The following is a 72,089-nucleotide window of genomic DNA, read 5'->3' as shown; positions in this document are numbered from 1 at the left end:
ATGGCATTCGGAGGAAGGAAGGAACGAAGGAAGGGAGGGAGGAAGGAAGGAAGGGAGGAAGGAAGGAAGGAAGGAAGGAAGGAAGAAGTGAATGAAGGAGTATGGAAGGAAGTGAGGAAGGAAGGAAGGAAGAAGGAAGGAAGGAGGAAGGAAGGAAGGAAGAAGATGAATAAGAAAGAGGATATAATCAAACTGCCAGTTGCTTTTCAAGAAAGAAGAAAGAAAGAAAAAAGAAAGAAAGAAAGAAAGAAAGAAAGAAGAAGAAGAAAGAAAGAAAGAAATATTCACACTGAAAATGGCATTCGGAGGAAGGAAGGAAGAAGGAAGGAAGGAAAGGAAGGAAGGAAGAAGGAAAAGGAAGGATGAAGGAATAAAGAAGGATATAATTAACTGCCAGTTTGCTTTTCAGTAGAAGTAAGAAAGACAAGAAGAATAGAAGAAGAATGAAAGAAAGACGAAAGAAGGAAGGAAGGAAGGTGAGGAAGCGTAAGGAAGAAGAAAGAAAGAAAGAAAGAAAGAAAGAAAGAAAGAAAGAAAGAAAGAAAGAAAGAAATATTCACACTGAAAATGGCATTCGGAGGAAGGAAGGAACGAAGGAAGGGAGGGAGGAAGGAAGGAAGGAAGGAAGGAAGGAAGGAAGGAAGGAAGGAAGGAAGGAAGGAAGGAAGGAAGGAAGGAAGGAAGGAATAAGAAAGAAGGATATAATTAAACTGCCAGTTGCTTTTCAAGAAAGAAAGAAAGAAAGAAAGAAAGAAAGAAAGAAAGAAAGAAAGAAAGAAAGAAAGAAAGAAAGAAAGAAATATTCACACTGAAAATGGCATTCGGAGGAAGGAAGGAAGGAAGGAAGGAAGGAAGGAAGGAAGGAAGGAAGGAAGGAAGGATGGAAGGAAGGAAGGAAGGAAGGAAGGAAGGAAGGAAGGAAGGAAGGAAGGAAGGAAGAAGGATATAATCAAACTGCCAGTTGCTTTTCAAGAAAGAAAGAAAGAAAGAAAGAAAGAAAGAAAGAAAGAAAGAAAGAAAGAAAGAAAGAAAGAAAGAAAGAAAGAAATATTCACACTGAAAATGGCATTTGGAGGAAGGAAGGAAGGGAGGAAGGAAGGAAGGATATAATCAAACTGGTTGCTTTTCAAGAAGAAAGAAAGAAAGAAAGAAAGAAAGAAAGAAAGAAAGAAAGAAAGAAAGAAAGAAAGAAAGAAAGAAAGAAGAAGCCAAAAATATATTTTTTTTTTCCATGGGAAAGAATCATTGTAGTGTTTGCTTGAAAAGAACTAAAAAAAAAAGTTTTTGTGAGCATTGTCGTTGTGGTGATGGACAAAGGTCAGAGCCCAGTCCGTGGAAGAAAGAAATAAATCCAAGCATTTCAAGGTTAATGGCAGAGCACAACAAAATGGATTCCATGTCAGAGGCAGGCTGACAGGTGATTTGACTCGGGTAAACCTATGTAATCAATCTCAACCCGGCCAGTTTCACCTGGGGATACGTGAAGGAGGGAACGCCAAAAGATCCGGTCTGTTGACTCTCAGCAATACTGGATACGGTGATAAACTGATTAACGGTTTTATGTTAATAGTCATTTAGTCGTATGACCAAGTGGGTCGAGAAATAATCGCAGGAAATAATGACATGCATGCCAATTACTAGTATTGATCTGAGAGAGCAGAAGGGAAACATTTTAAATAAACTGGTTACAATGTGTGTGAGAGCATTAATGCGATACAGGCGATCAATAGTATTTAGAAACTTTTTTTTTATTTTTTAAATTCTAAATAATAAATACAACATGAAAACACACAATTATGTGAAAATCAGCTGGAAATAAAATAAAATGAATCATGTAAAAATAAATCTGTAATGTTGAACTAAATGAGAAAATCATATGTGAAAAAAAATCATTTCATGAAACGAATCATAAACCAAACCAACAGGAAAGAAATATATAAATCTGAAAAATTGTAAAAATTTGTAAAATTGTTAAACTGCATGTGAAAATAAACCCTAACCCGTGGAAATGGTCTGATGAAGTAACTGCATAATTTCGTCTGTCATATTTATTATTCTAAAATAGCCTTTTTTTTTTTTTACCTCTACCTTTACCTATTTCTGCATATTTAAAATGCGAACGGTTGTCACACCAAATATTAACAATGATATTATGTATAAATGTTTCAGTTAATCACTTGTACTTATCTTAGAGCATTTTATTTCAGACCTTGTTGTAAATAATTGGAGATAATTTAAGTTTCACGTTTCTGTTTTTAGGATTTTTATGGTTAATTAAAGCAAAATCAGGACACTGTAATGACCGAGTACACTGATTTCCTCTGATACTTAAAAATTAGCTGTGTATTATTTTGAATAAGATTTCAACTCCTGACATTAACATTTTAGTGACCGATTTTAGATTAGATTATGTTATGTTAGATTAGATTGGATTTAACTTTATTGTCGCTACACACATACAAGTACAAGGCAATTTGATGTTAAATATATGTACCACTGAGTCTCAAAATGTTTGACAATGACTGTAATTAGAGCACATTGCTGTATATCCTTCTTTATTATGCTGAGGGATTAAGACAAAGTTACACTTCCTTTTCTATACATTTATATTGTTATAGTTTATATTTTCTGTTGTACTACTGTATATAGTGTATATTGTACTATATTTAAAGAATCATTTTCTGACACATTAAGCTCATGACGATATGGATTCTATAGACATTTAGGTATCTTTATTTGAAGATGGAAAACAACACAACAGACGAGTGATCCCAGACGTGTGTAGAGCAATTTGATCTGAGGCTTTTGAAAGCCCCACTTTGTATGAGTGTGGTGAATTTGTCTACTGATTTGTTCTGGTGTTTGTGCTAACTGTCAGAGGAAGCTAATGATGCAAGCTGCCTCTCAAGTTAGAATTAAGCTCAATGTTGTGATACAAGTTGATCAGCTGTAACATTAAACATTAACATTTACCTAGTATTGTGTAGGTCCACCAAAACTGCTCTGAACAATCAAGGCATGTTTTTTTCACAAGACACACTTCACAAGACCTCTGAAGGTTTTTTTGGAATCTAGAACTAAGACATTAGTAGCAGATACTTTAAGTCCTACTGTATAAATTAGGAGGTGGGTGGACCCATGGATCGTAATCGTTTGTTCAGCACATCCTACAGATGCATGATTGGATTTAGATCTCGGATATATGGAGGCAGAGTCAAACCTTCAAAGTCATTGTCATGTTCCTCTAACCATTCCTAACAATTGATTTCTTGCCAAAGTCACTGGGATGCTTAGGCTTGTCCATTTTTCCTGCTTCCAACACATCAAATTTGACTGACTGTTCACTTGCTGAGTTCACACTGGCATGATGGCATGAGCTCTCTCCTCTTCTGACATAAAATGCAAATGCTTTGAATGCATACTAGTTTTAAAATAAAGTAATATTTGGTATGTTCTTAAACCATACCCTGGTTGATTGGCATCTCTGGAAAATTGTCCGTAGTGTGTGATTGTGTGAGTGAATGAGAGTGTGTGTGTGTGTGCCCTGTGATGGGTTGGCACTCCGTCCAGAGTGTATCCTGCCTTGATGCCCGATAATGCCTGAGATAGGCACAGGCTCCCCGTGACCCGAGTAGTTTGGATAAGCGGTAGAAAATGAATGAATTAATAAATGTTCTTAAACCAATGAGGCAACAATATTACCAATGCAAATTCTGAGTATGTTTTAGAAAATTTTTAGTCTACCAAAAAGGAAAATCTTAGAAATACATGTTTATGAAGTACAATTACTTGAATTGCATGGACATAAAGGGTTATTATTCTTGCTATTTGTATTGAAATATCATTTAAACAAGACAAAAAGATTTCATTACACCATTTGTTCTATCCTATAAATGCATGTGCACACATACACTGTCAGAGAACCGGGGTTAAAAACAGACCTAAATGCAAGATAGTAAAAAAAAACAAAATAAAAAAACACAGTTTATTAAGTAAAACAAACAAAACCAAACACAGACAAGACAAAACAAAACAAAACAAAAGACAAAGAAATAGATGAAACAAATGACAAAACTAAAGACAAGGATTCTGCGCTGCTAAATGCAATGCGGCACGGCTAAATGCTAGACAATTAGACGCATAACGGACAGGTGTGCTGAGATAGATAGATAGATAGATAGATAGATAGATAGATAGATAGATAGATAGATAGATAGATAGATAGATAGATAGATAGATAGATAGATAGATAGATAGATAGATAGATAGATAGATAGATAGATAGATAGATAGATAGATGCCTACAATTGGCCAACATACTGTAGCAGGGCCAATTTCACTCCATAGGCTCCTGGTCTTTAATGGGTGTGACATCATCAGTAATCAAACGTTTTTCTTAATAAAACAATCACAAACAATCAATAATCAAGTCAAGTCATAATCAAGTTGTATGGTCATTTCAGCCATATAGTGCTAGAGCAGTGAAGTGAAACAACAGTCAACGTCAACGATATGGAGCGCAGGACCACTGCGCTACATAAAACTCATGTGTACAAACAGTGCAAGACAGACAGAAGGTACAATAAAATATAATGCAATACAGTAGCACCCACAATCATAAACAGGATGTACAGCTGTAAACTAATGCATGGAAACGCAAATTACAATGAAGAATTTGTACGAGATAATAGAACACGAAGGAAAGAGAAGAGAAACTAATGCGTTGAACTAAAGGGATGAGATCAGAACAGGTACACACATTAGGTAACAGAACATTCACATTCATATACAGGGGCGGAGACAGGACCAACACACACTCACACACACGTATGGAGTGAAATCAACCAAACAAAACTAAATATTTTATAGTATCAGTGAATGCACCGTCCATTATATAGCAGATCGCTGACTCAGCTCTGAAAGGTTTCCGAGCCAAAAAAAGAGCTCAAATCCCAACACTGCCAAGCTGTCCCTAACAAGGTCCTTAACCATCTACTGCTCCAGGGGTGCTGTACAATTGCTGACCCTGGACTGCGTCCCTAGTGTCCTTGTAAGTCAGGATATGTGAAAGAAAACATTTTAATTATACTTTGCAAGTGAGTGTGTGTAGGTATATAAAGTGTAATGATATAATGGTTTCATTTCTAAAAAAAAAAAAAAAAAAACAGACCACAAATCAAAATTTGAAAAATGTACAAATAACGTTTATAAAGAAGCTAAAAAATAAAATAAAATAGAGAAATAAAGAAAATGTGTACACATGTTAGCAAATCTCCTTACAATGTCAAATATTGTGCTTTATCTATCTATCTATCTATCTATCTATCTATCTATCTATCTATCTATCTATCTATCTATCTATCTATCTATCTATCTATCTATCTATCTATCTATCTATCATCTATCTATTTATTTTTCTGCTCAGAATGTGTACCAGACACAGTTATTGCTTCCCTACTTACGAGTCTAATGAATAATTCCTAGCCACTGATTTGACACGAGTCAAAAAATATTTTATTCCAAAACTAATTTGGGCCTCTGAATTCTGAAGGGTTTCATGCTAGATTTAAATAATGATGAAACACCCGTGTTGAGTGGCACATCAAACTTCCCCTGCCTCATTTGTGCTCAAATCAGCACGGAAGTCTCATTAAATGGCCTGCATACTGCAAACCCCCGTCCCGACTGGCAAAGGCAGCGAGCAGACAGCCTGGAAAATAACCACTCAAAATAACAGAGAAGTAGTCTGGCGTTCTGGCAATGCTCGCTCTCTATGAGTCAGTCTCCCCAGCTCATGAGACGATATGCGTTATTCTGACACAAATGAGGTGTGTGGATATACAATAGTGTGAACACAGCAACTCTTCCAATTACCTGTGTTGTATGAACAAATGGAATATCTTATACATCATGTTCAATTTAATTCTCAAAAGCTTCATTGGCTTGATTGTATATAGTGCAATTTACTCAATATACACTAGCCCAAAAGACAATATGAACTAAAACAATACAAATAGTCACAAAAAGAATACGGGGTAAATATTTTCGCAAGCTTTCTTACTGGTCATCTTGTACGAGTGGTCCTGTGCCGCAGGTGTAATTGCAACAACTACATAAAGAAGATTGACTGCCAAAAAAAAAAAAAAGACACCAAAACTACTGAGACAATTCCCTGCCAGACCACCAGAGGGCGTGCTGGTAGATGTTTTGCTACAGCTTGTTGAATGTTATGTTTTTCCATATGCTTTGTTTTCTGTTGGCTCACTCGTTTCACATTATACCTATTTTGTTGCCCTATTTATACCTGTCATTTTGTGTATGTCTTTGCCAAATCATTTTGCCTTTTGTTTTAGTGATGCCTTCATTTATATTTGTGTTCTGTTTATTTTTTTTTGTCACGTCCATGTTATGGAAACTATGGTGACTACAGGATTTCCTGTGTCCTTACTTGCAAAAAAAACATTGCAATAGGTAAATTAGCTACGCTAAATTGCCACTAGGTATGATGCGTGTGCCTGGTGTTTCATCCAGCGTGTATTCCTGCTTCATGCCCAACTGTTCCTGGGATCTTTTCCAGATCCAGCATGATCCTGACCAGGATAAAACAGTTACCCTGGTTGAATTTTATTATTATTATTTTTTGTAATTCAGCAGATTGAAAGAAATCATTGAGGAGTGTGTTTGATATCTAATGACGTCCAGGCTTCTACGGTCTACAGAGCTTTAGGGGGAGTAAGGCGACGTCTCGGAGGATCCCAAAACAGATGGAAGAAGAGGAAATGGGAAAAGAGGGAGGGATGAATAGAGGCCTGGCACATGGACAGAGAAGCCAGGCTGTCACACACAGAGCTAAGTGACAGCCACCAGCACGCAAGTCCGATTGCCTCAATATGGCGCGTTGGCCAAGGCTGTCATGTGCAGCATGGCTAGCTGTCATTTTTTAAAGAAGTGATTTTTCTATCCATGTTACTCCTCTATATATACACTAGTTTCAGAGAGGCATCAGTTTGAATCGTTTCCAGCACGTGTGCTGCAGAATGCCAAAGCCTGACGTTCATTTCAAAGAACTTGCCTTAATGATATGCCAAGTGTGTATAAAGAGGCTGTTGTGAACAGATGTTGGATTATTACATGAGACTTTGAAAGACATGCCGTTCAGTAATATAGAATTAATCGCGGGCAGGTGGGGTCTTAGTGCTATTCTGACATTTGTTTACTCCACGTACCCCGTGCTTCCCTCGTTCCCACCCACTTCAGCGGAAAGTTCGTGCTGTTTCAAGCAGCTTGCTGAGCACTCGTGCTAACAAGCACGATCCAGGAGCAAAACACCCGTAAGGTTCTGGCTTAGTTTTTTAATGAGCACTCTAGCATCCTATCATCCAGCTCTTCCTGTGAACGCTATCCTTCCACTTTATCAGATAGAAACAAAGGGAAGTAAATGGTGAAGTGATTGGAGCAAAATGTGTCAAACAGGCATAGATGAATAGGAAATGGAAATGACAAGAGTGCACAGTGAAAAACTGTTGTAGTTAAGCTCATATTAGCACATTAGATTAAGTACATTCATGGACAATCCTTGCCAGTTTCAATGGGGAAAAAAAAAGTCAGTTGTTCTTAAGCCTGATCTGATTGGATAAAAAATCCTCAGACTGAGCACACTGAATCAGAGGCTTTGAATAATTTGATGGATTCTCAGTCCTCATTACAGATTTGTCCTGCTGTGTTTGTGGATGGGTTGAGAGCTGACAAGCTCTGTGGCCTATTTTCTATCACCCTACATTTAAATAATACTGTTCAGGCTGCATGCCACGTGAATGACGAGAACTTTTTTAGGAGAATGAGATTTCAGGATGAATGAATGAATGAATGAATGAATGAATGAATGACAAAATTTACCAGATGTCTCATTACTGAACATTGGTTTTATATATTTAATAAAATAAGTAAGAAAGGCGTATAATGATCTATCCTTTGTTTGGATGTAGAAAAATAAAGTAAAAAAAATAAAAAAAATACCTGTGTTGAGTAGCTAAAATTATTTCTGCATACTATTGCATCAATATCTGTGTAAGGATATTGAGCCAGAGGCAGATCCAAGTAGAGATGAAGCTTTAATAAGTGCAATTCCAATGCAAACACTAAGAACATAGACTAGATGAACGTGGCACAAGCACAACATGGAAACGAGATTTACAAAAGGTAAACAGGTTTTTTTTAAGGTTTGCAAGAGTATGTAAATGAAAAGCTAGTGAATAAATTCATCGCAGGGCGCACACACTCTTATTCACTCAAGCAATCATACACTACGGACAATTTTCCAGAGATGCCAATCAACCTACCATGCATGTCTTTGGACCGTGAGAGGAAACCGGAGTACCCGGAGGAAACCCCCGAGGCACGGGAAGAACATACAAACTCCACACACACAAGGCGGAGGCGGGAGTCGAACCCCCAACCCTGGAGGTGTGAGGCGAACGTGCTAACCACTAAGCCACGGTGCCCCCTGCTAGTGAATTTTATATACAAATATTCTCCGTCAAGATAGTTAAAGGTTACCAGTAGTAAGAGCACCTAATTTTTGTCTTAACAGTACGACTTAAAATCACTGCATGTTGGAACAAACCTTTAATTAGCTTTTTTTATCCAGTCCACACATTGCCTTGTGTGGTGGATCATGTTGTTAAGGCTCTGGGTTGTTGATTGGAGGATCGGTATTCAAGGCCCAGCACTGCTAAGCTGCTGCATTTGAACCCTTGAGCAAGGCCCTTAACTCTCTCTGCTCCAGGCCCAATGTATCATGGCTAACACTGCACTCTGACCCCAACCTCTAAAAGCTGAGACTTCTGCTTCTTGTTTGTCTATTTATTTCTAGATTTTCTTTGAAATTAGTAATTAAGCAAGTAATCTCCACACTTATGTTTAATACACTTGTTATTGAATGCAAAGTGTTTTGGATATGTCAGTGAAGTGGGTTAACAAGGTAGCCCCAATACATACAGTACAGACCAAAAGTTTGGACACACCACCTTTTCAACAGGACAGTGACCCCAAACACACCTCCAGGCTGTGTAAGTGATATTTGACCATGAAGGAGAGTGATGGGGTGCTGCACCAGATGACCTGGCGTCCACAGTCACCGGACCTGAACCCGATCGAGATGGTTTGGGGTGAGCTGGACCGCAGAGTGAAGGCAAAAGGGCCAACAAGTGCTAAGCATCTCTGGGAACTCCTTCAAGACTGTTGGAAGACCATTTCAGGTGACGACCTCTTGAAGCTCATCAAGAGAATGCCAAGAGTGTGCAAAGCAGTAATCAAAGCAAAAGGTGGCTACAGAAGAACCTAGAATATGACATATTTTCAGTCGTTTCACACTATTTTGTTATGTACGTATATAATTCCTCATGTGTTAATTCATAGTTGTGATGCCTTCAGTGTGAATCTACAATTTTCATAGTCATGAAAATAAAGAAAACTCTTTGAATGAGAAGGTGTGTCCAAACTTTTGGTCTGTACTGTACAAAAAAACGGGAAAAAAGCAATCATCCTCAACATCTACTTCATATCGTAGTACTTTGAACATCGGTGGTGATATTTAGAAACACAGTTCACAAACGCACACACACACACACAACCAGTTTCCTTCAGCACTCTTTACAACATTATTATTGCTACCACAAGTATATAAAAACCTAACCACTGATCTAGACCTCTGTGGTCTCTTATGTAGTTGCAGTCACTCAGTATGCAGTGCTGAAGCCGTAGCCAGTCTGTTCTCGGTTAAATCCTGCCTCGCATCGATCCCCAAGTGTTACTGAAGCATTGTATAAGCACACAAAGCTGGGGACATAAATCAAGGACTAAGCACGACAACTTTCTCTCTGGGAAGGATGAGTGAGGGAGGACATTCGGGCTCAGATGAAGATAGAGAGGTGAAGGATTGGGTAATAAAGCAAAACAATAAAATTCTGCCTTACTAGAATGGTAATATTAACAGTGAAGCTTTGCTTTTACCCCTACACATTCTGATGCACAATCAGAATGGTACATCTTTTCCACTTTTTCTGAAAAGTAGGTATAGTTTCTCATCGGTTCTTGTATGTTATTAGGTTGAATCCAAACATTGTCAACCTGCCACTGTGGGGTCTTTGAGAGAGGAACGTGTCTCATCTGTTCTGGGTGTACTGTTTAATTGTTGACCTTCTGGTCTCACTCTAAATCTAAGCTTGGATATGTGAACAAAAAAAATTATATGATTAATATGACACATTTTTTGTAGTGTTTGTTTTCACTTTACGTAAGTGACCTGTGAAATTAGTATCTCTGGCATGTGAGCCAATAGAAAAGAAGAAGCTGAGACTGTGATCTCTTTGGTCATTTTTCAGATGATTATTTACTGGAGGACACGATGGCTTAGTGGTTAGCACGTTCGCCTCACACCTCCGGGGTTGGGGGTTTGCTTCCTGCCTCCAGCCTTGTGTGTGTGGAGTTTGCATGTTCTCCCCGTGCCTCGGGGGTTTCCTCCGGGTACTCCTGTTTCCTCCCCCGGTCCAAAGACATGCATGGTAGGTTGATTGGCATCTCTGGAAAATTGTCCGTAGTGTGTGAGTGTGTGAGTGAATGAGAGTGTGTGTGTGCCCTGTGATGGGTTGGCACTCCGTCCAGGGTGTATCCTGCCTTGATGCCCGACGATGCCTGAGAAGTTCGGATAAGCGGTAGAAAAAGTGGTGGGAAATCCGTCTTTCTGCCTGGTTGGACCTTTCTTTTAGCAATGTTAGCACATAGAAACTATTGTTTGGACATGCTTGGTGTTATTTCTATTACAGTGCAATGATAATGTTATATTACATCTTCAATATCAACGAACAGCGTTCAGCGAGGAAGAATGAAAGAAAGCATCCCCAACTCTATGTTGTTTTCAAAAGCATGTTAAGGTTTATCTCTAGAGTACCATCTGCAACACATTTACCATTGCAGCAGTTCGAAAAAGCCATAAAATCACCATTATGGTGTGTCTTGAGCAGATATGGAATTCATTAAAAAAGCACATTAGATCGGGGTAGTATGCATGTTTTTTCTTTCCCCTCTTACTTGGTTATCTTCAGCTTTGCTCAGTAGGAAACTCATTAGCTCCTCTCGTTGGCAGAGGAAATAAAACTGGCACATTTTGTCTCCACTTCTGTGAAAATTAATTAGAGAAAGCAGACACCATTGCCGATGTGCCAGGGTGTATTCTGACAGTTCGCCTTTTTTATTCCTGGTATCATTTCTTCCCTGCCATTGTTTTCACTTTAATAACGCTCCCTGCATCCGAGGGATTGAAGTATTGATCCACTCAGATCTGTTCAAAATTCTGGATTAAATTGGCTTGTCTCTGGGTTTTGCTGGTCATGCTTTTAAAAAAAAAAAATCCTGTTCACCGTGTTGTATTGAATTTAGTGTCTTGGTGGTGCATTGGTCCGTACTGTTTACCCTCCTTATCTCTAACACATACAGCAAGAGAAAATTACACCCGTTATCTTAGATCCTTTTGTTATACAATAAGGAATATACAATAATGTAATCATTTACAGAGAAGCACATAAACCTCATATCATGCTATATTTTATCTTCATGCTCCGTAATATACTAGAGCAATATTTATGTAATGGAAGTTTGTGTATATCTACCTCCCAAATCACAATCACATGCTGGATTTCATCTGTTATGAGTCCCAGTTCTCCTTTTTAAGTACTGTAGAACCTAGAAGAAGCTAGAAGCTAGATGCGTGGCTTGTACAAGTTATAAATCTACAGAAATGATATCATTCATTAGAATATTCGATATTGAAGCTGTGACCAAATTCAGAAAGCTTTTACACCAGTTACTGTCTCTCAGTCCCTCCAGTCCTTTCATGTTTTGCCCCAAATCATTATCATCTTTTCTTTCTCTGATTGAGAGCAGAGCGGCTGATTGAACCCTGGCTAGAATACCAGAGGGAGATGATGGCCTCTTATACCAGAGGTGATTGGGAGGTGTTTTTTTCCCCTTCAGGTGATTCGGGTCGGGAATAGGAGCGTCTCAGTGATATAAAACATTGATCAGCATTGATTTTGTGTGTCTGTGTGTACGCCGTGCTCTCCGTCTCCTTTCGCAAGCCCTCCTTCTTCCCGTATCTGGGCAGGCTAACAAAACAATGTTTACATCCCTGTGTCCTTGTGGGCGGCATTTTACCAGAGCGGAGAGTGGTGGGAAAATCTATATGAGAGGGGAAAAAATGAAGAGGGACTGACCGAGAAAAAGGAGATTCAAGGAGGTTTCTTCTTTGTTCTGTGACCTGAGGAGTCTTTTTGGAGATAAGAATGTAGCCTGTTGAATACAGGTGGATACGGGATGTAATGTTCATTTTAATCCAAGCAAACCTCCACCACAAAAATGACAATCGATCTTGTGGTTCAGTGGATGTGTCAAACCGTCGATCCATGCATCACTATTATAAACATTATAGGCTTTCATGGCAGTTCTTATATATATATATATAATATATGCAGGACCATTAAGTCCTCCCTCAGTCTCATCACTACACAAGGCAACTGAAGCAGTACCATTGCTGTGCTAAAGCAGTGTGAGAAAGTGAAATTGCCCTGTTGCAGCGCACTTGGCTGGCCTCACATCTCTCACAGCACACCTGAGAGGCGTGGAGGCCATGGGGCTGAAAATCCCATCAAGCCATAGTTACAGGTCTATGCACAAGAAAGATGAAGCATGCTAGCTCATCAAGGGACATGGCAAAGTCCTAACACCTCTCGTTCTTTTCTCTCCTCTCTCAGTCCTCACCTCTCTTTCTTTATAACCTCTAGATCTAGGACTAAAGCATGCCCAACAAGCCAGAACCCGCTGTGTGAGACCCCTGAGTCTGTCCCTCCGCTTACTAAATAAAGGAGCCAACTGCCTGATTGATAGACCCTCACTAGTCTTTGTCCCTTGCATGTTTCCCACTTCACTGCCTTAAATAGGAAATCTTCGCTGGGCTTCATGGTTTTGGCGCTCGTTAAATCTGGTGTTTGATAGATGGTGCCAATTTTCAGCCAAACCCAGATGAGTCACCTAGGCAGCCTTTCCCATCTCTGTAGCTTTCTCAGGTAAATCCCTGGGACCCATGCAGACAGCAGTATTCTAAAGCAGCATCAATCACCCCAAGGCTGCTATACCACAGCGCATGGTTTCAATTATGGCCCCATGCTTAGGTATGGTGCTGTCCTCATACCACATTTAAAAAAAAAAAAAAATCTACTTATTCTGACCAGTCCTCTTGTCTTGTGTCTCCTTGGTAACAGAGCTCCGCTTATTTATCTCTTTTTTGTTCGTTTTAGGGGTTATTTATAGGCAAGTCTATCATCCCCTAAGGGCTGTACCAACCCCAGCGCTGACAGATGCCACCATAGCCCAAATAAGTAGCGTGTGCCTCACAGCATAGCGCTCAGACAGAAAGGCATCGTCTGGAACCCACCGAGGCCTGAGCTTTGTCAGTCTGCCGCTGTGGGAGACAGGCGGGTGAAAAAGCTAAGCAGGTGCAGGCCCACAGTCTCTGGTGTGTCAGGTTCATTTATTACTCAGCAAAGACAGACACACTCCACTTAGACATGGCTCGACTCTAGCAGATGGGAGGTCACTCTGGAAAAAGCAAAATAAAAAGTATGGATCTGAGTGTAAATCATTGGAATCTAGATGACTAGGTGACTCATAAAAAGAGTTCATAAGTGAGTCCGACTGAACTTCAAAATACTGTCTGGTAGAAATGATTTTTAATTTGTATGCATCCTGTGACTTTCCAGATGTTCCTTGCAAGACTTGCCTCACTGCTGTGGCCTCACAGTTTGAGTTTGTCTATATGCATAAAACATGACACAGTGAAGGTCGAATAGTGCTTCAAGCTGCTAAGACCCCATCACTTGTAGAAATGGTCTCTGCGATATGATGTTGCGCTGGGTCAGTCCATTAGAACAGCTGCGTCTTCATAACCGAGTGGTTCCCAGCAGCAGTTCGGACCATTACCAAGCTCATTAATTAGCTACCACTTTAATATCTCCTTGTGGCTGTGGCTATCAATTAAAAATGGGATATAAAATGAGATCGGATCGATGAGTCTCTCATTATGGCATCGACTTGTATAACCAGGACAGCATGTTTGACTTCAACTGGTTCCTATCAGATGCATAAAACAAATATTAATAAAAAGCCATCTTGCGGAATTGCATGGATTACCCATTCTACGTACAGTACAGTATTTTAAGTGGACTGATTCGTTTTATGCGTGATTTTATCGCATGGCCTTTTAGAGGACTCATGTATGTAATGACAATGTTTTTACAGTTGGTTTTGTTTCCATTATTCTTCAGCATGAAGTAACTAAGATGTCTTGATGGGTCAATGATATGACAAAATTGTTTCACCTGCTTAATCTGAATAGATTCCAGTTGACCGTACAACGGTTGGTCCAGCTTGCTCCTGAGCTTGGATTACATGAATTGGTTTCAAAGGTTCTCCTTCTGTCCACATTCTGTATCATTCAGATTCTAGAGAGGAAAATGCCCTTTTGAGGTGAACCGGATACATTAAAATTGTAGATGTACATGTATAGTATGTGTGTATGATGCATCCCATCCAGGGTGTATTCCCATCCAGTGTTCCTAGGATAGGTCTGGGTTCTCCTACATCCTTGATCATGAAAAAGCAATATGGATTAATTTTTTATTTTTTTTTTTTCAGTCTATTTTTTAATCGACTGAACCAGTCTTTGACAATGCAGAGTAAAGTTGAGATCACAACACATATACTTTAAATCCTACATTCACAATCAGAAGCGTGTGGATACGAGACCTGCACACAGACACCCGATGCATGTAGTTGCTGTGAGTACACTGAAATGTGAGCACGAGAGTAGAGATTGAGAGAAAGCATGATGGAATTGGTGCAAACTTTCATTTCTCTTTTCTCTTGAATTCTTTTTGGAAACTGAATAAACAGCAATATGGATTAATGAATGCATTATTGTGAATAAAGGGAGTTTCAAGCCAGGTCCTTGGGGTTCTAAAAAAAAAAAAAACATGCGGTGAAGGCAGAAGCAGTTGTTTTATCAAAATATAAAAAACACAGTTCTCAGAGATGATATCATTCAGTGCCAAGAAGATGAACAATTTTTTTTTCTCGTATCTAGACTTCTGGAAAAATACACAAGGCTGTAGTTCAATGATGAGCTGGGAAACAACAACAACAACAACAACAACAACAAAAAAAAACCATCAAAACAGATCTCTTTCTCATCCTTCCCATCTCACACTGCACTTAACCTTGTCTCATGTCTCTGGTCTGCAACAAATTGCTTCCTCCCGGTTGTGATTTCCTACTGCGCTGCTCATATGAATAGCGTTAAAGGCCCAGTTGGGGATTGCAGCAACTGGCAGGGAATTACTGATACTGCAGATTTTTTGTGTGTTTGTTTCAGGGCTTTTGATCAAAAATAATACTGCAAAAAATAAATAAATAAATAAATAAATAAATAAATAAATAAATAAATAAATAAATGTATAGTTTATTGCAACTGTAATCCAAGTGAACTAAAGTACTGTATGCATGTGAATCTTAATGATCAGGGACAGGAAATCAAAAAATCTTTATAATACAAACTACTGAGCATGTAATAATCTAAATTCACATCACATTACACTTATTTGTTTATGTACCTTCATGTCCTACATATCAAGTGACAGCAATGATGGATTAAAATAATAGGAGAATTTGTATAATAAAAAATAGAATAATACACAGTATGTTATATAAAAACTGAGATAGTCAGTAGAATAGCACACTGCCTAAACAATACATACGGTATATAAAGATTATTATTTCATGTTCAGTGGTTGAAGAACAGTGGGGTTAGTGGCCCCGTGACCCGAGAAGATTGGATAAGCGGTAAAAAATGAATGAATGAATGAATGGTTGAAGAACAACATATTATAATTGATCTTGACCTTGGCATTTAGGAATACAGTTTTAAATGTTGACATCTCATGTTTTAGCCCCTAATCAGTCCCTCACTCACTCTCACTCATTTTCTACCGCTTATCCGAACTTCTCGGGTCACGGGGAGCCTGTGCCAATATCAGGCGTCATTGGGCATCGAGGCAGGATACACCCTGGACGGAGTGCCAACCCATCGCAGGGCACACACACACACACTCTCATTCACTCACACACTACGGACAATTTTTCCAGAGATGCCAATCAACCTACCATGCATGTCTTTGGACCGGGGGAGGAAACCGGAGTACCCGGAGGAAACCCCCGAGGCACCGGGAGAACATGCAAACTCCACACACACAAGGCGGAGGCGGGAATCGAACCCCCAACCCTGGAGGTGTGAGGCAAACGTGCTAACCACTAAGCCACCGTGCCCCCCCTCTAATCAGTCCCTATTGAAACATATTTCACTTTCCAGCTTTCCTTAGCTCTTAAAGCCATAAACATTCTGCTACTTAAAGGTGAAACATGGCTAATTCTAATAAGATGTGAATTTCAGTGACACTCGAAACTGCAAACAGAAGCAAAAAACAAAAATCTTTAAAAATATACAATAACAATCAATCCACTATATGTGTGAGATGTTATTTAAAAATACATTTATTACATTATTTGGATCACCTGAAATACAAATCCATGAGAATGTGCTGTCAAAAAATACAATAAGCTATTAAATTGAGCTCAGGACTATTGGAAATAAATCCACATCTATAGAAAATGAATCCGTGAGTATAGAAATCAATTCACTTCTATAGAAAATAAGTCTATGCCTATATCAAATAATACACACCTACAGAAAGTTTCTATCGAAAAATGAAACCACACCTTTAGAAACATCAATCCATGGCTTCTGATTTGAGAAATCAACAGCACAGTGGTATTAAATAAATAATATATAAGCCTAAATAATATATGTGTCTAATTTAAGCTTTCTTAAACATATAGCATGATCTTAACTGAAAACAAAATATTACCTTATATTTTGATTATTACAAAGCTCGATTATGATGCCCTTTTATTAAAGGAGACGATAGATCGGGTGCCTAAATGGCAATCTGCTTCGGTTCCTGTTCACACTGCATTATGACAAGTGGACTTTGGGATCTGTGTACCCACTGTGTTCTCACGGGAGAGAGCTAGCACGCTCCCGAGAGAGCTGTCAGCAAGTGAGGGCCAGACACACACACACACACACACACACACACACACACACACACACACACACACACACACACACACACACACACACACACCTGGGATGGGGGTCTTGATTCCGCCTGGCACACATACACAACAACTGGCATTTCTCTAGTGCAGATGGGCACACAGGTGGGCATCGGGCAGTGCAGGAGGGAGAGTGGGAAGGTAGGGGATCTGCCAGGTTTGTGTCCTGATCGTTGCTCAGTGTATGCATTCCTCAGATTTTCCATAGACCACATCTGGGCTGAGGACCAACGTGAAGCTGTACTGCCCTCTTCAGGAAATTCAGCTTGTTGCGTTGATGCTAGTTTCAAGATTCTAGAGTCCAGAGGTCACGGATTGTAGTGTTTTGGTGATGATGATGATGATGATGATTATTATTATTATTATTATTATTATTATTATTATTATTTCTCAGAGTCTGGAAACTCTGAGTCAGAGTCAGAGTCACTTGAGATGAAAGGAATAACTTTGACCAAAAAAACACTACCATAAAAAGTTTTTTCAGCATGGTTTTAATTGTCATTTATTTTTCTTTTACTGAATATCAGCTACTTTTCTCTCCACAGACACTTTATTAGGAACACCTGCTCATTCTTGCAGTTTAATTTAATCAGCCAATCACGTGACTGCATGCAGTTACAAAACAAAAGCTTCAGTTCATTGAGAGAGAGAGAGAGAGAGAGAGAGAGAGATGAGGAAACATAGGCTGTGATTACTCAAATAACTGCTCTTTACAACCGTCATGAGCAGAAAAGCACAACACGTTGTGCTGTAAGGAAGATTGTTGGTTCTGGATCCAGTTCAACAGGCAACAGGCGTTGTGCATTTGTCAAAATACACACGAGTATGAAAGGATCAAAGGTTATAGCTGAAATAATAATAAAAAAAAACTTTCTTTAGGATTATAAACAATCAGTTATGCAGTTTATGGCTTTTGTAGGATGCAACAACTTGACAGATTCAAGAGAGCAAGAGAAATCAGGATTTCGATTTAATCCCACTAATAGTCTCAAGCGACTCAGAGATGGTTTACAAGTTATATTTTCATACATTATAATCCATACTATGATCATAAAGAGTCATAAGAGATTCTTTTTCTTCTTTGGTTATATAACACGGCTGCTCCGTGGATTGGCTCTTATTACACAAACAATAACGGATTAAAATATTCCATCATAAAATCATTTAAATGGCATGAAGATGTGAAGAATTCGACTTTGGCATGGTATAGCAGGCATTTATAACTTTGTGAAGTCGAAAATTCCCCACAGCAAAGGAGAAGTGTACACATCTGCTCGCTCTCGTTAAACAGATTTCTCTAATTCAAGCATAATCTGTAAGCAGTCATTTCAAACATGATTAGAAAGCAGTCCCTTACTCTGGGCTTTCAATAATACACAATATCATTGCAGTGCAGCAAAGATACAAATAGCATTGATTTTTTTAGCAATGGAATTCAGACAGCTAATCGATGAACGTATGTGTCTTCCGTGTGGGCCGCGAGGACGGATCGATGCCAAGGGGAGATGTCATTGACAGGCAAAGTAAACCCACTTCTTGGCACTATCAGTGACCTGCTTACCATGATAGAAAGCCAGAGAAAGCACAAACGCAAAAAAAGTGCATAATAGAAATGAAAACCACACCTTAGAGTCACACAAATACTTCTAACTAGCAAAGCGCTGGCCCTTTGTCCAGGAGGCGTGTTTTGGTAATTGTTCAGTGTGAGGACATTTTGCTCGCAATACAGCCTCGCTCTTTGCCCTGTCGCACCCCCCCACCCTCCTTCATCCGTGGTTGCCCCTCCTCTGACCCAAACTCAACTAAATGATTTATTGATCTAGAGCTAACCTCCATATAACCTGTAAATTACTTCAGCCCTTTGGCATTATCCAGCAGTGATGAGCAGGCCCCGAAAAAACCCTGAAGACGCCGCTCACAGGAGACTTAATTCAATGCCAGACCAAAGGCCGATTCCAACTTTGATCAAGCTTAACCTCTTTTGCAATAATTACTATTCCTGTCAGGGGCCAGAGAAGGTTGGAGGTTCAATGAGTCCAGGGACCCGTAACCGAGCGTGATCTGAAGGCTTTGTCTGAAGTTAGCTGAGAGTCGCGGCGTAATCTTCGGACAAAATGACACACAGAGGGAGAAGTTCGCCACGTCGCCGTGCTCGGATAGTCTGCAAAGAGCTAAGCAACTTTTACTACACTTCAATGGCAAGACATCACCTGTTAGTTTCACTGTAGTTACTTAATAGGTTTAACTTCTTAAATCAAAATCATATAAATTCCAATAATTCCTCCAAAACATAAACGATAGGTTTATAGTAATGCACTCGTAATACGTCATGGTTTCTATGGTAACTTCTTATTCACATGGATCTGCATGGTGATGGTGAATGACATCAGTCTAATCTAATCTAATCTAAACAGAATCGATACTAAACTTAAATAGACTTTAATGGGATGTAAAAAAAAGAAAAAAGATAATCATTGATTTCTGGTTTATTTACTGTATTTACACTGTTTGATAAGAGTCTAATCTTAAAGGATGTGGAAGAGCTGTTGACTCTTCAGGTTGGTCAGCTGTATGAGGGTAAAAAAACAGACTTGGATTACGCAAAACAGGTTCAGGAATCTGTGAAGAGCTGAAATTCAGCCTTTCGTTTGTTACTGCCCAGTAATTCCAGCAGGAGAAAGGTGTTTGAGGTCTGCTGTGTAGCATTTGTGGATGGAGTTAGTCCTGTCTCCACCCTGTGTGTGTTTGTGGTGTCTGCATGTTCTCCCCATGTTCCTCAGGGTTCTCCAGCTTCCTTCTCCAGTCCAAAAACATGCACTGTAGCCTGAATGACATCTTTAAATTTTTGTCCTTAGTACTGTATGTGAAGGTTGAGCCAATGGTGGATAAGCAGAACAAATGATGGATAGATGGATGGATGTATCGCCATTTCTGAACATTCAAGCAGTTTAAAGATCTGCGCTATACACTATTGTGAGGTGTATGGTACTGTATATGATAATGCTAAAATTGCTTTAGTCACCTTTACAAGGAATCAGATCGTGATTTATATCAACACATAATTGTGACTAACATCTTAATCGTCCTTTCTGTTGACTTTACCCTGCTTTCATAATTCAGAACTTCTCAAGAGGAACAGCTAATTATCAGTGACTGAGTTTTGAAGTAAATGACATTTCGAATTTCCTTTTAGGCTGAAAAAAAACAGTACGGAAATAACCTTTTGATTATTTTTTTTATTAAGTGATGACATGACGTATGATGGGATGTTCATTAATGAAACTGTTATCAAATGTCGGTAGTGTAATAGGAATAGAACACTATAGCATGTGCCATTATTGAAAATATCCCAATTGGAGTGTGATCAGTGACCGGGTTTATTATTACTTAATCATTCATTTCGACAAGTGCCGACAAATTTCGTTTCGACAAATTTCTCAATAACCGTGTCTTTTATTGTCCAACAAGCAGACACAAAGTCAAAAAGTTGTGACATTTGATATACAACAATATTAAACATTTCTTCAAAATATTTGCACGCTCTTTTCTGTTTTCTGTTTTAGGTATTCATTCTTTTCATGAAGAGGTCAAACCTGTAACCAGAGTTAAAACCGCTTATGAAATGAGTTTATCATTCATAATGAATGGAAATCCAGCTGTGGGGGGAAAAAAGAAGCAAGCAGGAGAACTTCTTTATGCTTGGAGAATCTTAAAAAGGTGCACACTGCCTCACTGTGGTTAGAAAAACTCTCTACAAGCTGAGAGATACACTGAAGCCAAGCTGTCACATAAAAAGCTACAGTATGATGCAGTTCGATATCCAAATACTGACATATCTAATATGTATTTCTAAATAAGTGCTATTGCTAACTGGGGTGTTTTTGTAATTACTCAGACAGGGAGTGTGCACGAGATAAACGGATATATAAAATATATATGGATAGAGAGAGGGGGGGGAATCAAACACCACGATGACTAACTTTCCTGTGCATTAGCATTTTACATGGTGTTGTGTCAATGTTACTGTGGTTACACATGGTACAGAGTGTGTAAACGCAGAGTTTGCTTCATTAGAGCTTTGCTGCGTTGTGGTTTTGTGATGTATCATGTGATGTGCTGTTTATCATGCATGTGTCTAGTAAACAAACAAAAAAACCTGCTAATGTAAAGTACTAGGTCTATGTCTCTATGATTCTGTATCCTATCATGTCCACGTATACCAGTGCATGGAAAAAAGCTTTCATCAATCTGTATCTGAAGCTGCACTACACTCAGATGACTGATGTCGGTTGTTCTACCACGGTATGTAAACAATGAGAACCTATCCCTTATATAGTGGCTCATAGAAGCAATCCTACAGCAGTTCTCCAAAATATTTATTCAAGTGTATTTTTAAAGATGGGCTCAATGGAAAATGATAAAGATCATCTGATGATGATCGACATGAACCATACAAAAAAAACAAAACAAAACAAAAAAAACATACAAACATTTAACACTGCATGCAAACCTCATGTACAACATGAATATGAAATGTGAATGAAATATAAATAAGGCAGGATGGTGTTAATTATTTGCCAATGACATGGCAGCTTATTCTAGGTCTGCGTCCTGGTTCGGTTCTGTGCTTATTTCCTATATTATGTTATACTACGCTTAGTTTACACTCTTGTTATAAAGCGAAGGGATGACATGTACAATTAACAATGGCGGTCAAAGCAGACTGCTCGGCAATGTAAAAATCCCTACGAAACAAGTAACCTGATACAACATCTGAAACAGGAAATAAAACTTGAGTGAGAAAGTCAGTGCTAGGAGCATCCAACCCTCTAGTTAAAACAAACTAGCTAACGTTCCATGACCGATATATAAACTAGAGAAATATAAACAGAGCCGAATAAAATGTTCCATGACTAATCCCTGAATGATTAACACCACTAAATATTACTAGCAAAGCTAATTATTGCTTAAAAGCTATGGTGCTCTATTGAACCTACACCTAATAAACTGCACTAGTACTGCTTAGGCTGCATTCTAAAAACTGAGCTAGAACTAGTGTCTGTTCTAGTATAAAAAAAAAAAAAACTACAGATTGTTCTCCCATGTTCGAAAAGGTGCAAGTGTGTGCTTGGAAGACACCACGGATACTATATAGATTGGTAGAATCTTGCATACATGCAAATTGAAAACACATACATGCATTTAATACGGTTCGATCTGCCCAGAGAACATGCTTGTATTCTTCTTATACCACAGTGCCTTAAGATAAGGACACATATATTTTCACAGTAAATCGATCAATTCATTCCCTTTCATTTCCAAGCATGTACTCCGGACAGCTGAGTCACTGGCTGTCTTAAAACGAAGGTTGAAGACCTACTTCTTCATGAAATACTTGAACTTGCACTTTCTACCCTGTTTGTTGTACGTGTATTTATCCATTCATTCATTCTACCGCTTTATCTGAACTTCAAATGCTGCAAACGTAAATGTAAATTTGAGCTATTAGTACCCAACTGTCAAATATTAAAACAAAAATCTGAGCTTACGCAACAGTTGGTAGCACTTTTTAAACCAGCATTTGGTTTAGTCTTGAATCTTGTGAACCTGCCGTCTTATATGTACATTCAAAATAATGTAAGGCACGTGATTGGGTATGGGGTTACATGATGGTGCAGCAGTCTGATCTTGAGATCAGGCTTCTGACTTTTCAGAGCTTCGATGATCTTCTAACAGTTTCCCTCAGGTTTTTCTCTACTGAATATGCAAATATGTGAATGCTATATAAGAGCGATGTCATAATGCATCAAGCTTTAGTTGTTTTAAACATATTAACAGCCCTGAATAAGCAATTAAGCAAAGCATGTAATGCTCATCCCCTGAAAAAGGAAACAGTATCAACAGCATCACTGTACCCAAAGAAAATATGCAATCTCATCAAGATCCACAGCGTAATCTGTGAGATGCATAGGTTCTTTATTATCATAGCGCTCGCCCTTGTAGCTTCTCCAATGGCCAGCTGGGAGGTAGATATCCCGTTCCTGCTTGCCAGGCTCCAGCACTGGTGCCACCATCAGGTCATCTCCTATAAGAAACTGCGAGTCGACCCTGTAGGCAGTCTCATCACTGGTGGCTATCCACCACAAAGGACGGATGATGGGATCACCGGTATTTAACACCTCCCCTGCCAGCTCCAGAACTCTGGGGGCCACTAATGTCTCATGAAGTCCTGTAAAGCGCCGGGCAATGGCTACCACCTCGTCATCATACTCCCAGGGTGGGATGGAGAACTGCATGGCAGGCATAAAAGCAGAAAGCTCTAGCCAACGTATGTACAGTTCGCGGTCAGGGAGTTTACCATTCCCGTAGGTTCGGTTGGCATATGCATTTCCCCCGATCATGTCAGGCAGGATAAACTGGTAGCCGAGGATGCTGATGGTGAGGACAGTGGGGATGATGGATTTGAGACCAAGCTCATAGCCCCAAACCGAATCACGATCGATGAGGCGGAAGAAGCAGGAGATATTCTGTGAGCCATAGCCCACACGCAGTTCTGCCCGTTCATTGAATGGCAGAGCCATTTCTGTGTACCGGCGCGTGAACGTGCTAGGATCGGGAAGATGGACATGTGTCCGGAAGCGCCAAGGCAGGTAGTTTGTTTCACCAGCATCCAACTTGAAGGAAGACACACCGTATTTAGAACGCAATGTTCGCAGATGGGATGTGAACCAGTTGCGAGCGTCTGGGTTGGTAAAATCCAGAATGCCGCCGATGCCATTCCACCATCGCACCAAAGCTGGTAGTTGCCCGGTGGTCTCCATCACGAAAAGACCTTTCTGGACGCACAGGTCAAAGTTGTAGGATTCATAGTTCACAAAGGGATGTGTCCATAATGACACCAGAAAGCCGTCAGATTTTAACTTTTGGAACATGCCAGACGCGTTGGGGAACTTTTCAGGATCAAATTCAAATTCACCATACCGGCTGGTGTACCGGTCGTCCAATTCTATATGACTACAATTAAAGCCGTGTTTACGTATGTTTTCAGCGTAGGTCAAAAGTTTCTCCTGGTTGATGTCAGTTTTGTATAAAGCCCAGGTGGACCATATAGGATATCGGAACGTTGCTTCTAAGGGTACCTTGTTGGGTTTAGGGAAGTACCTGCGGACCATGACCTTATGGATGGAGGTCACATCTGGGCCCACACACACGCGGTAGCTCAGCTCAGCATATGGTGGCATCCCAGGAAGAGGTTTATACGGGCTATCCTGATATCGTGCCTCAAAGTACAGTGACTTCTCGGTGTCATTCCAGCCCAAGTGAAAGGGCACTGAATCGTTGATCTTGATAGCAGTGGCATTAGATGAGAGCCAGTATCGTTCTAAAATGCCACCGAAGTCATTGCGGTTTGAATAAACATCACTGGTGACAAAGGGCTTGGGTGCCTGCTGACCCGAGATGGCAATGGGCCAGTGCTGGATAGCAGATTCAGAACCACCGTACCAATGAGAGCCATTGTAAGACATGGCGTGCATTACAGGTCGGTCGGACTCCAGCTCCTCCCATCTGACACGATAGCACATTACAGTCTCTTTGGGCTTTGGCACAGTCATTATAAAGAAATTCACTTTGCCAGCATAGGAGCGTGAGCAACGCAGAATCACATCCTCCTTAGAACAGGAGTCCAAATCAAGGGTTCCGGATCTGAAATTGATAAGCACCAATGTTAACTTAATTACTTCCTTCTTGTACCAGGCCTTAAGGCCAATGTATTTCATTTCCTTAACTTTCTATGTGCCACTGACGTTTGTCAATTTAATAAAACATATTGAGTATGCATGCTTTATCATTACCACCAACCTGAAAGCCATTTTGAACACAACCCCCCCAGCTTGGTTGCGGATTAGGAAGCCATCCTTATTAAGGTCCAATAACTCTGTCTTTAGGTGATCAGCTTTGCGGAGGGAGGCGATATAGTAACACCACGCTGTTACAGCAGCGAGAACCAGGACAAGCCCCAGAACTCCAGCACCCACTAGTGGACGAATCTCTTTATTTTTTTTTTTAAGGGGCACCCCTTCCATGATAGTGCCCCCAGCTCCTCCGGGTACTACTTGGTACATTGTGTTTTTTTCCTCTTTTCTTCACGAGAGTGAGGATCTACTGGAGGCTATGAATTTACTTGGAAACTAAACAACTAGAACAGCACTCTCATTATGCAACATGTTTGTTTCCCATTACATTTAAAGTTCCCAGCGCGATTACAGATTGCTTGAAGTAATATTGAGCAATTCTTTCTCTGCTCAGTTTTCTTCTTTGTTTCTGTCATTAACCTTTTTCAAATCTGTGAAAGAAAAGCAAAATATCTGTATTTAGTTTTGCAATAAGGTATATTATAAATATAGTGATATAGTAATTCAAAGACACTTTGTTATTGGATTTCTGTCTTCCATTGCATTAGAGATTTTAGCTATAATCCACCACACCACTTCCTTATCTAAGTTTAAGGGCAAGTCGAAGCACATAATGAAGCTTCCGCTCACAGCCGAGTTCTTTAAATGTGTAAGTTTGTGAAAGGTGAAAAGTGATTAGGGTACAACGTGAATAGCTCTTGGCAAATCTACTGTAGGTCCTCAGTGAACAGACCCTTTTATAAGACTTCGCCAATGTAAAAGAGAACAGCTCAGTCCTCTGTGCTCCTTTTAACAGCTGATTGATGACGGATTAATATTCGAGGTTTTTAAAAACCCAATTTGTAATTCCTGGCCAAGAATTTTAGTTTTTAAATCACTGTAATGGTTTTATTATTATATTCATAATAAATTGGTGTTAACGTAAAACAGCGTACGGCACTTTAAAGTAGACCTCACTTTTTTTTTTCTTTGTATTTCACAAATGGGCTTCTTGCACAAACATGTAAAACAAAAGTGGCACTTCTGCTTCCAGGATCATCATGGTGTTTGCAGAAGCTACTGACAATACATGTAAAAACACTGGAAAACTCATTTTAAGTAAGCCTTTATGTATGCTTCGTTATAAATTATACACATACTACAGTAAAGATAAGATTCTCACAAATACACCATTTCCTGCATTCAGGTAGCTATAAAGATAGTGGCTTTTCCAAGCAAGTACAGTATGTGCACACACTTTGTGCATACAACGAAATATAATTCTCACAACAACACACTCAGAAAAACATTACACTATATTGATGACCTAAAAATGACCTAAATTGATTTAAAATCACCTGTTGAACATCTAACCAACTGCATCACGGTGTGGTATAGCAGCATTACTATGAGGGACTGCAAACTTGCAGAGAGTAGTGAGGACTGCTGAGAAGATCATCAGGACTCCACTACCCTCTCTGCAGACCATTTACCACCCCAGAGTCCACAGGAGCGCTGCCTCCATTCTTAATCACCCCACCCATCCCCAACATGCCGGGCAGGAAAAATCACCACTGACCCTTGGCACCCTGGACACAACCTCTTTCAATTCCTCCCTTCTGGCAGGCACTACAGAACTTTGCTTACTAAACCTGCCAGACACAGGACAGTTTCCCTCCCCAGGCAATCACCCTGATCAACAACTCACCATAATTATATTCACCGCTTCATATCTATAAGTTCTGCATTATCAGGACTGTCAGTCGTCAAATCATCTGTATATATTACACACACTACAGCTGCTGGATATTGTACAAAAAAGCATAATATTGCACAATATTGTTATTTGCACTCACACTTTATGTGCATAACTGATAAGTCATATTCTATATTCATATTTAATATTTAATACTCATTCTGTCTATATTGTATCTTGTCGTCTGCATTGTCTTGTATAGTTGGTATAGTATATAGTGTTATTTATGTCTGTACTTTTGAGAGTCACAAACAGCTGGAACCAAATTCCTTGTGTGTGTCAACACGCTTGGCCAATAAACCTGATTCTCATTCTGATTTTGATGGACTGTTCACACTCATACCCTCATGAAGAGGGTACAGGAGTGTGAAACGCAGGACCTCCAGACTAAAGGACTCCTTCCTTTCCTCAGCAATTAGACTCTTGAACAGGTAGCCATTAGTCATAGACTAGTTTCATCTATCTCGTAGAACTAAGTTTCTCCCCTTCATTTTGCACATTTGTTAATGTTACTGATGCTATTACCATCTACAGTGGTATTAAATTTTTGCACATATTACAGTAACACACACACACACACACACACACACACACACAATGTCAACACTGTACACTTGTACATACAGATAACAATCTGCTGCATCATTTATTATTTACTTTTTTTTTCTTTCTATTTATGTGAGTGTTTGATTTTTTTGTACATAATTTTTTTGGCGGGCATTCACTGTGGACAGCAAAGAAAGAATTTCATTGTACCGGGAATCTCGTTTCCTTTCTGTGCATATGGCAAATGCTTTAAATCATAAATCTTAAAATCTAAACCGTTAGTAATAAATATCTGTACTGCTTATCTTACATAGGGTCACTGGGAGACTGGAGGCTACACCAGGGGACTCAAGGTGGGGGACCCCAGGGGAGGGGACTCACTGGAAAGGGTGCCAACCCATCACAGGGTATAATCACACACACACACACACACACACACACACCAACAACAAAGCATGTATTTTGGCAGCCAAATGACCTTATTTTCCTGTTTGGTGCATGCTTACATAGTTGAATCAAACTGTAATGCATAAGGCAATATTTAAAAACAATATTTCCCAGAAGTCCATGGAAATCTGTCCAAACGTGTTTCTGTTTACAGCACAGCACAGTGCTACTGGGCAAAAGCTGGATGCATACCTACATGTTGACAGCAGGACTAAAATAAGCCATAATGTTAAGCAGTGTGAATTAAGTTAGAAGCTGTGAGCTTTTTGCTGCAATGCCACTGCAGCCTGCTTCAGAAAACTCCATGAAGGAGAGTGAAAGGTGTTTCTGTAAACACCAGCCTTTCACACAGTCCATCATTAACCAGCTAATGTCCAATAAAGGACATTTTAACAGGACAGAGGACAACATAGAAGATATAAAAATAGAACATAGTATAGAATTCATGCAAAAAGCAGCCAGCAGTCCCTGGAATTTGAGCTCATAACCAGCTGATGTTTACAACACTGTGTCCTTCAGGACGTTTATAAACAGGGTGAAAGTACAGCAGGAGTTTAAAGTGTTACAACGTGCTACGTGCATACTGTATATTAAAACACAGCACGTGTCAATCAAAATTAGTATTCTTAATTATAACTACATACCAACTCGAATGCAACCAACTTCTTGCTCTGACTTCATAGACGTCCAAACGCAGTTCATAGTGAGAGGATTAAAAAATAAACAAAACAAAAAAATAAAAACAGCAGGCGTTTTTTTTGGGGGGATGGGCGGTGCTTATCCAAGAGGCGGCGCGAGGAACCTTCAGTTCCCGAAAGCGCGCCCTCTATAGGACGCTTGGGAAATGTAGTTTTCAGAGAAAAACTCTGAACTCCTTTCGTTTTGTTTGTATTTGTCTGTTTAACAACTCTATCTATCTATCTATCTATCTATCTATCTATCTATCTATCTATCTATCTATCTTTTTTCTATCTATCTATCTATCTATCTATCTATCTATCTATCTATCTATCTATCTATCTATCTATCTATCTATCTATCTATCTGTCCATCTATCTTTTTTCTATCTATCTATCTATCTATCTATCTATCTATCTATCTATCTATCTATCTATCTATCTATCTATCTATCTATCTTTTTTCTATCTATCTATCTATCTATCTATCTATCTATCTATCTATCTATCTATCTATCTATCTATCTAACTATCTAACTATCTGTCCATCTATCTTTTTTCTATCTATCTATCTATCTATCTATCTATCTATCTATCTATCTATCTATCTATCTATCTATCTAAAATTCACATTATGATTTTTTATTTCTTACATTTGTGTATTTTTTTATAATCTCATCTTGTTGTCTCTGTGTACTGGAAACGTATGACACTAAAATATGTAGTCAGTAGAAGACGATGAAGAAGAAGAAGAAGAAGAAGAAGAAGAAGAAGAAGAAGAAGAAGAAGAAGAAGAAGAAGAAGAAGAAGAATCTATAATGATATAAAGATCTATCTATCTGCATTTGTACTTTATATGGGAGTAGTGATTTCAGGTCTTTTTTGTTGGCTGTGGTTTGGGAAGGTATCCAGCAGGAGGCAGAATAATCACTGCAACTGAGAGAGAGAGAGAGAGAGAGAGAGAGAGAGAGAGAGAGAGAGAGAGAGAGAGAGAGAGAGAGAGAGAGAGAGAGAGAATTGATAATGGATGCTTGTGATATCCACTCAGGTGTATTTAGAAATGTACAAGATGCAAATCACCTCTGTTCCACTCCTCCGTTCATATATTTTATTATTTCATTCAGTGCTGCACAAAACACTCCCAAACCAACAATAGTGCTGTGACAAACCATGGATCAAGTGTTTTCTTTTAACCTTTTTCCCCTATTTGGAATAGATCCTAAAAATAAAAAGTGGGCATGTATATATAATCAGTAAAAACAATGGTGCGTATCTACATCCTGTCTGTGGTTTATTCAGCAGCAGGAAATACGTGGGTACCAATAGGGAAAAGGAAATGAGAACTATTTGCTTAGCCAAGTTGGCACCTGATCTTCCAAAACAGTGTCTCAGTGTGGTTTCACTTGCTGTGCTCACATGAGACGCATAAAGCAGCTGTGGGTAAACTGCGGCCTGTTTAAGTCTAGCCAAGAAGGATGAAGCTTAATGTGTGGCCTGTGTACTGAAGGCCAACACTGATAAATAATTGATTATGCTTCACTATAATAAATTAATAATTTAATCAAGAAATAAAAAAAGCTTGTTCACACAGGACCTTGTATTATTGTATATTTAATTTTTTTTTTCATGGAAATCATGTCATATACACTTCTTTAAATGTTATCGAAAGCATAAATATGTGGAGAGTCAAATAAAATCATCATCAATTAGCTCTTTAAGCGCATAATTTTTCAGACATCCTCTCCATTTCATTTAAAATAAATCTTCCAGCACTTAACGAGTGACAATATTACTCCAGAAAGAACATTTCACTCCATATGGTTAATAAAATAAATTCATGTACAGTACATTATCTACCAAGACTTCCGCACAATGTCCCTCTGTATCTCACTGCAGTTTGTTCTTCAGGACAGCTTTGAGTCTTGTGTAGACCTTTCCAAAGTTCTGCAAATAAACAACAATGGCTTCTAATAGCAACTTTTCAGGTTCTTGAAAAAAATCACATATAGCGTGTATGATGTGTTTTATCATCAATTGTGGAACAAACCTGGATTGCATAGTACACTAATCCTAAATAACCCGCAATACAGCCACCCAGGAAGAGATCGAACGCAGCCGGTTTCACCCTATTGGGGGAAATTGACATGATTTTTCAGGAGGCTTTATTTTTCTCATGGAATCTCATCCATTTTTTTCTCAACTCTTCACACAAAACAAATGCTACAGTTTTACAGCCCACATCCTTTCCCCTTTGGTAAAGGAACTTCATTCATTCATTCATTCATTTTCTACCGCTTATCTGAACTTCTCGGGTCACAGGGAGCCTGTGCCTATCTCAGTCATCATCGGGCATCAAGGCAGGATACACCCTGGACGGAGTGCCAACCCATCACAGGGCACACACACACACACACTCATTCACTCACACACTCACACACTAAGGACAATTTTTCCAGAGATGCCAATCAACCTACCATGCATGTCTTTGGACCAGGGGAAACCCCCGAGGCACGGGGAGAACATGAAACTCACACACAAGGCGGAGGTGGGAATCGAACCCCCAACAGCGGAGGTGTGAGGCAAACATGCTAACCACTAAGCCACCGTGCCCCCCCCCCCTTCTCATGGAACTGATAAGTGAAAAAACATACACCAAACCAACCTGTACATCATCATTGGCTGCTTCATTTGATCGAAGAACGTGATGTCAGGATCCCTGACAAATATATATAAGGAATGAATTAATTCACATATTAATACACATAATACAATTTTCAGTATGTTTTAATAACATTTCCTGTATTTCGGTTGCCAACTTAGAGAACGGGTGAAAAAGTGGTAGCTAATGTTACATAACATACAGAGACCTCGATAGCTAGTTAAGTGTAATAATGAACACTGGTGATGTAACCGAATATGAAACCGTGATTCTGATTAAATAATAATGAATCAATTATGGAGAAGAAATTTTGCACACTGAAATAATTGTGTGATCACACCTTTGTGTGTGTGTGCCTACCTGTGGTCCTGACGGAAAGTGTGTCTGTAGACCTGTTGAAGGTGCCGTCTGAACTCCTGCTCCAGGCTGTCGATGAGAAGAGTCTGCTGCGGCTCTGTGTCCATCAGCTGAGTGGCCCGTGGCACTGAAGTCAACATGGTCATCAGAGAAGTTATACGACTGTCCAGGACTTCCTGCAACACACACACACACACACACACACACACACACACACACACACACACACACACACACACACACACACACACACACACACACACACACACACACACACACACACACACACACAACACGGGTATTATTCTAAGACCCCCTTATTCTTTCTCTGATTATATTTTGACCACAGCAAATTTTACATTTCCATTTATATATATTTGTATATTATACATTTACATGGAGTGTCTTCATTTATTGTTACTACAGAATCTATAACACATTACAATGAGAACAATAATACAACATAAGCCTTTGATGGATCCTTCAACAGCACTGTGCTATAAGAGATTATTAAAATGTGAAATTTCTTTTTAGACACTCAAGTTCTTCACACATGTTGCATTACATCTATGAATGGCCCCAAAACCTTGATAATAGACAGTGTAGTAAACATTTTTCTTTGCTAATAAAAAAAAAAAAAGTCATAATAACAATAATAAATAAATAAATAAATAAATAAATAAATAAATAAATAAATAAATAAATAAATAAATAAATAACAAAGTCATACCAAACTTCCCCTGAACACTGGCATTTCTTTTGGAGATCCCTTCATCATAAAATAAGAGTAAAACAATGAGTTTGTGTGTTTCAGCTACATGTTGACAGCATTTAAAGCGTAACAGCAAAGTTGTTGCTCACCTTGTCTGACAGATTATACATGTACCTCACCAAGGCCTCAGCAATGATGATTACATTCCGCTTCAGCTTTCTGACGTCCACCTGAGACCTACGTGTGAAAATAAGACAGCAAATAAACTTTGAGTAGTGGATTTAGCTCTTTTTTGGTCCCAAAGACAAAAAAATTGGAATTTGTATGTTGTTCCATCCGTATTGCTATTGTTCAACTTTCCTGCTGTGTCACATGCTCCCCATTTATCCTGATGTTTTGTTCTATACATACACCTGCTTTTTATATCTGTTTTTGTCAGTCAGTTGTCGTTCAGTTGTTTTGTGTATGTGTGGTTTGGTGTGATGCCTTTATGTTTATCCAGGTATCCATGTAGTCATGTTGTCTTGTCAGTTTTGTTTTAAGTTATTGTAACGAAGCAGTGCCTGGTTTTATCCTGCAGGTATGTCCAATATCTACTGTGGAGATCCATGTTCACTCCCTGCTTTAGGCAGAGTCTCCCTTCTGTTAAACTATTACACTTAAAGTACAATTACATTCAATTTTGATTGCTTGATGTTGATTGCTGTTTACATGGTGTCAAGGATGGAGCCCCGGCGCTCTGATCTGGGGTCTTGCAGATGAGACAGAGTGAACCCTGGGATGTGTCTCATTCCATAGCACTCATGCTCCCATGCTAGAGTAGACTCTTGCAGGTTGATCTTCTTGTGTATGGTTCCAAACCTTACCCATGAAAACCTGGACGAGATAACCTGCAAGGAATGGGGGATGCATGGATGTTGGTATGGATGAAAAAAATATATATTATAATAATGGTGGTCTAGGGATGGTTTGTACTAGATATGGTCTCACATCTTCTAGTTGCTGGATGAAGCTAAACTGAGGTGTCTCTGGTTTTGGGGGTCGAGATACATGAAGGAAGAGTTCGTCACCAGCACCAAGAGAGTCCAAACAAAGAACGAAGGCCACATTGTCATGCAGAAGACTGGATTCTGTATAAAGATGGGACATATTTTTATTTGTTGAGCAAACTGTTTGTTTATCCACCAGCCTCATGATGACAAGAAATATACAGATGTTGGAATTTGACCTAAGACTACTTATGATCAAGCAAGATCATCTCACAATGACAATTCTATTCAATTATCATTCAGTGAATGACCTGTGAACTTCCCACAATGGCTGAACTAAATATATTGAACATCATTATTACTGTATACCGAGTCACTAACCTGCATGATCCATGTTTTCAGACAGCCAGCGTTTGGTGCCGATGTAATTGTATTTCCCACCACCAGTAAGAAAGAAAAGGAGGTGAAACCTATAAACATGATCACAGAACAAGTGACAAGATAAATATCCATCAGGGTGCCAACCCATCACAGGTCACAATCAACAACTCACATTACCGAAAATGTAAAGATGCCAATTATCCTACGACACATGTCTTTGGACAACAGGAGAAAATTGGGGTACCTTAACGAACCTCCCCCAAAAGACGTATAGAGGTGGGTACTCAACCCCAAAACCTTAGGTGCACAGTAAACATGCTAAATAAAAAGATCTTAATTAGTATTCCCAATGTTAAATTACATCTTGTATCCTTCCCCAGACTAGCTGGAACTTACGGGGCCTTGTTGCGAGGATCACTGTAAAGCTGTTGAAAGAGTCGAGCCAGTTCTAGCAATATCGTGACACCACTGCCATTCGAATCTGCACCATATGACATCCACTGGGAAACATACAGGCAAAACATGCATGAATAAAATCATATATGGCAATTGTAGATTCCAAAATTTGTTCCATGATTGTGTATGTAATTATTTTTATCAGTAACCATGGCTTACTGGAGAAAGACCAAACGAGTCATAATGGGCGGTGATAACAATCGTGGGTGGGTCCTCTCCAACTCCAGGAAGCACACCCTTGGAATAAAGGAATTTCTCACTCTCACTCTGACAGATCATATATTTAGTCATATTTAACTGATGGTTTTCCTCGTTAAGGCAATCCATCAAGCTCACCTCTAATGTAATGATAGAGTTGTCAGTGATGGCCTTGATGGGGGAATTATTGTTCACCAATATTTGAAATGCAGTGGTTGTGACCATACTTCGGAGTACTAGAACAACAAAACAACACGACAATGGAGTCTGAAAAAGGATGCAAACTAGATCAGATTAATACATATATTTTTTAACTAGAGGTGATAATGGAAAAATGCAAGATCCAACACAGTCATCCGGGTCATTTTGCAATCTTTAGTGGAAGTACATCATTAAGACTGGAAATTCCACACACTTTCTAGCACGCATTTAGTTTCTTGGTTTTGACCCAATCAGGTATAGCTTTGCCAGCATGTTTAGGGTCAATATCCAATTGAAGAATTGACCGATTTCCCTGTCACTGATGGGCAAAGGCAACCCCATAACGTGATGCTACCACCCCCATGCTTCACCATCGGAAGTGTTGACGAGCAGCATGTGGTGTCCATCAAACATAGCCAAAAATTGGTGAGCCAGCCAGGATATGAAAAATACAAATGTATGTTGTTATGTATCTATTAATTAATAATGTTTTTAATGTTCAGTTGTCTTGATGTACTATTTTTCAAGATACACAACAGAATTATACGTAACTGTCGTTTTTTTGTTTTTTTTTTTACATTTTCTTATTACCTCTTATCAGGATGGAGGCAGACTTTGTGGCTGCTGCATGCTTCACTTCTTCATACATGTATAGAAGCTGCTCATCCTCAGGAACCACGTAAACAGGCATGAGCATCTCCATTGTCAAAGCCTCTGACTCCGTAACCATGAAACTCTGGAGATTAATTTTTAAACCAGTAGCTCAGGACATAATATACTAATATACTGAGATATATAAATTTAAAGGAATATAATAAAGGCTGATGTGGTTTAAAGCATCCTGAAGCAAAGCAAATCACTCAAGCTTTTATCTACAACAACAAATCCTGGAGTCTTATATGACAGTAATGCGTTTTTTACTCATTAATAAATATTCATCATCAGTTAACTAGCCCAGGATAAAATGGGAGGGTTACTGTATGTCAGGAAGGGCATCCGGTGTAAAACCTGTGCCAAAACTAATTTTCTAATTTTAATCTAATACAGATTCGCTGTGGCAACCCAGAACGGGCAGCAACCAAACGAAAAAATAAATAAAAAAATAAATAAATAAATACTATCTAGTTACATTTAATGTACAATCAATGCTTCTACTATTACATAGCAGCTATAAACATTTGTTCCAAATTTTTCTATCTCTGTTTAATTATAAATAACATGACAAAAAAAAAAAACTGTTACCAAGAAACTGGAAGTCCTTTTTTTTTTTTTTTTGCTTTTTTAAGGCACTAACGCTGGGGACTCATTCAATAAATATTTAATAAATATCTCCTTACAGAAAGCCTCACCATATCAATGAGTTTGTATTTGTTAAATAAAATCCCACTTTTTATTAGATAATATGGAGCATTGGCTATTATAGAAAATTATTCAGCATCTTCTGACCAATCAGATTTGAAAATGCAAGAATAATTTGAGAACTAGTGTTTAGCATAGAGTATAAAGAAGATATACAGTATATAAAAAACAGAGAAACAGAAAGTCCAAATAAAAAGTATTTAACCACTAATGATAAAATGAATAATTCATTAGTAACCACCTGGATGACATCTTCAGATATATTAGAGGTGTTCTGAGGTATCAGTATGAGCACTGCTGCAGCGTTCTGCCTTTTAGCCTGTAGAAAGCGATCTAAAGTAAAATCGGACAGCTTCATGATCACACAGCGGCGAGTCAAACTCGAATCATTTGGTGAACGTGCCTCCGCAACAACCATGGCACCGTGACAACCTACGAGACAAGGTTAAAGGTTACTAAAGGTTAATAGAACCTGTTAAAAAAATGAATCATTCTCTTGTCAAAATACTGTATATTTTGGAAAATATCCCAAACAGCTCAGTGTATTATTGTATAATTGCAGAAACGTTGTGAGAATTCAGACACATCAACTTATACAGAATGATAACGTTAACAATTAAACTAGTTAAGTTAACTAGTTGTGAGCTAATGTGGACATTCAAAGTTATGGCTCAGGGTAGAAAATGTTGAGAATATTGAGCTAATCCAAATGAGATGAGATGATAGTACCATGTTTTTCCTGTTGCAGTCTGTACTGCTGCATTCTGTAAGCTGTGAACTCGTATGACGATGCAGCAGGAAGAGCCGAAGCATGTAGCAATTGTGCAAAGACCAGCAACAAAGCCGTCATTCTCAAGCTTCGATAGGTCACACTTCTGCTACACGTTTCCTTCATCTTGTATACTGAGCAATTCTAAAATAAAACCATCAGTATAACTGCAAAACAAGATAAACCAAGCTATATAGATACAGTAGAAAGTGAAAGTACAAAATGCACTAGTTGACATGTTGAAGCTTAGTAGATATGTTACATCCATAAAGAATGAACTCTTCCCTAAATAAAATCTCACCTGAATCTGAGGAGATCTTCTGGAGGCTCTTCGTGTAGCATGTACAAAAGCGTTTGTCGAGGCCTGATGGTAAGCCAACCGCACCATCTGTTCCAGAGCGGATGAATCACGGCTAATCAGTCCTGATCACCAATCCCTAGCCTCTGTGTACACTAAGTGCTAGAATTACCAATTCCTGGCTTATCACTAGCACAGAACTTGATACCAAGTCATACCAAACCATTCACCCATCTCCAGAATCCATTTTATCCTGGAATACTTGTTTACCAAAATCAAAAATTTAAGTAATTGTTAATTTAGCAAAAGCTTTATTCCAAAAGAAGTACAAGTGTTAAAAGTGATATATCAAGAAGAGGACAATACAATTAGTCCTACTGTACCATACAAGATTTTAGTGCTAGAGAAGCAAAGTGCACAGAGTTAGAGGATTAACAGCTACAGTAGTGTTTGGAGAATATACAAGTTAGGGGTAGTTAGTAAAGTGTCCATGAAAGAAGTTGGTCTTTAGACAGGTTTGCTGTCTGGATTGAAGTTGGAAGTTTTAATGGACCTTCAGTCTGAAGCTTTCGGAAAACCACCTAATGCCTCACTAATTAGACACTACCAGAAGTCAGTCCTTAACCGTTCACAGGTTCTGGGAGGGAATATAAACCTCAAGGAGAGTTTTGATTAAGGGATGTGCAATTCTATAATTAATACACTTGTTATGATCTCTTTTACCACATAAATTCTAGAGATGTAACTGAATAGGAATACTCAGGATGAACAGATAATGTGCACTTTAATTTTTTAAAGAATCTTTTGTTAAAACTAACAGTAGGATGCATGATGCATTTACAACATCTTCGTAACTGCCTGATCAGGGTCACAGTGGTTTACATTAGGCTACTGGTTTGTTTACTCACTCGCTCACTCATGTTCTACCACTTATCTGAACATCTCGGGTCACGGGGAGCCTGTGCCTATCTCAGGCATCGAGGCAGGATACACCCTGGACGGAGTGCCAACCCATAACAGGGCACACACACTCTCTCATTCACTCACACACTCCAGGCAATTTTTCCAGAGATGCTAATCAACCTACCATGCATGTCTTTGGACCGGAGGAGGAAACCGGAGTACCCGGAGGAAACCCCCGAGGCACGGGGAGAACATGCAAACTCCACACACACAAGGCAGAGGCAGGAATCGAACCCCGACCCTGGAGGGGTGAGGCGAACGTGCTAACCACTAATCCGGGGGGGCTTAGAGGTTAGCACGTTCTCCTCACACCTCCAGGTTTGTTTACATTCTTAAAAATACTAGCTTTAATTTAGCTAGTTCTAGCTAACTTTAGCTTGAACTAATCTAGAAAATATCATGGGTGGGTACAAACTATATTAAAACCAACTCTTTTTATATTTTTAATAGAGAACAATGGGGAAGAACAATTTCCCCCACACAGTGTTTTTCATTGAGTTCTGGAGCATATGGTATGCTGTATTTGGTTTATATTTAAAAAAAAAAAAAAAAACTGATTTGGCCATGCCCACTGTGAATGCAGATCCGGTTCCAGATATTTACAGTACAAATACACAAACTTTTATTGTGTTACACCCCAACAAACACACAAAAAGACCGCAATTCTTAGTGCCAGATATTTTTATTGATATGCTACACTACAACATTGTTAAATATTGGTATTTAAACTGTTCACATTATTTATAGACATGATACTGATAAGAAAAAAAATACAATGTGCCTATGTTAAAATGCATTCTGTCTCATTTGTTTCAATAAATTAAAACAAACCACACACAATAAATAATGTTTTACAGACTCTGACTTAAGGCATACTGTAATTCAGCGGACCAGGACAGGTGAGGACAACGGAAACCAAAGAAAAAGGGCTTACATTTACAAAGCAATTCGGAAATACAGGTAACACAAATTCAGGTGCAGAGAGAAGAAAAACAGAGAGGGAAAAGGCAAGTTATAGTGTCCTAACTACTGCTAAAAAATAAATACTTTTCGTAATTCAATACTATTGAGTTGTGCACGTTTCTGTAGTTTTGAAATGTAGTTGATAGATATCACAGTACGTAAGCAGATACCGAAAGCAGATTAGTGTGTAAACACTTCTTAATCGGGCACTTCAATGAGTTTACCTTCAATCTAGTTACTATTCACTTGTCCTAGTAGAGACTCATCGTTTTGATCTTTGCTAAAATACAGTTTCGGTTGTTTAATTAGCATAGCGATTTAAACAGTATGTATAAAAGTCTACATTTATTCACCTGTATATGGTATGTTACCCTAAAGCTGTAGTGTTTGTGGCTGGGAATAACAGCATCATCATCATCATCATCATCATCATCATCATCATCATCATCATCAGGGCACCATTACATACAGTATAGTCATGTAATGAATATTACTTTTTTCCTTAATAATAGTACTAATGAAAATAATACTGTGTATGTCAACAGTACTGCCATCAATTTATTGTGTTATATACAGTGTCTCTTGTTATATAGTGTCCCTAAATCTTGTCGTGTTGCTAATGTTTTTCGGTCACACTGTTGTGGTCCAGATCACAGTCCAAACAAGAAATAATTCACTAGTCTTTGGCTAAAAGTATATAAAGTAAATGTTTGTGAGAAGAAATGTCAAACGGAATCCTGTCATACGGGAAGGAGCCGTAAATGCTTTCTGTAGGGGTGCCAATATTTCTAACAAAACAACCTAGTAAAAAAGGAAAAATCCCATCCGTTTTTTTTTTCTCTCAACTCTTGACACAAAACAAATGCTACAGTTTTACGGCCCACGTCCTTTCCCTTTTGGTGAAGGAACTTTTTTTTATCTTTATCCAAAACATATGTCATTTTAAAGTTTTCAGATATCTTCGGCTTTACTGTAAAAAAGAAGTCAAAAATCATATATTTTATAGTTATATCCATAAATATTGGCACCCCTGAATACTGTGTCTAGCTGTAACAGTGTCACCTTTTATCATAAATTTGTGATAACTGTGATCATTTTTTTTTGTTTCGCATGACATGATATGTATTTGTGCAATAAACCCAGACTCAACCTTAGTTGTAGGCTTTTCAGTAGTAAGAAATGCCATCTAATTCCGATATTACAGCACATTGTAAGTCATAAGAAGTCAGTTCTCATTTCCCTTAATTTCCCATCAATACCTTCATACTCGGTAAACAGGAGCTCATGTAATTAACAAGATGAGCAGCAGCTAAAAGAAATTTAAAAAATTAAAAATAATAATACATTAAACGTAAAAAAATTGTCGAAGGAGTGAAAAAAATGACCTAATTGCGTACATTTCGGTTTCCCTCCGTCATTTGCGTCAATTTGGACCTCGTGAAAGCTTTTGATATTGTTTTATCGTACCACGTCAACTGCCACGTTAATAGGAACACCTGTACACTCGTTCATTCATGCGATGTTTCGATCTGTCCGTCGAGCGGAACGGTGGAATACAGGAAGTCGTACAAATGCAGGCCAAGAGCTTTAGTTCATTTTTATACGTACATATAGAACAGAAATAATGTGCACCAATCTCAGTGAGTTGGTGCTGACCGATAATCTGGTTTGAGTATTTGCTAGACTGGCACTAACAAAAACAATGACACGGTCGATTTTACTGAGATCACAGTTCCTCCTTCTGATGTTTGACGTAATGTAAAGCTTTTGGCCTGTATCTGCATCGCCCTGCTGCTACAGGACTGGCTGATTAGATTACTGCTGGAATAAAAAGTGGTGCAGGTCTTCCTATTAAAGTTTGTCTAAAACCTAATTAAAAAATAATAATAATAATAATAATAAAAAATTCTTCCTCACATCCCAATATCTGAAAATCATTGTGCATCAAGACATCCAAAAACAAACAATAAACTGTAACGGAATCTTTTTTTTTTTTTTTAAATATTTTACAGAATACCTTTGTGTGAAATGTTCCTACAAATAAACGTCTTACTACTTTCTCCCTTTAAAATACGCATTAATTTTTATCACTGCATCCTATACACAACATACAATACACTTCCCTAACTAAATCTAACTCCCTCAGGCGGTGATACCGACACCATATCCTACCATAGGAGGAACCAATGACTCATTATTATTTCTGCCTTTCCTTCTGACATTTTTTTTTCCTATATTAGTTGTAGGATAACGGCTTTATTTATTAATTTTTTTAGTAGTGACTCGAGGGTTAAAAGTCGAGGGGGTTCTGGGTAAAAGGGGCTGTGGGGTAAGTGAATACAGGGCTACTGGATCTGACAGGCTGAAGAGGAGGTCGCTTGGCAGCACATGCACGTAGGGTTGACTGATTTAGGAGGAATCAGATCGAGATCTTCGTCATCTGGGATTTCGTCCAGGCGGTAGCCGTCTTTCAGGAGCTGGATGTTTAGATCTTGGTTGATTTGCTGAATAGGACAAAAGCAGGAGAGACGGAGTTAGACAAGAGATCGAAAAAACCTTTGAATACATAAAATCATAGGACACAAAAGTGAATAAACAAAATCCACAGGATGTATAAATTAATATAATGTGTTGATTTGATGTCCTTTTTTATTTACTCAAGACAGTCGCATACTTTATTTATGGGTTTATAATCATAATGTTGTGAAAGATCTCCAGACAAGTTCATTCCTGTTCCTGAAACGTTTTCTTTTGCTTACAGTAAATAGCTTAAAAACTCCCTTAACATATCTCATAACCTGTTTACGAGCTGTTGGAACAAGTGCACGCACATAAATGGATAAATACAAATTTTGCTGGAGTTTATGGTAGAAAAAAATGGATCAATTCTTTAGTTATTGCGAATAATGGGACAGAAAATTTGAAAACAATATTTCGAAATTTCAGGACAGTACTGAAGGTTGATGATGATGAGAAGCAATCAGAGGTCAAAGTGTAATGCACCGGTACCTGTTCCCTCACGGATCTCACCTCGGCAGAGGAGTATCCTGACGACGAGTATCTGGACATGTCGAAATCGTCATCGCTAAAAAAAATGACAAAAAAAGATAACAATTCAAAAGCAGCTAAAAAAGATAGGGCAGAAGAGAACAAAAGACCAAATAGAGAAAGAAAGGTAAAAAATTTAACTACAGTAAAGTACACAGAGACAAGAAGAGGTGGAGCAGTGAGACAAAGAAAGAGAGAGAGAGAAGATGGGTGATCTAATGGATGACCCAATGGCCTGACATCATAACATTACATCACAGTGAGAAAAATTTCCACAGGACAGAATCTTTTATTAAGCTTTTCACACTTGAGATCCACTTTAAACCTGGATGATTGTAAAAACTGTGTGTAAAGGGAATCCTGGGTTCTGCTCGTACTTAACAATTACCAATTACTCCTGGAGGTTCATAATCTGATGCAGTTTTACACTTAACCTTGTTATTGGCATATTGGCTAACATCGGTGAAGGCAGTAGATCAGTGGCCTTGTTAAGTTTGTCAAACAGCAGGATTTTAAATCTTTATGAATTCTCGATTCTGATTGGTTTGACTAGAACGTTATGTTACGACTCATCCTGACCAATCAGAACGGAGAATGCAGCAGCAATTTGGTGTGATCAGTGAGGTCCAATTATGATTGTGTTTTCATATAGCTATTAAGTTAGCTATTAAATTAGCTATTAATCTGATTAATAAGGACAGTTAAAGATGAGAGGAAAAATGTGACGAATCAGAATCAGAATCAGAATCAGCTTTAATGCCAGGCATGTTTTCACATGCGAGGAATTTGTTTTAGTGCCAGAAGCTCCACAGTCTAACAGAATGACCTATACAGTATAATTGTATGTACACATTTATGTGAAATGTGCAGTTTAAATATACATATGAAATATACATATACAAATATAGACAATTGTATGTACAAATTTGCAAGTGTGAGAAATGCGCGATTGAAGTAACAGTAAACATTTAGACAAAATGTATGTATGTATGTACAGATGTGCAAGTATGAAATGTGCAATGTCTCTCCAACAAATCTGAGAATTGACAAAGCGGACAAAACTTTTCATGTGTTTTTGTTCTTTTTTTTTTATATGAACATTATTAGCAGATCATTACAAAAGTTGAAAGCGGTTCAGAAAAGCCGAAAACCAATTATTTAGATTCCCATGTGCAACAAGACCATAGTTAGGTCATCTGGGTTAATTAACCTGCTTTTATGGATGGAAATTTCTCACATGGGTGTGAGATCTGATACATTTGTTACTTAAGTCTCTTGATTAGAATGGACTTTCAGTTGACTCATTTGAGATTACAGCTAAAGTAAGCTCCCGTACTGTACGTTTAGTGAAAAAATGACTTTGAAATGCTTAAATTTATGATACCTGTCTGTATCCAGTGCTACCAAGGGCTTCTCGTCAGGACTCTGGTCTAAAGATGAGTAACCTTTATTAGGAACGACCAACCTACAGCAGAAACAAGAAAACAGTTCTGTTAAATCAAAGGATAAAAACAAAGCAGAGGCTTTAGCATGTCACTTATGCTGCGATCTTGAGCTAGCTGTTTTTTATCCAAAGCATTAAACAGTTATAAATTAAATGTCTGATATAAGGTAATGCAATAGAAGAAAAGCTCAACCACAATCTATAAATTTGCTTCCAAACTACAGTTTTAAAAAAGTCCTTAAAATATACACTTCAATAAATCAAGAAAAAAAATCTCTTACATAGACCTACATGACATCTCTGTTAATATAGTTTTTAAAATATTCTGAATATTTTTTGCCATTCAAACAAAATTTTTACCTCAGAAAAAATAAATTTGACAAAGATTTCAATAAGATCTATTATAAGATAATAAAAATAATAATAATAATAATAATAATAATAATAATAATAATAATAATAATAATAGACTACAATGAAGCCAACTGTAACACAATTTATCACGATATTACATTATCAGATTTTTGGTATTACCCAGATGGTCATACAGCCATTTTCACATTTCAAGTATTATATCCTTCAGATTCAGCACTTTGGATAATGAGATCTGTGAATCTGCTGCATAAACACTCCTGTTCATTAGAATACGATTCTATACATATAATTAATTACTTTATACTTGAACTAATGAAGAAAGATAGTAGAAAAAATATCCAAGACATAAATGTAGCAAGAACTAGGTTATGTTTTTATTTATTTATTCATTCATTCTATCCACCAGGGCTTGCTAATTAGAACTCTAACCATGAAATAGCAATTCTCCAAAGAAAATCGGTAACTTAAACAAGAGCTCTCTGCTGTTACTTCAACTCATACTTCAAACTTTACACATTTTAATAAGCCTGTAAAAAACCTGACATGATGCAACCAATAGCAAAAAATTGACCGTTGTTGGCTGATCTAAAAAAGTAAGAAAAAGCCTGCAGGAGAAAGTCTGTACTCCTGTTTCCCTCCATGTAGAACAAAAGCTCGGCCTAATCTGCAGTCTGTCCGCTTGTCCGCTCTCTCTGAGGAGACTTATCTGCTGGCCGACACCAGTCACTGTGTTCTCATTTCTTCTAATCCCAGTAGGAGTGCGATGACTTGTCTTCTCTCTGCCTTTCATTAGCGTTCGCACTTTCTGTTCTTGCGCTTCAGCAGAGCTGCAAGTTGTTCCAGCTCTATAGTTACAATGTCCAACAGAACTATTGATGGCAGCATGTGATATATTTTCATATATATAAGGGTCATCTTACCGTGTTCTGGCCATAACATTTTTCTTGGGCTGCTGATTGACCGGGCTACCTGCCGTTCCGTTCTTCGCCGAGCCCTTTCTGGCCAACTCTCTCTGTTTCTCTGCAACCAGAGAGAAAACACATTGAATATACACTCACTGGCCACTTTAATGCCCCTTTTCCACCGAGGAAGTTTGAGTGCTGGTTCGGACCCAGAGCCTAATTTAGAACCAGTTCTTTCTGTTTCGACCGCCAAAGCACCGACTCTGAAACAGGAAAAGTGGTTCTTAAGTAGCACCAAAACGTTGCTGGTCTAGACTTAAGAACCGCTTACATCAGGGGCTGTGGGCGGGGCTACTGTTAGCGTATTTGATAATGTACCTTAAGTATACTAATGTTTAATACACTTTTACTTTACCGCGATATGATACATTATCAGCACACATGATAGTAGGTAGCTACATACTAAGGCTAACTTTTTTTCTGTGTTAATGATAAAATAACGTTATGTACTTTCTCGATTACAAACTTCATTTATACAAATTACATGGAGCTGCACGTACACGTTGGATTCGTACATGTAGGTTCACAAAGCCATGAGCATTAATAATAAAGCAACATCTGCCATTGTTGATGTTGTGTTTGTGTTTGCGGTTGCTGCGCTAACGTTGCTGGGAAACGTGACACGTATACAGTGACGTTAGACTCGGGTCTGTGATGGCTCTCTAGCCGATGGAAAGGCAAACCGGTTCTTAAAAGGTTCGCCAGTGGAACTTTGAACCAGCACCAGCACTAGCTCTGAACCAGCACCTGTGTAAGGGGTATTACTGTACGCCTGATTATTCTGGCATTTATCCAATCAGCCAATCATGTGGCAGCAGCATACTGAACAATGCGCATGCAGATACGGGGTAAAGTGCTTAGGATAATGTTTGCATCAAAGATGCTGAATGTGATCTCAGTGCCTTGGTTGCTCTGGTCAAATGTGTTGGTTTAAACATTTCACACCAAATGCTGTTGGCCTCATGGGATTAGTAGGATTTAGATTGGAAACAGCAGTCTTTAGATTTTAGACAGAATGGTGCGAAAAACAAAAAACATCCAGTCAGTAGCAGATTAGCTGAGGTCAGAAGAGAACTGCCCGATGACTGGAAGTCTGAAGAGTCTTCGATAAACACTCTTTACATATAGTGAGCAGAAAATGTAACACACATTTCAAAACTCTCAGAAGCCCACACTGAGTTCTGCTCCTGTCATCCAAGAACTGCAATCTGAGGCTACGATGGACACCGAAACTCTAATCTCTATAATGAACTATAAAAAAATGGATCAAGTGTACAGTTGTTCCAATTAAAGTGACTATTTAGCAATAAGAGCTTCTATTAATAAGAACTTTTAACTTTCTGTGATACTGAATACATAAATTATTAATGCTTACAGAAATAGATCGTTTTTATGTTTTCAGATTGGCAACTGTTTTTCAATACTATCTTTATTCTTATCTTATCTTAATTTCGTTTATATTTAGATCTTATTATCTGATCTTAATAATAGACAAAACCTGAAGAAAACAGGACATTAAATACTGTATTAACACACTGGACTTTTAATAAACTATAGAACTGATGATAATATTACCCAAACAGACTTGGGCCTATATTGTTTTTTGTTTTTTTTTGCTGGATTTTGGAAAGACATGTCTGCTAAGCCTTTGCACAATCCATAAGCCGTGACTCGTCACCCAAAATAGAAAACAATGTGATCCGCACTCAGCAACAGATATTGATTGTACGTCATGGTTCATGCAATGAAGTCTGAGGCAATAGGAGCTGCTAATTAGTGTTCTTGCTTCACAGTATGTGTGCTATCAGCAAATATATAACAACTGCCTAGATATTTGACTAATAGCTGACCTCAATTATTTCACATCCAGAACATTCTGACCTGCAAAACCTTAACAGGTTAGCAACTTAATACAAGGATAGCTCACCGATCTTTACTTGAAGTGGAGAAGGCTTGTAGTTGATGGGCACGGATTCGGGCCCTCTTGATTCTGAGTCAGCCTCTAACGTGGACGTCTCAGACGGATCCTTGACGTACAAAGAAACACAACGTTAAACAAAAAGGAATTCGATAACTGGCGATACAAATATACCGAGGCCTGCTATTCTAATTAGTCTCAAAACTTTCTACTGATATTAACGAGGGCTTCAAATCATGTATCTGATGTCAGCGGTGTTCATATTTTTGTTCACTTGCTTGCTAAATTTAGCTAGCTAATGTAATTCGATCTTTCATGCGCCTAATTTAATATGCTGTCTACTTAAGAGTACAGTGCATTCCCGTCATTGTACTTCCGATACCTCCGTGCTTTCATCTGCATCGTTGATGAATTTCAATGACATGGTGGTATAAACAAACAAGACCAAAACAACAGCAGCAGATTCCAAAGTTAAAAGGTCTAGTAATGGAATATTTTCTGAATTCATGAACAACCATATAAGTATGGGGGTTATGGTGACTTAGTAAGTTGAGGGTTTCATTCTGTCATTCACTCAGTGTGCATGGAGTTGTCATGTTCATGGAGATTGGGGGATTCCTTGGGGTACTCCAGTTTCCTCCCCCATTCTAAATGTATGCGTTGTAGGCTGATTTGGCATCTCTAAATTATTTGTGGTGTGTGAATGGGTGAATGAGGGTGTGTGATGGGTGTGTGATAGTGTGTGTCCTGTGATAGTTTGGTAGTCTGTCCAGAGTGTCCCCTGCCTTGTGCCCCATGTCCCCTGGGATAGACTCCAGGCTCCCTGTGACCCTGTGTAGGATATGTGGTACAGAAAATGGGTGGGTGGATGGATGGATGGACTAATTTTTTTTAGATAAAATTCTTCAGCAACCCAGCTCGAGGCACATCCCAGGAACACCCACCCTAGATGTGTGACACAGTGATAAAGCCATAATACACATTTGTTCAATACTTGCTGTGTGGAAATGCAATACTGGTTTGAGGGAATTTATTTACTTTACCCTAGATTGCTAATCTCCAAAAGCTCTGCACATATAGCATGAGAAGAAACAAAGAAACAGCAAAAAAAAAGGCTGTGCATAAACAGTCCAGAGACTGTCTAGACAGGCAGCGAGTGTTGATTAATCTGGTCTTAGTCTACTTTTACACCATGACTCAGCAGTCCCATCTTTAATCTTCCTCTCAGAGCCTGTCCCACTTTAACCGTTCAGTGATTAATGCCTCAAAGAAGATATCGATACACCTTACTGATTACGCACAAATAATTTTTTTCCTGTTTACTCCTTAAAGATTCCTTGCAGAGGAACGTTTAGCAAATTTACACAAATCCTAGTTACAGTATTTTATATGAACTATATGTTTGATAGCCTTTGAATGGTGTTTGGTTTTGTGCATTATTTATTCGATGCTCAGAAAAACCTACTCAAAGTAATCAAAAGGCTTCTTGTACTGCTTCTTTTGGCTGTCCTTTCATACCGTTTTGTGTTCTCTTTTAAAGTGACTGCTAATAGGCTACTAATCCTTCTAATGAATCCTGAAATACATCCAGATTACTGTCATTTTGAGTTGTATGTTTTTTGGCAGGACAGAATACATCTATATATAGAATAACATCATATGAGTAAGAGTCAGCTTGTAACATTCAGGATTTCGAAACTTGTGGCTAGATGATCTCAACAGACAAAATATGTCCACGTTTAGGCTAACAATGGACTTTCTTTAAAGATCTAATACAGACACGATAATAAAATGCAATCTTGTTTCCTTTTCTGATCCAAACAAACAACACTAGTTGGGATTCCAGTTTGCTTTGAAACCCGTGATGAGATTTTTCTTATACTTAAAAAACTTCAAACTTAAAGGCGAGGTGCACGATCTCCGAAAGCCAATGTTGACATTTGAAATCACCAAAACAAACACGCCCCTAACCCAAATGGGTGTCACCCCTGTTTTGTTAGCTCCGCCCCACACATAAATACGCAACCCAGGCAACTATTATGGCGGAACCTGCTGGGGCAGCTGGCCGAGGGGATATTTTTATCGATAAATTAACTCAATCAGTAATACTATGGTAATACACGTCAAATGTGTTTTTGTAGTACTGTGTGTTGTACCGTGAAAGGTTTTGTGCCGTTTCACGTGGAAGACGACGTTCAACACCTAGAACCCGAGGCAGAGGTAACGTTAGAGGCAGAGGTCGTAACGTTGCTGCTATAAACACCTGGAAACAGAAGACTTGGAGCATGTGCACATGTTGCAGGCTCAAAGACTTGCAGTCAATCTTTCAATCGCTTTCGGCTAATGTTAGACCTGTGCACTTTACTGAACTGATGCGCACTGAACACTCTCTCTGCCACATATTAAGAAGACACACCCCTTTCTGCTAATTGGCTACACGTTTGTTCTGTTAGTCGGCCTGATTCGGTTTTCTGAAGCATTTTTTAAACCTTGTGCACCGTGCCTTTAACAAAATTCAAAATTCATCTATCTTACAGGAACAGTACTTGTTTTGGAAAAGCTTTTAAGCAAGATATTTCCTAAAGGGATAATGTAGCTTTAAAGAGGATGCTATGAAAATGTTAAGGTGTAAACGCTTGTTGCTAAATACAGTACATCCTTCCTTTTCCGAGGTTGTTTTTGCTCCAAAAAAAAAAAAAGAGAAAGAAAACAAAGATAGATGGGAGGTTTCCTGATGCCATAGCTACCACCTAGTATTTCCTCCATAAGACCATGCCAGCTTTTTGTTTACTTTGTGGGCCCTTGGTGGAAACTGGGAAGCAAACAGAAGGCGTCTGTTAAAGAGAGAGAGAGAAAACACGAGAGAGAGAGAGAGAGAGAGAGAGAGAGAGAGAGAGAGAGAGAGAGAGAGACTAATACTCTCTGCCAACAGAGCTCTTATTATAAGCACAAGCCTGGCCTCATTACAGGAGGCCACGAGGCACCGTGGGTAAATGTCACAGACCAATCAGAACAGAGTAGCTTGCTCACAGCATATAGCCACACTAGCTGTCAGACCATGTTTACTTTCTGACTAGGGTTCCTAAGTGGAACACAGAACTGAAACAAAGCTAGGCATTCTTGCAAGCTCAATGTCCGACCTTGTCTTAAAAACCTCGAGCCAGTGATGTAGAGTACAATAAAGAGGCTCATACAAATACAGCTGAGGTAAAGAGAGGTCACATGATCAGAGAGAGACACTTTAAGACTGTTCATTGTATGTCAATAGAAATAGAGGAGTTGTGGTTTAATATTTTCCACAAAATCACAAGCTAGTCAAATATCAATGCTAGTAAAATATCAATTTAAAATAAAGCACATACTGCTATAGAAGGTGTTATGAGACGAGAACCACAGGAAACTTGGGTATTAGATGAAAATACATTATAGTTTGTGAGATAATAATCATCGGTCAGTGACTCACTGTGAAACTGTGAGACATGAATAACCCTACTGTCCAACAGAAAAGTTCTGCTCTCCACCTCTCTAACAAATATACTCTCCAATAGAACAACTGTACTGTCCAACAGAAATATTCTACTCTCCAACTCTCTTACAGAAATATTCTACTCTCCAACAGAAAAATTCTACTCTTCACCTCTCCAACAGAAAAATTCTAATCTCCAAAAGAACCGTTCTCTCCAACAAAATCCTACTTTCCAACAGAAGAACTCTTCTCTCCACAAGAACAATTCTACTGTCCAAAAGAACAATTCTACTCTCAAAACACAACAACCCTATTCTCTAAAAGAACCCTATGCTCCAGCAGAACCCAACTCTCTAACAGAACAACCCTACTCCTTAGTAGAACAACCAAACTCTCCAAAAGAACAACCTACACCCTAATCTCCATAAGAAACCTAATCTCCTATAGAAGAACGGACCCTACACTCCAAAATAACAACCCTACTAAAAACATAGCTATCCACAGACCAAAACTAAAAACTCTCAGCTTCTTATTCAGTATTCACCCCCTGGGCTTGAAATTAACACCCATCTACACGCCAAATGTGTGGAGGTAATAAAAGTAATTGAGATAAAATGTCTCCATTGATTTACCAGCCATGCTGGAAAGTAGGAAACATTTTGTTCGCTCACCCTGACAGCCTGTTTCTCAAAGCTGGACGTGCTAAAGTTTAGCTGCTGGGGAAAAGCCTAGACGAGTAATGATTAAACTGTGAATTTGAAAAGACTGCAAAGAGGAAAATAAAGTTTTTATTCATCTCTGTAAATAGCCTTAGCTACATGTTGTTCAGAAGATAAAACCCCTGTAGTTAAAAGGTGTAATTTACACTTATAACCTTCTGGTTACTGGTTCACCGGATCTTAGCTATTGAACTAATAGTGTTCTCGATACTTCTGACTTTAAACTGATACTGACTTTAAATTGTCTCCCAAAGATCTAAGAACTTACAAAAATGCAATAGTTTTTGTTATTGATTGTATTTTTCTCGTAAATTTCTCCATAATATGATCGCTTGCCGATTCCCACCTACCAACCAGCTTACGAATCATACCACATCTACCAACTAAGGATGTGCAGGATTTCAAATGCTCTTCTCTGAGACATGTGGTGGCCGATGACATTTTTTAAACTGCTGCTAATGTAGTATTGCAATTTGTCTAGTGCCCCATGATTGGCTATGTTGCTGTGATTGACTGGAGAGTTAGAGTATGCCGTCTCTAGCTGTGGTATTGTCAAAAATAAAATCTTCTCGCTTCTCACTTTTTAGTTCATTCACATTAGCCAAAAAAATCAAAAACAAAACAACAACAAAAAAATTTTTAAAAAAATGTGCAAAAAAAATATTTTGTTCGTTCACCTGCGGATATCAAAAAAAAATTGTATCGTATAATGAGAATTTAATTGCCTGGCAAATCACAATAAAACCTTTACGATATTGCAAACACTTCCAAAGAATACAGAAGTCTATTGATTCAGCATCTAAAAAAAAAAAATCAGGTTTTCGGTAAAACCTCTTCTTTCTGCACCTCGGAGGAACAATCAGGATGAGACTGAGCTGTGATTTTGAGGAACATGTTCACGCCTGGTAGTGGTGGGTGGTCCCATTGGAACTCTCAATCTGCTTCAGGACATGTCCATGCGCAATAAAGCAAGGAACACTGGGACACTGGGAAAAGCCTGTCGAAATGTCGAGATAATATTGAGTGTGAGTGGACAACATGGCGTCTACTGTATATTCTTTTAGGAAAAGTCTGAAAGAAGTACAGACAGACGTGTGCCGATTTATAGGATACAGGCAACACATGGAATGATAAATAATTCAGCTCGACTGACAGCTGTGAAAAAGATCCGTGTAATCTTGTCTTGAACGAAAAAAGTCGACATGCCAAATCTGACAGCAAAAAATAAATAAATAAATAAATAAAATCTCTTTTTTTTTAAACCAGCTATACAGTACTTACAAAGTTGGCAGGGATGAATGTTAGAATTTTCATGTGAACAATGTGAAGCACAAAAAAAAAAATTGTTCAGAGATCTCCTACATCATCGAGGGCTCTTCTCATGTCAACACCTCCCTCTAAAGAAAACGAGTGTGTTTTAACGCTCAGACGGCTTTCGATTTCACAACGTACAGATGCCGGAACAGATCAGAAGAATGAGTAGTTGTTCGTGTTCGGATTGTTCAGATGTACTTTTTATATCTGTATAAACATTAATTAATGACTCATTACAGAAAGCATCTCCATTGCAACCTCTAGATTTTTTTCCATTCTAATCCCTTTAATTATTAGCGAATTACGTATGTGTATATGAAGTATGTTGAGTTATATATGTTGTGGCACAATAAGCTAGATTTTTCACTCTCAAGCTAGCTAAAGCAAGCCTTTTTAGTTTCTCGCAGGAGTAGAAAATAGTTAACCGAATCTCTTAGCTAATCAAGACATCTTTACAGGACACATACACTATGTGTACAGCCCTTGTTGCCCCACTAACAAGTAAGCAAGCACTTCTCTGACCCTTGTCTGTTCCCACTGTGATCACTGAGATAAAGTTAAGGTGATGTATTAGTTTACTTTGCATGCATTCAGAGTAAAGTGACAGGAGCCAGATTAATATCACTATATTAAAGTTGAATATTTTCCAACACCAGCACATTTTCTTATACATGCTTTACTCTTCTTACACTTTATTATCCAGTTATAGTTACATTTAATGTCGAGTTACAACCCTATATGAAATGTTGAAGAATTACACCCCAAACAAATGAGTGGTTCGGATACAGATCAGATGTGAATCAAACGTCTGTGATTCATAAAGTGTGTCAAAATCCCTTATTGACAAATGGTGGAAAGCCATCGAATTTGTTCCATCACCTCAAGAAAAAAAACACTGAGCAGAATATCATGAAGTATAAAGCATCAACCAGAAAGAAGACTTGTAGTCAAAAAGATGAGTGTGAGTGTTGCAAAAAAAAAATACCCTTTAGATATTGTGGTATAGTCTTGTATCGCCCATCATTATGAGAAAGCGCTGACGCTTGAGACTCCTTCCAAAAATGTGAAACAAATCAACTCAAGTGAAAATTGTTTCAAACCAGACTCCTCTTAGTGCCGATACCTCCTGACCAATCAGATGAGAGAGTTCTACGGCACAGTAGTCTAAAGACAGATAACAATAAATCCATCTATTGAGGCACAACCCATTTTTAAGGTCTATGCACACACAATAGCCTTAAACCTGGAATTAGCATGAGAAAGTGTAGCAGAGGGTAACAGCTGGCTCTCTGAATAGTGGGACAGGATGAAAGAGAGGCACAATCTCACCCCAGGCTCTATCACCTCATCCCAGCTCCATTTCAATGAGCAAATATCAAGCTGAGCTCAACACACTACACACACTACACACACACTCGTGTCAAGTGCACAGACAGGAAGATTGATCGCTGTGGAAGTGGAAGACTGAATGAAGAGGACTGATATGATTTCAGACATAACAAACTGTTTAGTCTGCTTGGCTTTTAGGTCGATTGCTAAAGAAGAAAAAACAATTTAATAATTTATATAATCATTTATATATACATACATAATAATACACACATATACACACACATATATGTATATATAATACAATAATAAAGCAAATGTTTTGTAAAAGCCTGTCTTGATCATTTTAGCTCAACTTATTTTGGAAGAAATATTATTTATCTAATATTTCTTTTTTTTTTTTTTTTTTGGATAATTATTTTTAATTATTAGGGACATATTGCATGAGGCTGTAGTAATATACAGAAAAAAACACAGCAGTGTCTCGAAATGGACCAAAAAGAAATTAGCAATTGATAAAAACCTTCAGCATTATAAAGATACGATAATAAAAACATTATTGACACCATGTGCGTGATCCGTTCATAAAAGCCATGCGTTAGCATTTAACAAAGGTTAAAGATATCTACTTTAAGTAGTTAAACTAGTGTACAGGGCTACCAGGTTTAAGCAAAGCTTACACACTAAATACAAGTCAAAAACAACCTAAGAATTTCCACCAATCAGAAGACAGAAACGTGTTCACCACAGTGAACAGCTGTAATTACTATCAGAGTTGTTGGTATAAGAGAAATCAACAGGGCTGTTCTTTCTTTCTTTAATTCTTTCTCTTTTTTTTTCAATAATTCAAATAGAATTGGTAAAAGTGGTTAACCAGCAACTGCAACAATCCACTTAATGTTTTTTTCTTGTTGTTGTTGTTGTTTTGTTTTGTTTGTTTGTTTTTTTCATTTAAAATGATCAGCATTCTGAACCAGATGTCAGTTTTCCAGATGTGTTTCTTAGGTCACATTATACGTTTGTACTTTTGTTGACGTCTCCTGTTCTACGTATTTTTCTAAAGTTACTTGTACAAGACAGACATTAAAAAATAGAGAAAAAAAATTCAAAAATCAACTTTTTTCACCTTGATTTTTTTTTAATTAATTAATAGTTAACTTTTAATCTACAGTTTCTGTAACAAGGCTGTACTTCGTATCCTCATGAATCAAAAGCACCATAAAAAAAGAAAGAAAATGATTATTCAATTCTGAATTACAAAAATAATAATAAAAACTCTGAGCTTTTCTTTTTTTTTTCATTGAGCTTTTCTTCTTTACAAGATCTCTAGAAAATTCTGATGATCACGTGACTTCTGGAACGTTCCAAATATTTTAAAGGGGTGAATTTAAATTTGTGAGAATCAAAAATCTGCATATTCTAAAACCAGCTATAATGGCTGACTCGTGGAAGAGGATTTATTTCAAGCATGACGTGTCACACGTTAGTCATAAAATAACATTTTATTATAATTATATATATATTTTTTAGAAGAAGTATGTTTATGAATATATTTAAAAGGTAAAGTTTTAAAGGATATAAAGGTTAGGAAAATAGTATACCCCAAAAAAAAGCAAACAAACAAACAAAAAAAAAAACATGGTGTAGATTTTTGTTTTTATTTTTTTTTAAACGTGCTTCGTTTCCTGTAGGATATTTAAACGATGGCAAAAACGATGTGTTTATTTAATAAGTAACAAAATAGACACTATCACACAGCTGGCGAAACACTGGCGTTTGTTCTGATCATCTGTAAACAATATAAATGAAGGTCCACACTGTGATGCGCCTTAGTGACCAGTACAGAGAGAATATTGACTATTTTATCATTCGGTCCTGGTGTTTCTGATGAACTCAAGAGATCCAGACGTGATCGTGCTGTTTATGCAGAAGTGATAATGCTACTCACCAACGGCTGCATCTCCGAGTTCACTGGTGGGACCTGAAATCTGTCGATTTCTTCCATCATTTTGGCAACACGAGATCTCCGACGTTTAACCTGATATAGTAACTGTGATAACGCATTTAATCATTCGGATATATCCGGCGTCATTTCAGTTTGTTGTCAGTCTGTTATTTCAGGGGTGACTCAACGTCAACGCGTTGTTTTTTTCTTGTCCACCCGTATTCCTAGAAATCCCGCCTCCTGCGCAACGATTCGTCGTTTAGGCAGCCGGTCTGCTGATGAGTGCTATGTATCAGCCAATCAGCTACAACCCAAACCTTCTAACTAATCCGAACGCAGCAGACTACGTTTGTCAGAATACGGGTGGAAGGGAATAGCGTAACGTCAACAATTCACTTCCGGATACATATAAATCCCGCCCACTTTGACGCGTTAATATCAATTCATAAGACCACGCCCATAACGTTGTGTGTGTTTTTGTTGTTGTTGTTGTTGTTGTTGTTGTTGTTGTTGTTGTTGTTTTTGTTTTCCCCTTCTTTTTCTTCTTCTTTTATTCATTTGTGCATTCGTTTGCTCTGGTCAAGACATGAAGATTTTATTGTCATTGCATAAATACATTGATTAACAAATGAATTTAAAACAAACAAACAAATTCATTAATTTAACTACAGGCTTTGCTCTGTATTGCTGAATAAACAAAGATCTATAACAGCTGGAAATAAACATATGTTGTCATTTATTAGACATTTATTACACAAACATATCCATTATATTTTGGATCTTTTTTGTGTGTGTGTTTTGTTTGTTTGTGTTTTCGTTTTTTTCATAAACTAAAAATGTGTGGTTTGTTTGTTTGAATAGAAAACGTGAATGACAATTACAATGAGGTCTTAATTACAGTTTAATATTATCACCAAACCACGGTATAGTGTCAACAAACCCTGCTTCAGATTTGATTGTCACTAATGCACAACATACTGCACATCATTCATTCATTCATTAATTCATTCATTAATTCATTCATTCATTCATTCATTCATTCATTCATTCATTCATTCATTCATTCATATTTCAAGATCTAGTATGAAATCTATTTAATCCGTAAAATAGCCTGCATGATAATGAGAGCCATGTTTAGTTGATATTATTTGTTTGATGTCAAGATCCATAGTGACTTTCTTACTAAAAGGTTTGGGGAAAGTCAGCTAGCAGAAACATTGCTGTAACGTGGCACATGTAACATGCTGCAGTATGCAACTTGTCCTGCAGATAGTGCTGTAAGTTGCAGGACATGCTGCAGTATGCAACTTGTCCTGCAGATAGTGCTGTAAGTTTATGTATAAAGGTGAAGCTCAATATTGGCGTTTATCAGCACTGAGACAAGCACAGAGAGTGGAGATTCACCTTCTGACTCCTTTTTTCTAGACATCATTACCCTCCACTGGATGGGCAAATCACTACAAGCATGCTCCAAAATCAGAAAACCCTTGCCAAGAAGTGTGCAAAAATTATTTAAGCTGTAAATGGGGAAACAGTTAAATACTCATACACATCTATCTATCTATCTATCTATCTATCTATCTATCTATCTATCTATCTATCTATCTATCTATCTATCTATCTATCTATCTATCTATCTATCTATCTATCTATCTATCTATCACTGATAAGCAAGTTATTTATTTGTTTGTTTGTTGATTGGTTGTTTCTTTGTTTAAATAGGTAGTTGGTTAGTTAGTTGTGACTTTTTGCTTGTTTTGGTCAAATATCAAAATAATACATTTGAATTTCTAAATAAGAAATTTAATAAAATGTATTTTTAAAAAAATACAAAATTTGTATTTAGATTAGTTTATAATAACTATTTATTTTATGATGATATTTTCATTTTATTTCATTTCATTTCATTTTATTTCAATTACATTTGATATATACAAATGTTTTCTTTATTTTTTGCTTCTTCCCTACTTCTACTGTTATTATTAATCAATTTTAATCACTTTGGGCTGGATTTATTATTATTATTATTATTATTATTATTATTATTATTATTATTATTATTATTATTATTATTATTATTATTATTATCAATAACCATAATTGTGATTAAATGGACATGGGTAGTAATAATAGATGCCATCATAACTGCCAGGAAATCTCAGAAAGGAAACTAACAGGAAAGTGTTCTCTTCTCTTCAAACTCTTCTACTGCTTCAGAAACTCTGACTTTTTGACATCTTTGCCCGATCTTGTCCAGATCATTCCCTAGCCACATACAGTAAACCTTCAACTTGTGAGTGACATCAGTGCTAGGTAATTTATTAGAAGAGTTACAGCACTGGCAAGTTTTTCACATCTTCCCACTGATTTCCACATGCACTGTTGAACCTCATAGTCCATTGTTCCTGTAGGCGTCTGGATCATATCTTTTATACACTGTCAACCTGTTTGTGCACATGATTGTGTATCTTTATACGACTTAAATTTACGGCTTTTGGCAGACGAGCATATCCAGAGTAACCTACATTTTTATCTCTTCTAAAGGTAAGGGCCTTGCTCAGGGAAACAGCAGTGGCAGTTTGGTGGACTTGATCAGGGATGTGGTAGCTCAGTGGTTAAGGTGTTGGGCTATTGATCGGAAGTTCATGGGTTCGAACCCCAGGTCCACCAAGCTGCCACTGCTGGGCCCCTGAGCAAGGTCCTTAACCCTTAGTTGCTCAGTTGTAAGTCAAGGTTCAAACTCAAAACCTTCCAATCATTAGCTCAACATAAACAACATGTTTTTTTTTTGGATTTGCAAAAATTCTACACCAACAGTTCGATTCTGGACATTTGGATTGGATATTTGCATGAATATGAAGGTGCACAAGTGTTCTCTCAGATCCTCAGGAGACTTTGTATAGTCCTTAAGTGCTTTATTGAAAATAAATAGACACACAAACTGTAAAGCATAAAAAATGATTGTACTACATGCTCCTAATTACTGTAGAAGGATGAAGATTGTGGCCTTTTCATTTTCACACACTTAGGTTGATAGAGATAGATTTTACATATAAATGTTCCAAAACCTTTGACTGGAAGTATACAGTAGTACTGTATGCATCTAATGTTGTTATTATTTATCTCTAATATCTATCCCTAATGAGCAAACATGAGGTGATGGTGGCAAGGAAAAACTCTCTGAGATGATATGAGAAAGAAACCTTGAGAGGAACCAGGCTCAGAAGGGGAACTTCATCCTCATTGGGTGATAATGGACAGTAAATATTGTACTGTAAATGTAAATAATGTCCTTTCTCCAACGATAACTGGAAAATCATCAGTGATACAGTGATAGCAGTGTGATGCAGTCTGGTGTGAAATCAGGTTACTGATTCTATGCTAAATTGACTAGCTACCAAAATTAAGGCAAAGAAAAAAGTCATGAGCCTGTGCATCTCAGGCGTCATCGGGCATCAAGCTAGGATACACCCTGGACGGAGTGCCAACACATCACAGGGCACACACACACTCATTCACTCACACACTACGGACAATTTTCCAGAGATGCCAATCAACCTACCATGCATGTCTTTGGACCGGAGGAGGGAACCGGAGTACCCGGAGGAAACCAAGGCACGGGGAGAACATGCAAACTCCACACTCACAAGGCGGAGGCGGGAATCGATCCCCCAACCCTGGAGGTGTGAGGCCCCATCGTGCCCCTCCTATGTATATTTATGTATATGTATATTTATGCACATGTATATACATTATTTCTCCACTTATATTTTATATAGTATTTTATATAGTTTTTTATATAGCTTATACTTTTTTGTTATTATTATTATAAGGAAATTACATTCCTTTTTATGCTTATATACCGGACAGTTGCAAAAATCATTTCACTGCACGTTGTACCCTGTATGTATGTGTGTATGACAAATGAAATTTGATTTGATTTGATTTGAATTAAACAAAAAAAGCTGTGAATTTGCTATTAATTTCTCAGAAAATGTGAGAAAATAGCTGTGGTATAAATAAAAAACGCTGCACTCTATAATGCTTTAGCAAACATTCTCAAATTCGTCAGCAGCTAAAAAATGTTCGTTTTTTCACTAATTATAGAGATTCACTCAAAGATTAAGCTTCATTTCCACCTAATGGAGGCTGACATGCTGATCCATTCACAATCTGCTGTTTGGTGAAATGTCTTAAAATGGTGCATTTAACAAAACGCCGTATTACGCCTGCTCGTCAAACAAAGCACAAATATTAAGATGGTACATTAAGCTGTCTTCATTAACAGTAATGAGCTCTGTGATATGTGTTCAGGAAGCTGCTTAATCATTCTCTTGGGAGAACTTCAGGAAATAGCTTTGTTACATAACAAAGTGTAGGACAATTTACAAGGGACGTTTACACGAACGACTCGGTATTCTAGACGGCAGATACCTGATCTGAGATTTTGCTTGTGGGCTAGAGGTCGTCATGATATTTTATTTTATTTTATTTAGGCAATTGTTACCACCAGTGTTCACCAAAGAATCGTTCACTAGTGCTAGACCACATGAGTATAAAGTAAAAAAGAGATTCTGAAGAAGAAAGGTATATTTTACAGTATGTGCTCTAGATTGTAGAGCATATATTGTAGTTGTCTAGAACTTTCTAGTCCTTTCCAGCACCAAGAAACACAAAATAAATCCAACTTAGATGAGTCAATATAAGAGGTTACATTTACAGCATTTGGTAGACACGAATTTCAAGAGCAACTAACATTTTTATTTTCAAATGCACCTGAGGTTTAAGGGTCTTGTTCAAGGGCCCTGCAGTAGTAACCTGGTGCACCTGGGATTTGAACTCACAACTTTCCAATCTTTAAGCCAACACCTTAACCACTGTGCTACCATTTCCCTACCACCAGCGCTACGTTATATACAGCGCGACAGTATAGATAGCTGGGTGAGTCTATCATTAAGGGGCTTTTTGTTTCTCTTAAAACACATATACTAATTTACTGAAGATCATAAGAAGAAAATCATGCTCTAATTATTGCTTTATTTTTCCCCCATTGATATTACAATATTAACTGTCGAGATGAAGACAGTATGGACCCTCGTACCAAAAATATACATTAAATGTAAATAATTCATTATTATTATTATCATTAGAATTTCTGTAGTATGTGTACATCTGCTAATTTTATACCTAAATAAATAAATAAATAAATAAATAAATAAATAAATGCTGGTAATTATTTAAGATCAAAATACAACCATTGGCAGAAAAGAAATCTGGTTACATTTGAAATGTGTAAATAAGTAATTAAAACTGTTGTGTAATGTTTTGAAGTGAGATTAATTTGATTTTCATGTAAAAGTCATCTGTAACAGTAATCCTCGACAACTTGTAGTAAAGAGGAATAAAACACCTCAGTACTTCCTGTTATAGAAAAAATAATAATTAATAAATAAAAAAAGAATCATTTTCCCATTACAGCATGTTATTTAATGCTTCATTACCTGTTTATAGCTGTTTTCATCTTCATTCTCAATTCTGACTTGTTTATTTTCGTGTCCAGACCGATTTAAGAGCAAATAGCCCAGATTGAAGACATAGATTAAAAAATAAATAAATAAATAAATAAATAAATAAATAAATAAATAAATAAATAAAAATCCCTTAGATTTTCTCTTTAGACAATATTCAGAGCAGATCTATTATTAATTAATCATTAATAATAACTATTTTGAGTTTTGAGCATGTTGGATGATGATAATAGACAGAGAGGGACTCTATCAAGTTCGGAGGCACGGGCTGCTTAAATCTGATTAAACTCTGAAACTGTTTAATAATCCATTCAGACTGCGATCTGAATAAAATGACAGGATAATTCCTCTGTGTAAAAAATTAGCCGTAATATATTATCTACTTGTTTCAGTGACACGTTCGGTAACAGGTTCTTAGTCTCAAATGATCCTTTTTAAAAACAGCATATTTACCAAAGCTATTATAGTTAAATGCTTTGTCTCAGAGGTACAAAAGCGATTGAGATGCTTTGCGTCTCCTAACTGGTGTCATATTTGAGTGAGCCATCCACTCTAATAGCTGTAATCAGGCTTCCTCGTTAAAACTCCTACTTTATATATTGTGTCCCATTAACCTCAAGTATCATGGTGCTGTTGCTCAGAGTTAACGTTAGATGGCAAACTTGCTTCAAGCACTCACTTGGGTTTATTTCCTTCTGAGGGAAGGAAGAAGGGACGGAAGGAAGAAAGAAAGGAAGGAAGGAAGGAAGGAAGGGACGGTTGTGGCAGCTACAGATTCAGTTAATCATCATAGTTTTTCTGTTTTGTCATAAGACTGCCCCCAGAGTTCAGGAGGCTTTAACCGCATGTGTTGTTCATCTGCTCTTCTCCATCCTATACCAGTTTTGATTAATCTGCACTATGCAGCCTTGTGCAGCCTCATCTCGAACAGAATTTTAAAATCGTGCTCATTTCACATGATGAAGCCCTGAAACAACATAAGCAATGCAATACAGGTGAAAATCTTTCTTCTTTTCATGCAAATAAGGCTATTTAGATATTGAGTACATTTGCATATTTTATATAACCAAAAATCTAGTCTTGAGATGATGTTCTCCAAGATGGGTTTGGGTGGAGGGAGTTTGCATGTTCTCCACTTGTTTCTTTCTCCAGATACTGTGGTTTCCTCCTACGGTCCAAAGACATGACCCATAGGTTGACTGGCATCTCTAAATTGTCTGTAGGTGTGTGAGTGTGTGTGTGATTGTGCCATGTAATGGATTGGTACCCCATCCAGGGTGTCAGACCCCTGGGATGAACTCGCAGAGACCCTGTGTAGGATAAGCGGTGCCAAAAATGGATTAATAGATGGCCGGATGGAAGTCAATTTCTTCTTCTTCTTCATCTTTTTTCGGCTTTTCCGTAAGGGGTCACCACAATCATCTGTTTCCACCTAACTCTATCCTCGTCATTCTCTATTCTCACACCAATTACCTTCATGTCCTCATTAACACATCCATACAGTATATCTCCCCTTTTGTCCTTCCTCTTGACCTCTTACCTGGCAGCTCCATCTCCAATATCCTTCTACCAATATAACCATCTCCTTCCTTGTACAGTACATATCCAAACCATCTCAATCTAGTCTCTCTGACTCTTTGTCCCCAAAACAGAGAACCTGAGCTGTCCCTCTGATGTGCTCGCTCCTAATCCTGTCCATCCTCGTCACTCCTGAAGAGAACCTCAGCATCCTCATCTCTGCTATCTCCATCTCAGCCTCATGTATTTTCCTCACTGCTACAGTCTCTAAACCCTACAGCATAGCTGGATGCACTGTCTTGGTAGTCAAATTATGATATAAAATCTATCCATAATCTACAAACTAAAAGCTACAAACTAAAGTTTCCGATTCAGAGAGATATGAGTTAAAAAATAAATGTCATGTGTTTTATAAGGTTTATCAATCAAACTGGAGTATGCACCCACTAATCAGCTAAACTTTTAAAAGTGTTATCATTTAAAGTGACTAACCAAAAGTCTTCCCTTAATCGGTTACAAAATCTCAAAGCCGTCCAGAAGAGCTTTTTTTTTTTCCTCTGTGTATGTCATAGAGCCAGTTTCTCTCAACTTTGGTGCATGATGTAATCTAAGATTAAGTTATATTTTATTATTTCATTATATTCCTTATGCACACCATGCATCAAGTTCAGCTGCAATGTGTTAAATGAGTAAATGGGGCAGTGTGCAGTCCTTCTGCTTTATACCGCTCATTAAATAGATAAAACAAACTATGCTCAAAGTGCCATGCTGCATTCTCAATTTATTTGACTGCTGTATTTATCATAGAGCAGGCCTACTGAGGGTAACTGTGTGAATATGAAATATTATGGTACTGCTGTGTTTTAATAAAGGCACAGTCTGTTAATCTTTTTTTTTCTTTCTTTCAGTAAGACAGAAGGCTGAATCCAAACTAATTTTATCTTTTATTTTCCTAAAGGCTCAAATCTAAAGCCGAGCTAAACAAACATTAACATGTTCTCGGTTTGGCATAGCTCAAGTCCAAAGTAAATGAATGATTGGGATTATGTTGTGGCAGAAAAATTCTGATTGATTATCCGCCGGACTCCAACCCGTTTCTTCGGAAGTGCTTGTAACAGGAATATTTTTTCTTACGAAAACTTCAGAATAATCTGACTCACCGTCGGTTCCTATGACATATTTTGCTCCATTGGCTTGACAGTCTAATTAGCGGCTAAGTTCAGGAGCTTGATCCACAGGCTCGTCCCTCTTGTATCCTGAAAGCTCATACAGTAATTCTGTGGTCTCAAAATTACAGGGATGGATTCTATATATGTTCATGACAAGAATGTGATTTCTTGTTGGAATATTAGATGGGAGGGCTGAAACCTAATGTTTATAAAGCAATGAAATTATTACATTTAGGACCTTTTGCAGACACTCAAATCCAGAGCGATATACAGTGATCACCTTATACAACCAAACAATTAGGGTTAAGGATCTTACTCTAGCTTAATGGTTAAGACATAAGTTTACTGGAAGACACTGGGGTAAGGGTCTTGCTCAAGGGCCCAGTAAGATATGAAATCACAACCTTCCAATAGACCAGTGTCCTCCAGTAGACTTATGGCTTAACCTCAATGCTATCCCTAATAAGGCTGTGCTAGCTTAATGGTTAAGGCATAAGTATACTAGAAGACATAGGTCTATTGTAAGGTTGTGAGTTCAAATCTTACTGGGTCCTTGAGAAAGACCCTTAACCCATTGTCTTCCAGTAGACTTTTGTCTTAACTATTAAGCTAGCACAGCCCTATTAGGGATAGCATTAAGGTTAGGGAATACTAGGAGATACACTACATAGACAAATGTATGTGGACACCTGACCTTTATATCTAATATTGATCTTGAGTTTTGTATTATATTAATCTTTATATCGTTCTGTATAATAACCTTTTGTCTTATGTTTTTGTTCTGTAAAGCTGCTTTGTGACAAGCGCTATACAAATAAACTTGAATTGAATTGAATTGACCCTGACCATTACTGTCAATGCTTGGACATTTGCTGCCAGTGCACTATGGGGCATTCTGACAGTATATGGTGTTGTATTATATCGTGCTGTTGTGCTATTGTGCTGTTCCTTATGTGGTTGTAATTGTTCCCCTTACTTATCCATGTCTTTAAGTTTGTCTCAGTTATGTAGTGGTGGTTTTGATTTCATTTCTACTCCCTGTGTTCCCTGTCTTGTTAATTTATTAATAAATCGTGTCCGTTTGCTATGTCTGTATTTGGGCCTGGCTTTTTATACTGATAGGCATAATGTGTATGGACAATCACACCTTTTTGTTTTTTCCCCAAACTCCTTTCACAAATTTTAAGCATACAATTATCCAGAAAAAAATTCCCCAAACATATTCCTCATAGAAGACACACTTTGCCAAGGTTCGAGAGGAAGAATTGATTTCAGTGTTCTGAGTTCTTAGTTTGATCACCTTTTCTTCCTGGAACCTACTTGGAGTCTTGTCACCTGGAGTGCCCTCTGCTGGGGATTAATTGTCATGGACAGTCAAGAGTCAAGAGTCAAGAAGCTTTTATTGCCATTTCAACCATATATAGCTGTTCCAGTACACAGTGAAATGAGACAACGTTTCTCCAGGATCATGGTGCTACATAAAACAAAGACAGGGCTAAGGAAATGTAAGTAGTCTTAGCCAGATAAAGTGCAACTGTGCAACCTGGTGCAAACAGTGCAGGACAAGACAAACAAGACAGTGCAGGACAAAAGACAGTGCAGGACAAAAAACAGTGCAGCCAGTGATTCATGGGATTGTTGTGAATGCTGTGGATGGGGCTGCCCGGAGACTGTCACGCCATCTTAGAACCACTGTTGTGTCAGGCACCTTTATGGTTGGGACTATATCAGAGATCATTTGAAGACTTTGGCTGGAAGGAATTAGTGTTGGGTCTGTGGTGAAATTGCACTGACCTGTTAGTTGCTCGGGAGCTCTTGGATGCTTAATTCCACTCAACTACAAGCTGTTGTAGAAAGGACATTATTTACATTTACATTATTTACTGTGCATTATCACCCAAATGAGGATGAAGTTCCCTTCTAAGTCTGGTTCCACTCAAGGTTTCCTCCTTATATTATCTCATGGAGTTTTTCCTTGCCACCATTGCCTCTGGCTTGCTCATTAGTGATAGAGATAAATAGTCACTTTAAACTTTAAAATTTTTATTCTGTTTCTATACTTGCTTAAAGACAATGTGAATCGTTAAAAGTTCTATACAAATAAATTGAATCGAATGAAAATATTTCAACCCTATTGAACGCTTTTGGGATGAACTGATAAAAAAAAACCTATATCAGTCAAAAAGTCATCAGTCTGTGAAATCAGTGTATAATCAGTGAACTCAATAACAACCTGATGGGGAAATGATCACAAATTCTCTTAGCCAAAAGAGAAGAGTGAAGAATAAGGTTCAGAGAAAAAATCTGTAATGGAATGCTAAAAAAAATGACATATGGGTGCGATTCATGTCCAAATACTTTTGACCTTATGCTTGTATAACCTTCGTCAGGACATGAAATAAACAGAAAATCTTTAAGATTTGCACTGAGGTAAATTCCATGCCAGGGAAAGTCACAGTGAAGAGGAAAAAAAGCCACAGCAATTCAAAAACTCAAATAGTTCATTAAATTTGTTCGCCCTTAATAGCATCTTAATAGCATAAGCATCACGTATAACGACGATTAAAAAATGAGCTATATGATAAAGCCATTATAAAATCATCTACATACACACACCTTTGACCCCATCACAATAAATGAATTCATAATGTTTCAGGTTTTAAACTAATAGAACAACCATTATTCTGCTCTGAAAATGCCCTAGTAGTTTCCTGTCATGTTGCTTAGCAACCAAACATTGCTTTTAACAGACTACAGTGTGCAGAAGAAGAATAGTTTATCACATGTAATTTAATACATTAAATTATTTACGGTACCCAAACTGGGATGAAACCATAATAAAACACAGCAAATATAACTTTCTTCAACACAAAACCTTTATATGAAAAAAAAAACTATTGATGGAAAATAATTAACAGTAACAAAAAACATGTTGTGCCTTGTAGAATTATTGGCACCCATCTTAATAATTAACAAATTAATTGCTCAAGCTTATATCAAATCAAATGTATTTGACACATACACATATAGGGGCAGCATATAGGTTTACTTTACATTTCTTACACTTTGAGTTCTTTTAGTTACAAAAAAGAACAGGGTGCAAAATACTGTTGTCGAAAGTATTGACACCAATAATAAGCATTTTGTGTTGGCTGCTTCGGAGAAAAATACGGCACACAATCTCTTCCTGAGATGTCCAGCGAGCTTCGAATTCAAAACAGCACTCTTGGTTCACTTCTCCGTGTAGAACATTTTAAACTTTATTATATGTTTGGTGCAAGTTGACTAAATTCATCCAATCAGGCCACAGGTTTAGTTTTGGGTTCAATTTGACATTGAGATGGTCATTGGACATTGAGATGGTCAATTATGATGGTCTATGGACATTGATATGATCATTAGACTTCGAGATGGACATTAAGATGGTATTTGGATGTTGAGATGGCCATTAGACATTGAAATAGTCAATGAGATGGTCATTGGACATTGAGCTGGTCATTGAGATGGTCAATAGACATTGAGATGGTCATTGGACATTGAGATGGTAATTGAGATGGCCATTGGACATTGAGATGGTCATTGAAATGGTCATTATACATTGAAATGGTCATTATACATTGAGATGGTCATTGAAATGGTCATTATACATTGAGATGGTCATTGAAATGGTCATTATACATTGAGATGGTCATTGAAATGGTCATTAGACATTGAGATGGTCATTGGACTTTGAGATGGTCATTGAAATGGTCATTAGACATTGAGATGGTCATTGAAATGGTCATTATACATTGAGATGGTCATTGAAATGGTCATTAGACATTGAGATGGTCATTGGACTTTGAGATGGTCATTGAAATGGTCATTAGACATTGAGATGGTCAATGAAATGGTCATTATACATTGAGATGGTCATTGAAATGGTCATTAGACATTGAGATGGTCATTGAACATTGAGATTTTCATTGCAAAGACAACAATATTGTGTTACTTTAACAATTCTTGTCTTGCTAAAAGTTCTGCGGCCAGGTCTAAACCTCCTGGCAGATGCAACAAAGTTTTTTGCGCTAAAATATCCTAGTATTTAATTCATGGTGATATCAGAGATTTCATAAGAATCACTGAAACAATTTAGAGTTGAAGCAAACTGGAAAACCCAGACAAAACCTACTCAAATATGCAGAGAAAATCTACAAAGCTCACATTACACAAGAAAAGTTACACCTAGTCAGATTCAGGTTACCCATCTGATTTATTTGATTTTCTATGCTCCACGTTCAGATTTTTCACGTCTGAGGTTGGCAGGTTTTTCCTGGTTAGAGTTTTATAAACCAGATCTAACCGTACTAGTAGATGTTTGTTCGATTTCAACTTATGTATGCACAGCATTCTTTATTTGTGCGCTGTGCTTTGTTTGTTTCCCGTTATAAGACGATTTCCCTTATGGGGTCATTAAAGTATCTGCTTGTACAGCAGAGCATCCTGTACCAATCATGTTTTGCTTCAGTCTGTCTGGTTTCTATTCCAACTTGCCAGTTGTTTAGTGTAGGGCAGTGTGTGTTATTAAGGCATTAAGATTTATATATTTATTATGATTTTCCACAGGGCTTGGTTTTGAAGGCTGGCTTACAAATCTAGAATAAAACAACACTAGGACAATTCAGACTCGAGTGGATAGCAAGGTCTGACCTCAATCAACCTTCAGGTTAAGGACTTGCGGAAAAAAAGAGATAAGTAATGCAGAATTTAAAAAATAAGAATAATACAGTATATGCAGATATGCAGTAAGCACAACAAAGATTAATGTGTGATTCAGAACGTAATAGAATGGATTTATTTTTCAAGGCAATGTGTTTGCATACAACATGAGCAGATTTGCATAAACTTGTTTATTCCTTGCATGAACATCGCTGTCAGATTTTTGTTGGAAGTTTAAATGTAAATAATTGGAGTAAGCACTGACTCATAGAACCCTTAGTTTAAATAAATGCATTTAGAGTGGAAATAAAAAGTTTATACACCCCTTTTAATGAGCTATGGGCTATGGGGTAGCTAGACAGAAGCCCTACAACAACAGCAACAACAACAACAACAACAACAACAACAATAATAATAATAATAATAATAATAATAATAATAATAATAATAATAATAATAATAATAATAATAATAATAATAATAATAAAACGTCCAAAAACGAGCAAAAAACAATGCAGCTAATCACCATACCAGTGGTGTTGCAAGTGTGGGGCTTCAGGGGTTTACCCCTCATGTACTGTCAAAAGCCCCTGGACTTTTGAAGACTGAAAACATTTTCATTTTATAATGTACAAGACCGCTTATTTTACATGTTTATTCCACTTTATGTACTTTTAACAGTTATGTGTCAAGCTGTTAAAAAGAACAGTACCAATTCCGGTCAACAGATGGTGCTGTTGTTAGAATACAGCAATTACACAGTCATCATTCCTTCATTCCTTCACTGGAAGAGTTGGTGAGGTAATAATAATAGCAACTGTTGGTGAGTCACAGTCTCAGGGAGCTAAGCCTCTTGTCCCTTCCAACTCTAGCTGCACCAAAACCACAGTGAAGCAAGGTGGTGGCAGCATTATTTTATGTATCTGGAATTCAGGTCAAGATAAAGAGAATTACGGATAACTTCATATAATACGGATAACTTCATCTTGAATGCCTTTGTAGGACATCTCAAGATGAACAACAAAAAAATCTAAGACTGTGACTTTAGTAAACACGAAGAGAAGGAGGAAAGCTTTCTAATGTAGAGCAGTGTGGTCATAAATGAAATATATATATACATCTGACAATAAATAAACATGACAGCCTCAGAACACATACGAACCAGTGGAAAAAGCGCAACGCCACTGGAGAGAGAAAGAGGCACACACAAACACAAAAAAATGGATTGGGTAAATTTGCACAAGCAATATGGGATCAGGAGCCTTTTTGTATTCCTGTTACATCTTGCTGCCAAATATACATCTATCATGTATCTGACAACCTCTTTTCTCTATTGCACGGTCCATAATCCAGAGGAGGAGTGAGGGATTTTTCTCCTTTGTTTTAGATTAATTTCAGTAGACAAGGGTGAGCTTAATGACTCGCTGGCTTTATATACTTCCATCGCAGTCTGATTTCCCATTTCAGGCATTAAATTTGCAAAATCCAAGAGCAGAACCAATTTTACTTCGCCAAGCTCTCAAGGATGTTCCAGTACACGTCTCTTTCTGTGCACGAATTCGACCGTCATCTGATATGTGAGATACATGCTTTTTTTTGGGGTGGAAATTATTTGTTATTTTGTCCAGCAAACCAATCTAATGGTAAACCAAATGACCTATAATTATTTTTATGTATTTTCTTTATTTACATAAAATAAATATGGAGAGTATAGCATTTTTTCCCCTAGCAGCATTCCAGACATGTGAAATGTCCAACTGGAATGAGTAATGATAAAAACACATTCAGAGCGTGTCCATTACAGCCACAAACAGCCCCATTTCTGACACAGAAAGGCGCTACATTACAGTGTTATAAGCTGGTGGAATTTCTGACAAGTGAAGGTTGACGAATTCTAAACATCAGGCTGTCTGGGGATTTTCAAGGATGCGATTTCTATGCCTGGAACATACTAAGAAAAGTGCTATTTACATAGTGTCCTTTCCATTCTGGGAATGTGTTTGCGAGTGCTCTTTTATGACTCGTATCAACCGGTTTTTGTGCTGTTTACAGGTATTTCTAACTCTAAATGCTTTCATTTTGCAGACTAGGTCTCATATTGAAATCTAAATAGTAAATAAATGTGATAATAATGAGGCTAGGTTTGCATTTTTTTATTAGACTTTCTTTATAGCCACCAGCAAGCTTCAATGAAGCTGCCAATGAAGAGATCTCCTGGCTCTCCCTGAAATCAAGGAAAATTTGTACGTCCCCTGTACACTTTTACCTAGACAACCTCCAGATTTTATACCTTATCTTACGTTCCCTGGTTCCAACAGATGACACACCTGCCAACGGTAGACAACTTGACGTACTGTACGTGAGGTAGATGTTCCTCAAGCTCTCTTTTGTCTGTTGAATGACAACTTAACGACTCTCTCAAGGCACACACTCCAATCTGCTGAAGGTTTACCCAGAGAGCACTTTTGTTTACCAGGATTGATTGGCATTGTGGAAATGAAATGATTATCTAGGTTGTGTAGCCCCTGGAGCACTAGGCTGCATGCATTTGTTAGCATGAAGCAATGGAGGTCAAACAGACCCATTGGCGCTTGGGAAATCCAAGAAGCCATTAGTGTTATTACATTGGCAGGCCCTTTCATTTCCTTCTACAGCCACTGAGTGAAATGACATAAAACATTCCAAACGAGAATTAAAGGTGACATGCTGTTATGACTCAACTTGTTTTCTTCAGAGCTACAGGGATTTCGCTAAATTAGCTTAACACGATTTTGTACCTCTGTTGTAATAAATTTATCAAGGCTTTGAATCGCAGATCCGAGGATGCATTGCAATTCTCCAAGAACGGTTTGATCTCCAGACATCAGGCTTAAATTAACATCTTTCACAAACATGTCCAAGCGTGTGTAAATGTTTTCAAAGGATGAATCTGACCTAAAACATTCAAGCAAGATTTTCAAAAGGGCACAGTCATGTCGTTATATTCATAAATGTCAATCACGTATACATTTCCAAAGGTGGTTTCCATTTATTGACACCAAAAACACCACATTTCTTCCTCTTATACAGTAGCATTCGATCCCTTACTCGATAACTGAAGATATGGATTTATCAAAATGAAAAGTCTGGATTCCATAAAATTTGATAACTACAGAATTTGTACTAACATCTACTTAACATATATGCAGCCATTATTCACTCATGAATTTGTGAGTTCATTCATAAGTTATCAGTTCACGAGTTAAGGTTAGACGTCATTTTTTTTTAAAAATTATTATTATTTAATTGTTACTTCATCTTAATTCATGTTTATTCATACTCATTGTTGATTTATGTTTAAGTTAAATACTAATTCAGATTATTACTTCATTATGTATATATAGAGTATATACTGTTTTGTAAAGTTGTACCAAATATTTTAGTAATTCATCACCAATTTTCAGGAAGATTTTGAAACAAGCAAACTCAAGAGTTTTGTTTATTGCTTTAATAAAACTGGCCTGAATTTAGCTGAAATAACAATAATAACAACACAAAAATGAACAATCATTTATAAATTTAATAATGCAGTGAGTGGAAAATGCATTTCTGGGAACTGGGAATTCCGGGTTGAATGATGAAACATTCTGAGTGCTAACAATGGCAGCATAAGTGCTGCATAAATGTGAATCTATTTATTACTTATTTATTTATTCATTTATTACTATTTGAATCAGGGCCAACCTTCAAACAAGTAATAGGTAACATTTTGGG

At 37.8% G+C, this 72,089-nt stretch overlaps 3 protein-coding genes across 5 annotated transcripts; all 3 read right to left on the bottom strand.

Moving 5' to 3' along the window:
- Positions 1–20,713: 20,713 nt before the first annotated feature.
- On the bottom strand, positions 20,714–28,717 carry myorg (myogenesis regulating glycosidase (putative)). Its single transcript, XM_027176195.2, has 3 exons — positions 28,566–28,717; positions 25,141–25,624; positions 20,714–24,984 (listed from the first exon to the last, which is right to left on the bottom strand). The coding sequence occupies exons 2-3, from the start codon at positions 25,401–25,403 to the stop codon at positions 23,187–23,189; spliced, it is 2,061 nt and encodes a 686-aa protein (XP_027031996.1). The 5' UTR covers positions 25,404–25,624; positions 28,566–28,717; the 3' UTR covers positions 20,714–23,186.
- Positions 28,718–30,155: 1,438 nt separating this feature from the next.
- On the bottom strand, positions 30,156–37,067 carry zgc:109965 (Nicalin-1-like). The gene is made up of 16 exons (XM_027176206.2): positions 36,981–37,067; positions 36,640–36,823; positions 36,152–36,342; positions 35,143–35,287; positions 34,489–34,586; positions 34,312–34,389; positions 34,093–34,196; positions 33,697–33,785; positions 33,317–33,456; positions 33,038–33,216; positions 32,476–32,563; positions 32,345–32,383; positions 31,618–31,790; positions 31,261–31,314; positions 30,646–30,724; positions 30,156–30,542 (listed from the first exon to the last, which is right to left on the bottom strand). The coding sequence occupies exons 1-16, from the start codon at positions 37,065–37,067 to the stop codon at positions 30,486–30,488; spliced, it is 1,785 nt and encodes a 594-aa protein (XP_027032007.2). The 3' UTR covers positions 30,156–30,485.
- Positions 37,068–39,618: 2,551 nt separating this feature from the next.
- fam219aa (family with sequence similarity 219 member Aa) lies at positions 39,619–55,727 on the bottom strand. 3 transcript variants are annotated; one of them, XM_027176199.2, is made up of 6 exons: positions 55,427–55,695; positions 46,660–46,759; positions 44,691–44,790; positions 43,336–43,416; positions 41,913–41,988; positions 39,619–41,407 (listed from the first exon to the last, which is right to left on the bottom strand). In XM_027176199.2, exons 1-6 carry the CDS (start codon positions 55,484–55,486, stop codon positions 41,249–41,251), a joined length of 576 nt encoding a protein of 191 aa, XP_027032000.1. In that variant the 5' UTR covers positions 55,487–55,695; the 3' UTR covers positions 39,619–41,248. The 3 variants fall into 3 exon arrangements, with proteins under 3 accessions (XP_027032000.1, XP_027032001.1, XP_027031999.2); XM_027176200.2 differs by having other exon boundaries at positions 41,934–41,988; positions 55,427–55,676; XM_027176198.2 differs by lacking the exons at positions 39,619–41,407; positions 41,913–41,988; positions 43,336–43,416 and adding an exon at positions 44,265–44,597 and having other exon boundaries at positions 55,427–55,727.
- Positions 55,728–72,089: the final 16,362 nt, after the last annotated feature.

This window comes from Tachysurus fulvidraco, chromosome 21, assembly GCF_022655615.1.
Source record: "Tachysurus fulvidraco isolate hzauxx_2018 chromosome 21, HZAU_PFXX_2.0, whole genome shotgun sequence".
Taxonomy (NCBI): Eukaryota; Metazoa; Chordata; class Actinopteri; order Siluriformes; family Bagridae; genus Tachysurus; species Tachysurus fulvidraco.
This window is presented reverse-complemented; position numbering and strand designations above follow the sequence as displayed.

What these genes read in the sequence shown, in the direction of transcription:
- myorg (XM_027176195.2), bottom strand. Translation starts at nt 25,403, where the DNA reads ATGTACCAAGTAGTACCCGGAGGAGCTGGGGGCACTATCATGGAAGGG. An exon ending in GTGTTCAAAATGGCTTTCAG is followed by an intron (nt 24,985 to 25,140) that starts GTTGGTGGTAAT and finishes TATCAATTTCAG; the next exon opens with ATCCGGAACCCTTGATTTGG.
- fam219aa (XM_027176198.2), bottom strand. Translation starts at nt 55,486, where the DNA reads ATGATGGAAGAAATCGACAGATTTCAGGTCCCACCAGTGAACTCGGAG. An exon ending in TCCACTTCAAGTAAAGATCG is followed by an intron (nt 44,791 to 46,659) that starts GTGAGCTATCCT and finishes CTCTGGTTGCAG; the next exon opens with AGAAACAGAGAGAGTTGGCC. An exon ending in AATGTTATGGCCAGAACACG is followed by an intron (nt 44,598 to 44,690) that starts GTAAGATGACCC and finishes AACAACTTGCAG; the next exon opens with CTCTGCTGAAGCGCAAGAAC.
- zgc:109965 (XM_027176206.2), bottom strand. Translation starts at nt 37,067, where the DNA reads ATGGTGCGGTTGGCTTACCATCAGGCCTCGACAAACGCTTTTGTACAT. An exon ending in GAAGATCTCCTCAGATTCAG is followed by an intron (nt 36,824 to 36,980) that starts GTGAGATTTTAT and finishes GTTTTATTTTAG; the next exon opens with AATTGCTCAGTATACAAGAT. An exon ending in TAGTGTACTATGCAATCCAG is followed by an intron (nt 30,543 to 30,645) that starts GTTTGTTCCACA and finishes GTTTATTTGCAG; the next exon opens with AACTTTGGAAAGGTCTACAC.